At 47.2% G+C, this 59,287-nt stretch overlaps 1 protein-coding gene and 1 long non-coding RNA gene across 5 annotated transcripts; one reads left to right on the forward strand and one right to left on the reverse strand.

The window, feature by feature from the left end:
• Window positions 1-920: 920 nt before the first annotated feature.
• Window positions 921-54,133, forward strand: CACNG2 (calcium voltage-gated channel auxiliary subunit gamma 2). 3 transcript variants are annotated; one of them, XM_064420336.1, is made up of 5 exons: window positions 921-1,644; window positions 2,187-2,332; window positions 48,209-48,292; window positions 51,965-52,105; window positions 52,539-54,133. In XM_064420336.1, the coding sequence occupies exons 2-5, from the start codon at window positions 2,191-2,193 to the stop codon at window positions 53,072-53,074; spliced, it is 903 nt and encodes a 300-aa protein (XP_064276406.1). In that variant the 5' UTR covers window positions 921-1,644; window positions 2,187-2,190; the 3' UTR covers window positions 53,075-54,133. The 3 variants fall into 3 exon arrangements, with proteins under 3 accessions (XP_064276406.1, XP_064276405.1, XP_064276407.1); XM_064420335.1 differs by having other exon boundaries at window positions 922-2,332; XM_064420337.1 differs by lacking the exons at window positions 921-1,644; window positions 2,187-2,332 and adding an exon at window positions 31,515-32,675.
• LOC135300659 (uncharacterized) lies at window positions 17,802-31,496 on the reverse strand. Of its 2 annotated transcripts, none has more exons than XR_010362432.1 (3): window positions 29,551-31,496; window positions 26,789-26,928; window positions 17,802-22,436 (listed from the first exon to the last, which is right to left on the reverse strand). It is a non-coding gene; the product is annotated as an uncharacterized LOC135300659 (long non-coding RNA). The 2 variants fall into 2 exon arrangements; XR_010362433.1 differs by having other exon boundaries at window positions 17,802-24,728.
• Window positions 54,134-59,287: the final 5,154 nt, after the last annotated feature.

The raw sequence follows: 59,287 nt of genomic DNA on the forward strand, positions 1-59,287 counted from the left end.
TTAACCTGGTGTAATGATACTGCTGAGGAAAAGAGAGAGGATTATGACATACTTAGATGTCAGTGTTGCACAATTTTATATGTGTTCCCTGTACTATCGGGTTGTGTCTGACACAGAAAACTTAAGCAGTGATAGATTTCAGTCTGCATCCATTCAGCTCATGCGTCTTTCTGTGTAAAATGAGGATGTGAAAGGTGGATTGCTTTCCCAGGGTTGAGGGGGTGGAGGTATTCAATTTTGGTGGTGTCTTTCCTTAACAAAATGATACTAATTATCATAAATCGTCCTTTCTCATGAAGAATCTTCCCAAAATGTCTGCTTCTTGGCGCAGGCATTGGGATTTCAGTGAAATCCCCGAAGACAAAGTAAGAACACGGGGATCCACACAACACTGGTCAGGGGGAGGCAGAGGGACAGAAAACGAGCAACACCAAGACATATGCAACTTGCAGCAAACCCGAGAAGAGTGAAGAGCAAGCACTTAAAAATCATAACAACAGCAATAAGAGCATAAATACATGCTTATTTTTAAATTACCCTTCCACGTTACATTTCACCCGCCTCCTGGGCAGAGAAACGGCTGACTGAAGTTTTGTGCGGGTCTAACTGCGGTGTGCGGGTCGCACTCGCAGCTCCGGGTACCTACGGCGGGGATGCGAAGGAGGCTGAGCTGGGGGGCGGCGGTGGGGGGGGAAAGCCGGTGAGCGAGGGAGAGACCCAGCGCCGTCTTCCCCTGGGCTCCGCGGCAAGGGCCGCGGGGAAGCGACCCTTGCCGGTGCCGGTGCCGGTGCCGGCAGCGGCGGGCGAGGCGCAGGGCGGGGGCAGGCTGCCCCCCCGCCCCTCGCTGCCTGCCTGCTGCCTGTGCCTGCCCGCGCAGAGCGGAGCGGGGCGGAGGAGGAGGGAGGCTGCCGCCCGCGGATGCTGGGGCGCGGGCGGCGCGGGCAGGGCGGGCGGCGCGGGCAGGGAGCTGTCCTTCAGCACCGCGGGCCGCGGAGCGCTCCGCCCGCACCGCCGCCCGGGGAGCTGTCCTGCAGCACCGGCGGCCCGGGAGCGCTCCGCCCGCCCCGCCGCCCGGGGAGCTGTCCTGCAGCACCGCCGGCCAGCGCCGACACCGACACCAACACCGCCGCCGCCGCCGCCGCCGCTGCTGCCGCGGGGGAGCCGTCCAGCGCCGCGCCGCCAACGCCGCCGCCGCCGCCGGCTTGATGCAGTAGCGGGGCCCGGGAGCCGCCGGGGGCCGCCGCGGGGCAGGGGGTGCCGCAGCCGGGCTCCGCTTCGCGACCCCCGCCCGGGAGGGGCGCCGCGCCTGTCCCCCTCCTCCCCCTCCCCAACCCCCCCTTCCAGGAGCCCCCCTCTCTCCTCGCCCACCTCCGCCGGGAGCGAGCGCCGCGGCTGTGCGGAAAAGCCATGGGAGGCAAGACCTCGGCACCTGTTCAGCTGAAATCAAGGGCTTACAGTATACTGGGCACTCTGGCTTGGTGGTAGGAGCGAGCAAAAGGAAGGAGAAGCAAGCGAGAAAAAGTGAGAGAGGATTGGAGCGATTGCCGCTGCCGGGAAAAAAAAAAATAAAAACCCAAGGAAGATAACTGGGAAGGAAAAGGATTTTCATGGCGCAGGCTGCAGAGCTAAGCAAGAAGACTGAAGGTTGCATCTCTGCTCTTACAGTCTCTAACTGTCTAGGTCCAGATAATGAGAGATTGTGTTGAGGATGCTGCTGCTGCTCCCCTGTTCACTGTGGAAGCCATCTCCAAATTAGCCATTACATATGGAAACTGGAGACCAGAATTTTAGAAAAAGGGATTAAGGCGTCTCATTTTGGGGGGGGTTCTCTCTTTATTTGTTTGGTTTTTCTTGGTTCTTTTCTCTCTTCTTTTTTTCTTTTTCCTTTTTCCTTTTTTTATATTTCAACCAGAACGTTTCCGATTTAAAAGGCAAGCCTCTTCCCGTGTGGTCTTTCTAATTTACACTCTTTTCCGTGGGCTTTCTTACCTCCCTTTTTTGATATCTATCTCTCTCTCTATACCCATTATATTATTAGTCGGAATTATTATTCTTTTATTTTATTAAACACACACACCCCAAGAATCAGAAGGCGGTTGGGTATTTGTATAATGAAGAATTATGGGGCTCTTTGACAGAGGTGTTCAGATGCTTTTAACCACCGTTGGTGCTTTCGCTGCCTTCAGCCTGATGACCATAGCTGTGGGGACCGACTACTGGCTTTACTCCAGAGGGGTTTGCAAGACTAAAACTGTCAGTGAGAACGAAACCAGCAAAAAGAACGAGGAAGTCATGACCCATTCTGGATTATGGAGAACCTGCTGCCTAGAAGGTATTTGATTCTGGACCTCCACACCCCCCCCCCCAACCCCTTCCTCTCCCACCACCCCACGTTTCTCCCTCCTCCCCCCAATAAATCCCTCCACATTCCACCATTTTCTCACTTCATTCCTTTTGCGGTGGATTGAGAGTGGTGGGCTCAGTTACTCAGAGCACAGAGGCAAGAAGACAGGCAAAACATTCACTGTTCTGTTCCCTTTTCCTTCTTTCCCACCCTCCCCGCTCCCACCTTCTCCAAAAATTCACTTCCTCCCTCCAACTAGAATGATGTGTGTGTTACAAAACCACCGAGAGATCCTTTCAAAAAGCAACTGTGCAGTCTGCCTGTCTTCAGCTTGTTTGTATTGCCTGGGTAAGCAATGCCAAAATGCTGTGTTATTGCTGTGCTCCGGCTGCAACCAGAGAGTGAAATAATTGCTCTCTTTGCAAAAGGGTTATTTGCAAAGACAAGACCGTGAGTGAGGGGCAATGTGGGGAGGACGTGATTGCAAAGCACTTTGGATGCAATTTAGTTCACTTTAGGAAGGAAAAAGAGAGAAAGGAAAGCAACCGTGTTCTGTCCAAAATGTCTCATACAGAATGATACCAGTCATCTCAAACAGAGTTCAGAGCATTTTGTAATGTCTGTAGGCAACCACATCTCACTGGGCTGGATGCAGAGGGGTCTAGTTGGCCACTGACTGGTTTGGTTCGGGGCTGGGGTTTTTCCCCGGTTTGTTTGTTTTTGGGAGGTGGGTTTTGTTTGGGGTTTTTTTTAAGGTTTATGGTAAAGGCTTAAAATAAACAAGTCTCTAAATGGAGAAATCAGCTGAAGTCTGATGTGGTGAAACTGAACAGCAACTCAGTGACATGTCTGATGACAGAAGAGACACCACTGCAGCCAACTTCTGGAATCAGACGTTCTAAAGGGAGAGGGAAAGAAAAGAGGGGCCAGTGATTCGCTTTTAAATATGTGTTGCTGAGTACAGCTATTGGCGTACATGTGGGCTGGGGAGGTGGTCTTCAGCCTGTGCTGGAGGGAGAGGGGCAACCGATGTAAATGCACGGTTTATGTTACACACGTAGTGAGGAGAGAGTGAGCGAACAGGAGCGCACATTACAGCCCGTTGTGAGAGCCCTGTTTGTGAATCAGCTCCCAGCTGGACGGTGGGCTGCCGGGGGTTCGTGGACATCCAGGGATAAGATCGGTGTCTGCCAGTGTCCACCGGAGCTGGGTGTGCCTGGAGCTCCCTGTCGGGAGAGAATGGCAAGTGGGTACCGCAGAAATTATTTTCTTAACCCGGCACTGGGAGGTGGAAGGCAGGGGGAAGGGGGATATAAACTATGTATGTTTTGATGTCCCTCACCAAAGAAAGCTAAAGCTGCTGTTTGGAAATGGTTGTGTCCAGGAAGAAGCGTGAATTTCCCCCCCGTTCTTGGTGCAAATGGTTGAGTGATGGCTGGACATGTTTTGAATAGCTAAGTGACTTCATTGAGCGATGGTCTATTTGACGCATACTGCATTTAGTGCCCTTTGTCAACCCAAACTGCTGCCTTTTAACATATCCTGCAGAGGAGCTCTATGCTGAATACTATATGCTGTATCCACGCCAGAAAATCAATAGCAGTAAATTAATGGGGGATGTTTTAAACACACTTGCTCACATACACTCACAGATTTCCTGCAAATAGATAAATACATAGAGTTATATATTAATAAAAAATGAAAAGCCTTTCACACAGATATTCATTACAACCAGGGAAGGAGACATCTCCTTAATTAAAAATTAATGAGAGAGAGAGGGGGGAAAAAAAAGCCCAAATGCAAAGCTATGCAGGGAAGAGAGGCTGCAGGGATGAACTCCCTTCCTGAGCCATGTCCCCAGGCTGGAGGGCGGAGGGAGGCTGGGGCTGAGATAGAAGGTATGAGGACCCCAGCCAGGAGAGGCAGTGAATTCAGATCATGTCTATCTGCCCACAGAGCCGTACCCAGAGGGACGCGGTCTGAGGGGGAGGAGGAAGGGGCGGGTGAGGTTTGTCAGATTGGAGGAGCTCAGGGCTCCTTCTCCTTTACATCTGACAGGACCCCACAGGCACTGTTGAGAAGTGGCTTGCATGGCAAAAGAATGTGCCAGGATGCTTCCAATTAAAAGCTTTGAAGTGCCCCCAGCCCCCACAATGTTGCGCTGCCAGCCCAGGTCCCCTGCCCTCCCTGCTGATGCTCTCCAGTGGGCTAAAACCATAGCCCTGCATGAACAGTATGAAATTCAGCCTGGGCACAACCTGCATGGCCCTGGCAGGGTGCTCTCACTCACCCCACACACATGAGGGTCAGGCTGGCCCAAACCCCCAGCTCCTGAATGCTGGGCAGCAGCAGCAAGTGGGGTAGGAGGGTGCAATGCACCACAGGGGAGCTGAGCCCAGCTCTGAGTGCCTTGCCTGAAGGCACAGGTTGCACTAAAACTTGGATAAAGACTTGGTTTCAAGAGCATCTCAGCAGAAGGCAAAACCATCCCCATGGGCATACGCTGAGCAGGGCCTGAGCATGGATTTGCCTCGTGAGGTGACACGGCATAGGTTTGGCACCGCCACTGCTGGGATGCCTCTGCTTGGCTTCTCACAGCCCCACAGCCTGCTTGGGGTGGTGGCTGTCACTCCCTTGGTCCCAGGACAGCACAGCCAAATATTCCCACCAGCCCTTGAATGGCAGGGCTCTTACTGTCATGTCTGATCAACTTAGTCAGGGGATATCTTCTTTCTTGTCATAAGGAATCAGAACAGTGTCCCTGGTTGCTTCCCTCTCCCTGGTGAAAGATTTCTGCTGGTGAACAGGAAAGGGAAGGATGCAGCAAAGGCTCCTTTCCCCCATGATACATAGAGTGGGTTGATTTATGGAGGGAAGCACTTGGTCTCAGGAGGCTGTAAAAAGGACAAAAACCTTGGGTCTGTGCACAGCCTGCCCACGGTGTGGCAGAGGCACCTGATAAAGGGTGTGGGGCAGACACTCTTCTCCCTGGGGTAGATGTCAGGGCAGGTCTATACAGTGAGGGGAGGCAGTGAAGAGGAGGGCAAGAGGCTTTGTAACAAGAAAAGAATCAAAGGAGGAGTTCAAACTGCCATCTGCTACTGGTAGGAAGCCTCTGATAATGTTGCCTTCATTTCGAGAAACGTGGAGGAATGCTGGCATTAGTCAACACTGTAGGCTGTCAGAGATGGTGGACACCTCATGTTCAAGTTATCATACTAAATTGTCTTTTCTCTTCTTGGCCAAGAGATCCAGTAACAAAAATGGATTTGAGTACTTATCTTGGGCTCTATGCACAAATACATCATCGTCAGAATTGCAAGTTCCTCTTGGAGAATTTGGTTCCCAGGCTTTCAATTTCTGGGTTTCCCCTCTTTTCAGTCATTCTATTCCCTGTAAGAATCTGTGTCTGAATTCCCTACAATGAACTTTCAGTCAACACTTTCAGATCTTTTTATTACTTCAAAGGAATTTGGGTAATTCCTCCTCTATTGGGATTTCTTCCCCCCTTTCTTGTGTCCTACAGTGATCCCCTGCTCCGTGGTGGGAGTCAAGCAGACAGGTGGTGTCAGTTCACATTACCGCAGATCATGCTTCTGATTTTTTCCCTAATCTTCCTCCAGAAGATCCTCTCTTAGACTTTGGGGTTGCCCAAATATGTCTCTGAGCCATTCAAAAGTCTCTGCCCTTCAAGAAAAATGTTTTTTCTCAGCCCTTTAGCTGTATAGGCACAAAACACACATGAACACTGAACAATTGAGATCTGCAAGCTCATGCCCCACATGGAATGCTGCACCTCTTACAACTTCGAAATGGCTGCAGATATTCCAGCCTAATTCCTTCTTGGCACTGAATGTTTTAAAACCACTTTTTATTATGAGCGATGCCTTGTCTAATTCTTTCATTAGCTCCTGTAGATCTCCTAGAGGATCTCAAAAAGTGAGGGACGATGCCTTATCAGGGTCTTATGAAGCAAGCAAATGAAACGTATTTCGTATCTGTAGGTTATTGGTTTTGTCATGTTGTCATTATTATTAAGAAACTGATAGGTCTGGGAGGCTTTTGTACTGAGAAGGCGGGAGAGAGGAGTCCAGGGCAGGCAGGCATGAGTGATGCACATGGGGTTAGACATCCCTGTAGATCTGACTGGTGTGAAGGCAAGTAATTGAATGGATGTTGGTGGAGAAAATAATTCCTGCCTAGAGACCCTTCCCAAGGAGAATTAATGAGCTGATCTGTTCCCTTTCCAGCTTGTTATATCTGAACAGTGCATGAGAGCTAAGTGCAGATTCAGTGTTTGCAAAAATGAAGAGCTGACAGCAAAGCGAGGCAGGGCACAGGAGTGGACAAGCTCCTGCCAGACGATTCTGGCGCTGCGTCGCTTCCTCTCACTGACTTCTCCCACTGCTGTTTGTTCCTGGTGCACCTCTTTCCTTTCACATCCATTTTATGTGTAGGTTTTTTTCCCTGTTTTCCCTCTTACCTTTCATGATTTTATTTCTTTCAGACGTTGTTTCCTGTCAGTGTCCCTAGTTTTGCTCTCAGAATTGCCGGCCGTCCTACTTCCAAGGATCCACAAATCTACAAAGGGTCTTTTCCTTTCATCCTTGCTGACCTAATCCAGGGCCTTATCTGAAAATTCAGTGGGTGTAGCAGTAGATTAAATAAGGGTCTCCATGTCTTCACAGTTCAGGACCAGGAGCATCCTAGCCCAGCTGTGAGATGCAGCAGGAGGAAATGACCAGGCACAGAGCTGATTGTTGCTGGCATTGCATCTGCCGGGGAAAAAAGAGATTCAGAGCTGGGTAAAGGCCTTGGGTAAAGAAGAAGACAAAGGATTTTAAAAAGTGGGGTGGCAGATGGTGAGGAAGAATTACTCAGGATCCCAAACTTGGGTAGGTTTGGTTCTCCTCTCACCTTAAATTCACACCTGACCGAAGTTACAGAGAAGGCAGGGATTTGAGGGGTTGAGACCTGCAAGCTCAGCTCCTTTGTAAGATTTGACAAGGAAATGCTGTTCCTCACTAGTGAGTTGCTAGAACAGACTTCTAAATTGCTTTTAAATTATGAATCTTCCTGCTGAGAGAGAAAGAGGAATGGGTTAATACTGTCCTGAAATGCACCAGAAATTGCCTTGCTGAAAAGAGTGAGAGTGAAATGCAGTGGGAGGGACATGGAGGTTCAGTGTGGCAGCAGTAATGTATAAAGAAATTACACAGAGATAGAACAAATGTCTCTTTGCCAGGGAGACCAGGAGCTATTCCTATCTAATGTTTTCCTTTTAACCCATCCCTTTCCCCATGCAGCCCTCTGAGCCCCCGTCTCACTTGGTTGCGGTTTGGTATGATCTAAGCAAGAGTTTTGGGGGAGGAGAACCACTGAGGTTTGACAGCAGAATCTCCATATTTATTTAATTTAAAAGCAGTAGCGAGGCGGTTGCCGGGGGGAGCAGGGAACATTTCAGGCTCTCAGATGGCTCTGCCCCCTGCCCCTGTTTTAAGAGCAGATTCCCAATCAAGCATACCCGGTTTATCCCAGGGGGAGCCCTCGCTGCTCCATTCTGCGCTGCTTCTCCCTTCCATATCGCACTCGTTGTCAGGGGATGTGCTGCTGCCTTCCTTCCACGGGCACGAAACCTTCCCCCTTGCAGGGGGCTCTCAAAGAGAGCAGGGGGTTGCTGCCGGAGGAATGGGTTACAGCAGGGTTTCTGCTTCCTGCCCTCCCTGCTCAGCCCCCAATCCAAGGCAGCAGCCACCCAGTTAGGCAGCCACTGGTTAGGCATATGCAGAACGTAATGTAAATACAATACACCTAAAAGTTATTTTCCCCTTGCCTATATAACCTCAGCTTTTTCCTCACCCTCCATCTTTGACTCATTCTATCCATCTCCATTTTAATTTGTTCTCGTTTCCCTCCCCTGTTTTTCCTCTTTATTTTTCCCTTTCATCTTTATGTCTCTTCTGTGCTTTCTCTCAAAAGCATCTTCTCCTTCATTATTTCTCCCTGTTTGTCTCCAAGTTCTCTGAGGCCCATCCCCCTTGCTCTGTTATATTATCCTATCTTATACTATCCTATCCTCTGTTATATTATCTTGCCCTTTTCTCCTGCTGTCACATTTCTCTATCCTCTTTCCTCTTCTCCCTGCCATCATTTCCTCCTGTCTTTACCCCATCTTACATATAGTCATTCTCTCCAGCTAAACGACCCCATTCTTTTGGAGCTGTGCTGCTTGTGTGCTCTAAATAAACACTTTTCCAGCCTCTTTCTGGCTGTCCCCCTCCTCCTTTCTCCAGTCAGTGCCCCCTCCTCAAAGCAGCATATGACACCAGTTGCTGTCTCCTCTTAGAAGCAGCCCAGCTACCTCTGAGGGGGGTGAGAGTCGAGCCCTCCCTCTGCTCCCCTCATTGCTCACTGCCTGTGGTCAAGCCAACCTCCCTCCACTTTGCTGCCTCCAACTCCCATGGCCGGAGGGCTCACTGGCAGCTCAGCTGATGAGCTGGCTCATCTGTGTGCAGCCAGCAACTGGGCTGGAAGGAGCTCATGGCAGCCCTAAATGCCCTCCCTGGCAACCCTCAGACACGTATCAGGCCAGGACGCAAATGAAAAATAAGGGTCTCTCAAGCCATAACCCTGGGGCAGTTGTTGTGCACTGCAGTGAAGGATCTCTGGTTGTCAGGGAGAAGTCTCAGTGAGCAGTGGTCCTTTTTGAATGTTTTTTAGGGGAATGGTTTTCTCTGAGATTCTCAGGAATACCTAAGGTGGGGAGGTGAGTGGGGCTGGGAGCTCCAAGCCCCATGGTTGTCTGAATGAATCTCAGTGAGGAGGGGCAGAGGATATCACTGGCTGGTGAGAAAAGAGGGACTGTGTACCATGCAGGGCTCTACACGAACCATGGTGACTCACTGGCTGCCAGAAATGGGGACACTGCTGTTAATGGTCTATTGCAGCACATGGCTGCAGACAGAAAACCCACCACGAGCAAGTCCCCAAGCATAAGGAGTAAAGCAAAGGGGACAGCAGAGAGTGCAGGAGCAAGGCTATCCAAGGGTGGGATGTTGCATAGTCAGAATAGGGTTCATAAAAGGAGGACAGGGACAAGGAAGAGTAGGAAGGTTGTGTATGAAGGATAGGCATGTTTGCCTGGAAAAGGAGGTGAACGAGAGGGAAAGTGACTGGATTGTGTTGAATAATGAATGGACTAGAGAAGGTGGATCAGTAGCTCTTGATTTCCCCATTTTGTAACACACAGACAAGAGGACCTGACATGAGTCACAGGAGACCCAGTTAAAGCTTTCTCATTTGATGCATATCAGGGCTGTGGAGCTCACGGCCACTGGAGCTCTCATGGCCAAGATTTTAACAACATTTAGCAAGCAAGTGGGCATTTACGACAGAGTTCACGAAAATTAAGCATCCTCTTAATGGATGTGAACAGCATTTTGGGTGTTTTGTAATTCAGCAATTAAGCCAGTCGCCATAAAAACGAGGATAACATTTCACAAGGGCAGTCTATCCCCTATCTGACTGCCATGTGGTTCTTGCCTCTTCCCTGAAACATTTGTCAAGGATTAAACAGAGCTCAGATTTACTTAGTCTGGCATTTCTTTTGTTTCTAGACGCTATGCTGTGCAGTTGCAATGTAAGATGCAAACTAGGCCTGCATTTCTGCTGGTGTCAATGACTGCCCTAATTTGACAAATTAACAGTGAGTTTAGGTATTTCTATCATATTTTGCTAGGAAGGATCTAGGATAGAGAGCAATTAAGAGCATATGGAATTAAGTGGAGTCTTTTTTCTTCACACCCCAGGGTATAAAGTAAGTAGCTGGCAATGAAGGTGCTATATATGTGCAAAGAATTATTATTGTTGAAGTCCCTGCTTCCCAGAAAGCAATAGGCTTTGGGTCTCTTTGATGCTATCACAACTAAATTAGAAACAAGGTTGTCTCTTTCCTCTTGTATCTGTGGAAATGATTACTGCACCAGCATCTGATGACGTACAGCACTGGAGTGTTTCTATGCACAAGAGATGGAGCCCAATTCTCCCCTTGTTGCTCTGATGTAACCTCGGTGACTCGGATGGAGGCACGCTGCTTACGCTGCCTGTGTGGGCAAGGGGAGAGCGAGGCTCAGGAAGGGCTGTGCGTGCTTTCAACATCCATGCCCCCAAGGTCACCGCGTGTCCCCGCTCCGCCAGTGACGTACCCAACAAACCAGGGGCTAAATTCACTTCTAGCCTGAGCGGGTGCGACAGCCCCAAAGGTAATGAGATTCTGCATTTATTTATGCCAGCTGTTCACCAAGTCCAGCAGTTCCTTTTTTAACTATTCCCATTTTCATCATCTTTCACCCTTATTAGGAAAATTCAACTTGGCTGCTCTTCCTATGGGGCAAAAATTCTCACACAGATTCCTCACCTTGAATGGGTGAGTGTGTAAAATGGCAGAGGTGACCATGAACTTGCTGGCATTCACATTTCTCTTTCTCTTCTTTCTGCATTTCTATCTTTATCTGAATCTCTCTTCTTTATTGACAGCTTTCTGTCTCCCAGACCCATTTATTCTCCTTGTGCTACAGAAAAGCTCTCCCATAAAATTCCAAACTACTCAATCAGAGTTTTCATACCAAGCCCTGCAGGACAGGTGAAAGCCACTTCTTTTTCTGTGGCACAGGCGACTAAAGTATTTATACTAGCTTCCTACCAAATCTATAACTCCTCAGAGAAGCATAAGGACTTTATCCTGCACTTCCTATTCCCCCAGAGCATATACTCCTATCTTCTAGCTGTGAAAAACAGAAAATGAGGATGGTATACAAAAACTTGAGAATGCAATGTCATCCTATTCATGGGTAGGGATTTTTCTGATGTGTGTTTTTGCTAGAAGCAAACACCTATAAATTTCTGATTTAGCTTGTTGTATAAAGAATACATTCTGTCAAATAAAGAATAACACTATCCACCTCCGTTCCTTGGATTTTCTATCCATTTCTGATTTTTCTCTTCCTATTTCTCAGTTTTCATTCTCCTTCTGAACATGATATTTTTTTTTAGTGCTGGTTTTATTTTTCTCCTCCCACTCCTTCATAACAACATTTCATTCTTAAATTTGCTATCACTCAGGGAACTTCTCTCTTTCTTCAGGTCTTGTTTATATCACCAGTGTAGCTGCAGTGAGATGGATCATGCTTGAACACTGAATATTTCCCAGGTTTATGGTTGTATTCATTCAGTATCACAGATCACTGTGAATCAAATGACTTTTCATCCAACCCTATTTGCTGACTTCTGCAACCTTACTGTGACCTGTCCATTGTAAACAGTAAATTTCTGATAACCCATTCCTGGAGCTTTATCTCCTCCTGAGGATGTTGCATAATATTTTTCTTTCTTCGTTCAATTTTTTTTTCACCCTTGGTTTTCATTTTTCTTTACTCTCTTCATCATTCTTCTTCAGAATTCACTGTTTCTTCATCTCTTCCCTTTTTTCCGCATCATCTCTCATGTCTGCATTTTTCTCCCACAGTCCTAACCCCTGATGATGTTTCCACTTTTCCCTTTACATTTCTAGCCCATAGTCCTCCTGGGTGGGAACTAGTCCCCTTGATGGCATCCCATTCATGACTGGTATGAAAGATTGGTGGTTGAAATGAAGTGGTTTGATTTTGAGTTTTGCCTTTCAGACAGCATGAGGAGCCATTCCCAAATGTAGATGCCCCCCAGAATTGCCTTCAGAGTACAGGGTCTCAAGGGACTGATCATCAAGAATTTCTGCTGCTTTGTTTTAGATTCAAGCGTTGTCCTTTTCCTTAGGCTGAGGGTCATGGATTTTTGAAGGGCAGTGGCAGAACCATGAAAGAAGGCATTTTTCTCTTGCTCATTTTCGAGTGAGGAGTGAATGAACTGTGATAAATATTTTTCTGTATATAACTAGAGCTGTCTCAAAGAAGTGGCAGAGGAAACAGATGGCAGAGGCCCTTTATAGGCAGCTGCTGTTGTCTCTTAAGGTGTCACCATCACAAGAAAAGTGGTTGTAATTGGGGAACTTCAAGATCAGTAGCGCCTGAAAGGACTTGAGCAGAAAAGAATGTCATCCTTCCTGAAGGCAGGGGGAGGGAGACAGAAATCAAATATTCAGAGACAAAAAGTACAGGGAGTAGGTTGGAGCCACTATGAAGTTTTACTGAATTTCATAACCACAGTATGGATGGTTTCCCTGTGTTTGGGAATTCCTAATTGGCCACAGACAGTAGGAACATTTTAAGCAAGATGAAGAGCTGGTTTAGTGTATTTTGGGGACAGCAAGAGGGGCTGGTGTCCAGTGGAAACAACTGAGTGAGAGACTGAGATCCCCAGTGCACTATGGAAATGCAGTTGGGCAGGAGTGAGGAAAGGTCCAGGAATAGCTGTCTCCAGGCTCCTTTCTCCTCCAATTGCTTCCGAGCACTACTGCAATGCATGCTTTTGGTATGGGGGATGCTACAGTTTGGTGTAGAAGCTTCTGTCCCAGATAGTCCTCAAAATGCCTGCCTGGAGCCCTGTGATCTCAGTGTATGCAGCACAGAGAGAAATTGTAAGTTGACCTGTGAAATAGCAGAAGTGGAGACATGTAGCTGCTCCCTAAAGAAATAACCAGGCTTTGGTTCCTTCATGTCTTCCAGGCTTGGGGGGATTGCACAATGGGCTAGACCTTGAAGTCTTTCAGATATGGAGTTGTTTAATCTCTCCTGCTATCCATGTGTCTCCAAAAGTAGGGGCCATGTATTTCTTTCAAGGAAGAGAAAATACACAGAAAAAGTTCAGTAGGAGAATTTGGGAGGAAGCCTGGGAGGATGATAGGGTCTCTCATGAAGTGCAAGGGTTTGGGGCAACAGAGCAGCTGTGAACAGGCTTGCTGCTGGAGATAATTGGAGCTCAACATTGCACGGTGTCCTTTAGCTGAGGATTCCATTGGAACTGTACTCAATAGCCTCAAAGGGAACAACTGCCAAGAGCAGAGCAGAGCAGCACAGCTGCTTTGCTGTTGGGAAAGGGAGCAAAAGAGAAAATAATATGTCTACCCTGCTGAGCGAACTGCAATGCAAACAGCAGCACAGCACAGGAAAATGCTTGGGACTGACAATTTTTCTAAATTTTGGGTGAGCACCTAATCATTGCACAAGTCTTTCTCAATCAGTGTTCTGTTCTTCCCCTCTTCATCCATCAGTTTGTCCATCTGTTCACAGGAAAGCATAACTCAGCAAGGACAAGAATGACTTTCCAGGAATTAATTCCAGGGGCTGTCTAAGATCACAGGAGAAAGGTGTTTTTCTGTGTGCTTCATCATTACAGCTTGGCCCACATTTACAGGAACAGTGAGGGGGAAAGCATTCAGAGCAGAGCAAGATTGTGAGAAAGAGCATTGTGACAATATAAAGGCACCAGGACCAGGGAGAACTTTTATTCTTCTGCAGAAACTGAAGGGATGGGTTGTTTTTGGGAATAAACTGACTCAGATGTGGAGGAAAGCATCTCTGTGTGCTGGAAATGGAGGGACATTTGGGGCTGGAAGGGTCTGTGACAGCTGGAAAGCACAGCTGCCCAGAAGGAAACATTAGGCAAGAGAGGACCCAGGACTTGGCTACAGCATGACAAGGGAAGGTGGTAATAGGAATGCAGTGTGCATGCTGGAAGGAGATAATTGGGATACATGGTCTGAGAGAGGAAGATGAGTCAGAAGAAATCCTGGGACTCAGAGGTAGGAGAGGTTTGAATTTTTGAGAGAAGTAGGAGTATCAGCTGGAGCTGATGGATGGAGAGACAGACCTCCTCATCCATCTTTTCTGAATTGTGGAATGGGATGGATTTTCACCTGCTGATGCCAACATCTACCACCACTAACAGCATTCCCTCTTCACGCCTTCCTGCCCCAGTCCATGGGAGAGAGAAGGTTTTAGACACAGAAAGACTGGGCAGGACCAATCATATAGACCAACCAGTCTTGGACCTCCTGCAATTTGGAAAGTGTGACCAGTGGTTTTGACCCCATACAGTAAAGTTTGAAAAAGGAAAGAAGAAACAAACTAGTTGGAGCATGACATTTTAGACTTGACTTCGTGATGCCAAGAAAGCAGGCATGGCCACCTCACATATTGAGGTTCTGTGCTGGTCTCATACTGGAAGCACATGAATTTTTTCTCCTTCTCGAGTCTTTGGGTACAGTTTTCATGGCAAAGAACCCACATTCTGGCTAGGTTATCTTTGGTAAAGCACAGGAACTAACACTTAAAGCTCTTCTCTGGCTGCTGTTCTTTGGTGAAGATTTTCTGAGAATTTTACCTTTTCTTGCCATTGTGCCATTCAGCTGCAGAGAAAATGCTTCACATAGGGTGGAAACACCTTTATGCTAGACACTGTGCACACAAAAAACTGTTGTCCCTACATCAAAGTGACACTCTAAGATGACAAATGACATATGAAAGGCAGCAAAGCAGAAGACAGCAAAAGTGTACAACTTGTTTCTGTGTTGTTGCTTTTGACATCACTAAGAGGATATTACACCTAGAACTGACTTCATCTCCTTCTCCAGGCAGAGCAGAGTGTGGAACAGGCCCCACTTGCCCAACACCAGGCAGTGCCAGGAGGAGATTCCCAAATAACTCTAAGCAAGCCAGCTTAGGTATTTCAAGTTCTAATGGCTACTCAAGCATGGTGCCCTGCACAGACAAATTAGCTGTGCATCTGAGAGCCGTCAGGATGCAGTGCTTACTCAGGTGTGCAGATTCCAAAACCCATGCAAGGTCACATTCCATTGTGCCATGGGGACTTGTAGTAAGAGCCTCTCTCAGTTCTCAATCCAAATCTAATTCTCATATCCCCAAAGAAGCATACCTAAGTGTCTGGGTGGGGTTTCCCCCATGCTTGGTAACCACAGGTGGTCTGAAATAAATGAATGATCCTATCTCATTCTGTCCCTATGTGTTATTTGGGGTTCTGAAATGGAGCTTGGCCCAGACGTGTGTGCAAATGCTTGAGAAATCGTGAGCCAGAAGATGCCACCACAGCTGGATTTCTCTTTTGCAGTTTTAGGAGGCAGGGCTGAAGGACACAGAGACTAATCTCCATGTGACCTGCAGATCCTGTCCTTTCACATGAGGGCTGAAGCTTGCTGAAGAGGAATGCTGGAATGCTTTTGCCCATGTGGTATCTGCCCTGGGGATACATGGCCACTTCTGTCTCTAGGGTTGTCACTTACCAGAAAAAAATCATTGGATTCATGACAAAACTGCAGGATTTACCAGCAAAGAAATAGTTTGTTCTCAAAATAACTAAAATCTGATCTGGAGGTGGTGATTTACTCAGACACCCAAGAGATCACTTATTTTGAGTATCTTGTTTAATTCTCACTGAGACTGCTAGTTTTGTCAATCTACATCTTAGTTTTCTCGGGGAAAAATAAGTAGAATGTATTACAGGGCTTCTTCCCATAACAAAAATGAAGGAAAAGACTCAAGGAGAGGAAAGCTCCATGCTCATCACTTCACTGAGCTGCACCACAGCAGGGACAGTGGTCAAACCCACACTCAAATAAATTCTTAAGACCTATATGAAACTCTTCTCTTCCTTGCGATCCACATGAAGAATTAGATCTCTGCAACAGATACACAGTCAGTAGCTTTTCCTAAATAATGAACTAATCAGAAAGACTAAAAATAGGCTGCACTGGAACATCAGTTCAGCCATTTGGAATGTAGAGCAAACGGCACTGAATGTGTTTAATGAAGTGAAAGAGCTTTGTTTTTAATCACTGAGCTATTGATAAATTGTTGATAGGTGATCAAATGCAGACTATGCTTTCAAATGTTGTGATTTTTTGAACCTGCCAAGACCCTCTTGAGCCACTCTTGATCTGTTCACTGCTAATATAGTAGGACTTCCTGCCCTTTTCAGGACCTAAAATAACTGTAACGTCATCTTTTTTTTCCGGGTAACAAACATCTAGCCTCTGGGCCAGTGATCAATTTTCAAGACTAAATGTTCATAGTTGTACAAAATCAGGCCCTGGGAACTGGGTCGGGTATGTGAGAGAAGATGACAAGATGGGAGGCAGATCATTTCACATCTCTACATGCTGTTATCAGGATAACAGCAGAGCATTAGATTAGGAGGATGGGGAGAGTGAATGAGGGAGAATCTGGTTTTTAATTGTACAGCAGCAAAACATGAGTGGGGAATCAGCACAGACCCTATGGCAAGGGAAGATTTCATTTTCATGCAGGGAAGGAAGTGAGCTGGATTCTCATGGGTGTTAAACCAAAGGAAGTAAGGGAAACTGAGGCTCTAATGGGAAATTTAGGTCTGTTGTCAGGTTTGAGAGAATACAATTGAACCAGTTTATTTTATGACAGACCCGACTGGCTGTCCTAGATAGACTAAATCTTCCAGCATGTCTGGGTCATACTTGGTCCAGAATGACAGAGGAAGAGAAAAAAGTCTTAAGCAGCGTCCACATGTCCCTTTATTAATGTCATCCAGGATTTCCCCTATATACAGAATATCTTCAGATGGAATGTAAGCAAAATTATTTGTTGTTTTGTGCTATTAAATTGCCTGAATCAACTAGAATGAATTTGAGGACTGACTCCTATGCACCTGCTCTGGCTGATGTATGCTCATACATTAGTGATCTTAGTAGGCAGCTTGCTGTGCACCTTGAAGCCATCTTTACTTTTCCTTCCAGTGGAGAGCTACAGTGTCTTTCTCACGGTCTGCAGGAAATCTCAAACCACATTTGAGATATAGTTTATACACTACAACAATTTTGTAATGCTGGTTTACTTAGAACACACAGTTCTTAGCATTCCTAGATTAATGTTAATGTGTCCCACTCCCAAGGTGGGGGTACCTCATCCAACCCATGCTAAGTCATTATAGTAATTAATTATCTGACTGAATATTTGTATATATCTGACTCTGCTTATAAACTCAGGAATTATTCAATTCCATCCTATTTGGAACCAGGTTTTCCTTTTAACCTCAACTGCAAACCAGCTGTCCATCAGTTGTGATGTGCTTATACCTTAGGGTGATGAGAGCAGCAGAAAAGCCTAAATGGGTTGCTAGAAAGTGCTACCAGTAAAACAGAGATGCATTTCATTAGTGTTGGGAGGATTGGCAGCTCTTTAATTGTATGAATCACCCAATGGGTGTGTTCCCAAAGCCAATTGGAGCGTGCCAGTTCAGTGGAGCCACAGTGAGCAACGCTGTGCTGCGTCATTCAGCGTTCTCCAGTGAGTGATTAAATCCATGTCATTTGCCATAAATCAAATGTTGTCACAGGGTCAGTCTTGTGGGTCATGCTAGGTTATCGTGGGGATTTTGCACTGGTTCTCTCAGGTACTGCTGTGTCACACAGGTTTTTCCGAGGTCATGCTGGGTTCTTCAGATACCATATCTTGAACTCATTGGGAGCCCTGTTTGAGTGCATCAGAGGAATGATGAGAAGGGTTTGCTATGTAGCCTTGTACTGCACCGGGTTAAAGCTACTTCTCATGGCTGAAGTATCTCTTCCCTGGAAAATGTGCATTTTTCTCATTTATTTGTTTAAGCAGACACTGTGACATTTGTGATTTTGCCTTCCAAAACAACACCTGCCCAAGGCCCAAAATGAATAAGATCTAGTCTTGAGGCAGTGGTTTCCTTTTTTCAGACAGAAAGCATCCTGCTATTTCAGTTAATTCTGTTGCTGCCTGACTCCATGGAGTCAGATCCTGCCCTTTGCTAACATTGCTGCACATTGGTGGTTTAAATTCCTGTTTTCAGGAACTCCCACATAGCCAAGAAATGCATAAGCTTTCCCTCAGTGAGAGGATGTGCCCAAAGGATGAACAGTACAAGACATCACATTCCAGGAGTCCCCTGCTACAGTGGTCCCTTGTTTTGAGTTAGGATTTGGTCAGGTATATGTTACAACAGCCTTGAGGTACTCCAGTTTGTATCAGAGACTAAGCCAATCTCTTCTGGTCTGGTGATCAGAAAAACACAAATGCAGCACAAAGCCACCTTTAACTCCCACACAAACCATCCTGCTTCAGACACCACTGAGAAAGCTGGAAATCCACAGCTTCCCTCCAGAAGTCACTTTGAATAGCATGAGTTTAAAATGTTGGCATTTTAATGCATAGAGAGACTATTTTAGCACTTTTAAAAGGACCATTGTGGCCTCCTGTGAGGTGTGTGTGGTTATTTGAGAAGTAATTGATGCTTACTTTTGCAGAAAAGCAATGTAAGAATTGTCTCAATAATTTTTCAACTCCTCAAAATAAATTTATTTTCCATGACACACATGCCCCTCTAGAACAGGGAGTGGCAGATCATGGTATGAAAGTTTTACTGGTGCCAATCAAGATGACATTCCAAACCCACTAGTGCCATCACTGGTCAGGTAAACAAAGGCTAACAGATAAATTACTGACGGCAAGGTCCCAGTTTGCAGCAGCAAAACCAATGCTGCTGGGTGAGGTTTCAACTTGTGCTTTCTATGCGTGCAATTGCTGTCCTCTGCTGAAAGCAGTGGAAGCCATTCTGATAGTGCATGGTTTTTCACCCCTTGATGCTTTCCATCACCCAGTGTCTCTGGAGAACAAGAAAATGCTCCCATGCCTATTCTACTTGTGGAAAATTCCAGACATGGGAAGGTCAAGTGGTTAGCCAAGTATACACAAAGACTGCAGCAGAGCTGAACTCACTTTTCACCAAGCCATAAGTCCCTATTAGATCACTCCGCCTTCCTTCCAAAGTGCTGTTTACCTGGCCCCAATGCCTATCACACCATGGAAGGATATTGACTGTTTTCCAAGTGTGAAGTACACAGATGTTCTCTAAAGCTCCAGGGAAACGTCATGGATAGCAATCAGTAACATATTAGAGCCAATTCAAACTCTGTGGTACTTCTTTCAAGCTCCCAGACACTTTGAACATAGGAGATCTCTGCTGGTCTTCTATTAGAATCAGTGAATGAGCCAGAAATAAGTAATTCCCTCTGAAACTGAAGTCAAGCTCGTATTTTCCTCAGTAGAGATATTTTAAGTCATTCATTATTATATTTTTTTCTCTGCAAAGCAATGCTCGATGGATACTCAGAGGTTGTTAGAACCAAAGGGGAGAGAGAGAGAGAGAGAACATTGGGGTATTGTTCTTGCTGCAGTTGCAAGCTTACTTGGCACCTAAAAAAGGTTTTATTTAAAAAACAAACCAATTCTGCAATGCTTTGAGTGAGAAGAAAACAGTAAGGGAGAAAAAGAAAAATAAAATCGATGTTGTTTAAGTCTTGGGCAGTGTCAGGAAAATGTCATGAAGTTGACACATTGGGTCCAATCCATGGCTACTAAAAGTGAGCATGAACTACTAATTCTTACATTCAGCAATGATGCATGTGAGGCTAAGATGCAGATTATTTCATTTAGCCTTTGTGATGGAAGAAGAATCCAATACTGAACTCCTGCGTAGGTCCGTGACAGATGGTGTTTAATAGCAACAACAGGCACTCTGGGTATGTTTTCCCATGTCTTGCTAGATCCCAGCTTTCTCCTCAGGCTTTCCATGTCAGTTGTAACTCACCTGGAGAAACTTTCAGGTGTGTTTTGCTATTGCAAAAGCAACACATGGAAATGCATCCACATTAAGTTGCCATCACAGCGCAGTCTCATATTTGCCACGTGATGCAGGCAAGGGCATAATTTGGCATCTAAGGCAGCTTGCTTTCTTCCAAACACCAGCCCATGGAATCATCACATGAACCTCCATTCATTTCTTTCTCCATCCACCTGTCTGTTTTATTTCTTTCTCATTCACGTTCAGCAGGTGCCTTCAATTCCCAAACATGTTCCCAGATCTTTCCCAATGTCGGCTGTGAAGCTAAAAAGGGATTTTCTGAATTTGATTGATCAGGTTGTCACAAACCTGGCTAGGAGCCATTTGTTGGACACTAATCAGATTGCTGCTGCAGAATCCAGCTGCTGAGTTTTCAGCATGCTTTTAGCCTCTCGAGCGTAAAGAGAGACAAAAGCACTACACCTGACTGGGCATCTCCAGGGATGGTTGAGGGGCACAGAGCTCTATCGACCATTCCTTCTTGAGAACTTGACCTCCTACTGCAGTTGCCTCTCCCTGCAGGCTCACACAACTTCCCCAGGTAGCTTAAGTACAGCCTTTCACAGAAACCTATCATGAGGCATGAGCTCACCCTTTCACTTATAGTCACTGCTAGATGTAACACATCTGTGATAAAGGTGAAATCTGCATATAATGTCTGAATCCATCGCCTCTCAGGAAAAACAGATCATGAAAAAACAATAAAAACAATGTCCTCCACAACAGCTCTCTCTCCTTTTAACTCAATGGAAGATCTCCTGCCTTCAATGCCAGCTCATAATTTGTCTTTTCTGCTCATGGTTATTCCCCTGAACAAATGAGCCTTTCTCTTTTAAAAAGCATTCACTCCTCTCTCTGCCATCCATTCTCTCTTGTCTCTTGATGAAGTTTCCTGTTTTGTTGCTCAACCAAGTCTTTCTTTATTCCTTTCCATCTTTACCTGGCTTTGTTCAGCTTTTCGCAACATGCACAGGGCTCAGCAATGCCACTGCCCCTGCATGCAGTCTCAGTCATCACCCACCAGGGTTCAAGGACCAACTGCTGTCGATGTATGAAGGACTCTTCTGCCTCACAGTGAGCAGGAAGCCACACTGGAGTTGCTCTCGCAGTGACAGCAATGTAATAACACCGTGACATCAAGGAGAGTGCACAGCTCATGCAGAGGTCTCACATCAACATGAGGCTCAGCACCAGCTGTTCAACAGGCATTTAAACCTAGAGCTATTCTGGCAGTGTTGCAGGCTCACTAAGTAAAATGACTCTGAAAGAGGTACAGATATTTATCTCAACAAGCTCTTGAGGCCTTTAGCTGCTCATCTGGCAAGTGCTCAGAGCTGCTGCTTTTGGAGGACACATGCCCACCCAGATCTCCTCCAGCCATTCAAATTCAGTGTGCAGGAGCTCGGACCAAAATGTCAAGATTAAGACACAGGCTATTTTCTAGCTGTTACATGAGTCAGGGGCCCAGTGCACAGCATAGCCTGCATGCTTTTACAAAGGAAAATGGGTGGAAGCATCACATTATCTGTGGCTGCAGCTCAGCACATGCTCCATTTGCACACTACAATTTATGAGCTGTGCTGTGGAATGATTTAGAGGGTTGAGGACAGAGCGCTTTGCTCTCATCAGGGATATGGAGGTAAAGGAAGATTTGCCATGAGCAGGCTGTGAATACAGCCTAGAGAATAAGACAGAGTTTTCCTGTGTGGGCTGACATGCCCACACATGGACCACTGCACAGATCACCCTTGGAGTAAGGATGATTCAATGGGCTCTTATTATAAATGATCCTTGGCTAACAACATAGAGAAAGTAATTTATACTTCTTCCTGCATTTCTAAATAATCTTTAGTACGTTGAATTGTCCATAAATCTACTGCTGCACTTTGGATACAGGTGTGAATCCAAGGACTCTCTGACTCTTAAAATGATGAAGTTTGGCAAGTAGAAACCACTTTTTAAAGCAAGTATTCACTTCTCTCTCTTTTAAATGCTGCAGGAAGTCGTGACACACTTACAGGAAGTAAGGTCTGATTCTGGTAAAGTGGGCTGAAATAACTTGCCATTTTCAGAGCAGGATGAAACAAATGGCAATTATAATGCAAAAGCTTTATGAGGATGTAACTGTTTAAAAGCTGATTATGAAAAAGAGGGACTTGGCATCCAATCTGGAAGGGTAGTAGAGGGAGGGATGGCTGCATGGCAGGACTCCTGTTGGTGTATGAATGTCTGCACCATGGTGGCATTGTTATCCCCTTCTTGTCCTGACAATACGCAGTCAATGGCACTTCAGGAGGTGGGTGGGAGACATCTGGTTAATGAGGAACAGATGGACCTCATCGGACATGCACTATACCTGCTCTTTTCTTTGCAGCTCCCTCCCTCACTCTCTGATTTCTCTATTCTTCGCTGCAGCTGAGCTCTTCCCTCTCCTTCCTTTCAAACGGGACAGAATGTTTGTGTGCTTCCAATAAAAAAGCAATGAAATGCTCTGGTCAGAGCCAAGTGCAATACCAGCAAATGCAGTTAGGAAATGACTCAACTGTAGCACGCTCCATTCTCTGGGACCCCTTTATGTTGTGCTGGTCCCCACTAACCATGCCCCCTTACCACTCCAGTCCCTAGACCCATCATGACTGTGGAAAACAAAGGCCACTTTCTCATTTGCCATTTCTTTGATAGGACCTGTTTAATAATCTGAGAAGAAATTTCTCAAAGCCCATTCTTTGGGATTTGGCAGTTTACCCCACTATGATAAGGTATTTGTTTATGGGGACAATTTTTAGAAGAGGCACAGCAATTCCAGGCAACCTGAATTCCCCTTCTATCCTTCTAGTTCCTTCATGGCATGTAGGTAGGATTTGGGTCTGGGATTGTGTGCTCTCATTCAGTTAACAGATGCCAGTAATGTGGGATTGTTGGTCTTCCATGAAAATCTGAAAAGCTGCATACAAACTAGATCCTGAGAGAAATACAAATTCCCAAAGGCTTGTACATCTCACAGCTCAGAGGAGACAGCACAATGTTCCTAGATGTGCTTCTACAAAGGAAATCTTCCTAAATCCCTGTGTTCCAACCAACGCTGACAAAATAGCAAAATAATTCCTATCAAGTTCCAATTGGCTTTCATTAATACTGGTGGCTTTCATTGAGATTTTCTTCCCAAGAGATATGACAGAAAAGTCAGTCTCTAAACCCCTTCTCACTCCTTCTTGTAACAATTTTATTTCACTACAGTTATGCTTGCTCAGAGTTACAGAGTTGAACTGATCCTTCAGTTTAATTTACACGATGTGCTTATGTAACATCAGAACAAGGTCTTCTACCTTCCTCCAACTCAACAAGTATTTTAGTCTGGGTTAACAAAGTCCCCTGAATCAGTCCCTTTCAAGGGCAGCAAGCAGAGGCATAGTTAGCAGTCCAGCCATGCTACCTTCTTCTGTCTCTCTAATCTGAGAGCTATTACTGTATCCAAAACCAGGATTAATTTTCAGTGTAGGTTTGTCTTGGATAAAAGGCCTCCACATCCCTTCCGTGGTTTGTACTCCAGCTGCCTTTGAGACACATTGGGATTTTTATATAGGGCACAATTACAACATGAATTAGGAAGGAGAACTTCAAAGGAGGATGATTAGGGTTGGATGAGTTGGAAACCAAGTTAATTCACTTGAGTTGATCATTTCAATGAGGAAAATGGACTGAGTCCCCATGGTATTCTCTTCATGGCATACAAATGCTGAGTTAGCATCCAGATCCACCCTCTGCCAGGATCTTGACTTTATGGGCAACTCGGAAGTATTATTCAATATATGTCCCAGCCAAAGCACCATGACTGTATCTGCTTGTCCTTGGCTTTCCTTCCAAGATCCTCTCTCTCTTTCTGCCTTTCCCCAAATGTGCTCTCACTCCTCTTGTTAACTCCATGGAGAGTTAACAAGCAGATTCTAACACAGTGAGTTAGCAATACCTCAGCAGCCTTAGAGGATAGGACAGCATGATAGGTCAAAAAAAGGAAGAGCCTGTTCATCCTTCTCCTTTTACCATTCATCAGAAGTTCAAATATGGTCATCATAGGACCTTAGCTTTATTCTGTATGTCATACACCCCTATCCCTGGGACTGTGTTCCTGCCTGGGACATTTCCCTCATTGCAGCAGAGGAGTGAAGATCCTGACATGCCCCCACTTCTCAGAGTAACCTCTTAAGTCCAGCGTGGCAAGAACTGTCTTTACACTATTCCTCTCCCACAAGCTACTGAGCATGGCAACACAGTCTGGAACTGGTGTATGCTTCAGTGAGTTCACAGGGAGATAGATCCCAGGCTGAGAATCCCATCCAGAAATCCTCAGGGAGCGAATGTGCTCAGCCATCCCTGGCAGCTCATCTTCAGGCTTCACCATGCACATACAAACAAGTCTGTCAGGTCAGCCAGTGCTACCTCTTTCCAGATGCTTGGATGGCTGTACACTTTCTTGTTTTGACTTAGATTATTTCCTTATACACACCTCGTATCTCTCCTTGGACACATTCCACAGATACAAAAAGTCTTCCCGATGGCCTCTACTCCCATTAGAGGAGCATCTGCTCAAGGTCACTGATTATTCAGTCCTCCTGATGCAATGGAGTTGGGGTGGTCTGGGAGTTTCTTACCAGCACAACCTCTCTCTTTGACAGATCCTTTCCTTTAAGCTCTAGAATGCAACTCTTGGCAAATAATGCCATCTTCAGTGTTCCACCTCTAAATAGCCTTCCATCTGCTGAAGAGTGAAAATCAGTGTCGGTGCACCTGAACCTGTTCCCTTGAAGGGAGATTTTCTGTGCACTGCCCCAGATTTGTCAAGTCCATTATGAAGAATCCTGTTGTGCAGAACTTCAAATGGAGACATGCTGCTTTGTAAGATAAATGCAGGTTGAAAGCGTGCAGCTGCATTCCTAGAGAAAAGGGCTATGATTCCCCAGAGACCCTCGAAGGTCCAAGGTAACTGCAGTCATGACCTCATTGCTTGCACCAGTCTCATCAGTGCAGTAATGGAATGAACTTGTACAAGCCCCACTGGAGAAGGGACAAAACTGATAATCCCAATTCTGTCCTCTACAGCAAGTGCATGCACAGAAATATGCCTCTGAGGGAAGTTTATGCCCCAGGCTGGATAGGTGAAGAACTGGGGCTTACTGGTGGTTTTAGAAGTCGATAGATTTTGGATTCTTGCTGCACGTTCATGTAAAATACAAGCCATTTCTTTTACTTCCCATCAGAACACAGTAACATGCAGTGAAGTGCATTGTTTTTTGGCTGTTGAGATCGCTACACTGGGATTCTGGGATTCCAATTTTCCTGCTCTTCTCAAACGTGGTGAGATCCATGGTCAACCCAAGCTGAATAAAATATCCCTGGCCTGAGTTATAATTCCATTTTGGTTGTTTTTTTCTGATTCAGTTTCCCTGGTAAGTTTGAAATAGTAGCAGTAGTAATAGTAATAATAGTAATAATAGTAATAATAATAATAATAATAATAATAATAATAATAATAATAATAATAATAATAATAGTGCTGCATCATAAATCTTAGGTTAGCCTGTAAACCTGGGCTTCTGTCCCAAAATGTTCTCAGAGACTTCATCAGTTTTGAAGAAATCACAATCAGCCAGTGGGATGGATCTGCTAGGGCACTCACCCCTTTCCTATGTTTAGACTAGCATGGAAACTTCTTTTACTTTAATGTATGTTGCATTGACAGAAATCTGTCAACATGTTGCCAATTTGAGAAAGTCTGGTTTTCCCTATATTTTTTTTCAATCCAATTCCTTTTCTCCTTGTACGTTCTAGTTATAAAACAAATTTCAGCAGCTGGATCCTGTGGTAGAATGAAATTTTAGAGTTGCTCCAGAGGTGTTTGTAGTCTGGTCATTACCATGTTGTGTATGTATTGAATCACTCTATTTACAGGCTTTGCAAAGGCCTTTCACCTCCAGTTGAGCTTGTTTATATACACCCTCTAGACACAGTGCAAGGGATATCGATAAACAAAAGGTTGGTCAGACATCTGTGTGTGGTGTCTGAGTTTGAATCATAGGATAACTGGAGCATTCAGGTGGGAAGGAACCTCACAAATTCTCTAGTCCAAGCTACTGCTCAAAGCCAGGTCAGCTATGAGGCCAGCCCAGTTTGCTCAGGGCTTTACTCAGCTGCAGCCAGGTTTCATGGATATCACATCCCAGCAGAACTCCGAGTGAATGTGATGTATCACTGAAGAACAGCTATGCCCGAAGTTTCAGAGGCATATGGGTTTTAAAAAATTTATACTTCCGTCTTAGTGGTTTGTGCATCACACCTTTGAGACTTAGCCCATCTCCTCACTCTGGCAGTTCTCAGTGGATACAGCTCAAGAACTGAAAATAGCCCATCCTGGATCTCAAATCAATAAAAATTGTAAGCCCCACTTGGGCTTACATCCTTGTAAGAAAGCCAAAGGAAGCACCTTGTATGGCTTTTCCTAGGTTGTGTACACAAGAAAAGAGATAGCAGTGTTTCATCTACCTTGTCACAGCAACAAGAGAGTAGACAGAGAGTAAGAGATGTAGGAAAATGTGCTCTGCAGAATCAAGCTCCTTGGGAGCTCACTGTGTGCCAGCTGAAGGCTCCAAACCCATGGGAACATGTCTGAAGCCTCTCTGCACCAGTTGGTGAAATCCCACGCAGCCTGTTTCTAGTCCCTGAAGTCAAATGCACAGGGGGCTCCCCTCTGTCCTGGGGATGGGTGGACTTGTCTTTGTGAGCTAGCTCTTACAGGCTTCTGAGCATGAAACAGGAACTTACTGCTTACTGTTGGCAGAGGGTTAGGCTGGATAAATCACCATATCATAGCACATCCAGAGTCCTGGAGCAGGGGCAGTGAAGTTGTCTCTGGTCAGCATGGATGCTACCAGATTTGAACTCCTCCACTGAGGTATAATGTCCTGTCAGGAGGAACAAAGAAAAAATATTCCTCTGAAATCACATTTATTTTGCTCCTTACTTGGGAAATTGCATAACAGCTCAAGGATCATACAACTCTCATCATGCAGTGACAAGTAAGCAAAAAGTTTTAAGAGCAACACCAACCCATTCAGCTGTTTTCAGAAAAAACTATCCTTTTTTTTCCCCTTAATGTGACCACAGATCATAGTCTCCATATACTGAGGATCATGTGCTGTAGGTCTCAAAGCTGCAAAAATGTGTCAGCCAGAGCTGCTCAATAGTTCAATGGTCTATTGGATAAATGGGAGGATGAGAAACACAGTAAAAGGCAATCTGGGACCACGTGAACGTCTGTCAGCCAATGCCACTGGTCTGGAAAACCCTGGGCTGCAATTAGAAACTGTATTTCATAAAGCAGTACCTCCTACTGTGATTCATGTTAGACAAACACACAAACAGGCTTTAGGCTGCCCACTGGATCAGCCTGGTCAGGGCAGTCAAACCTGCAGCCAGAGGAGCCATTCCAAACTCCAAGCTCCCGGCAAGGCTACACCTGTGGGTACTGCACAGGGATGCTGCAGACATGAAGCTGCAAACAGCTTTGTACAGACCCCTGATAACAGCTTGAGCCTCTTGTATGATCAGAAGCTTCACCCTTTGACATAGAAGTGGCTGCATTGGTCACAAGCATCTCCTCTTTACTGCCACCTCCCTTAATTTGTTGCACGTGTGTGTATCAGCGTGTCACTAATCCCACTTGCCTGGAGCTGGCTTCTCAGGCCAGCTAGGAAAGGGGGCTATGTTAGAGAGAGATGCTGTATTCCAAACCTGATGCTGTGTGGCAGAGGAACCCATATGACTCTGCAAACAGGCCCAGATTTGTTTGCTCACATTCACCAGTATGCACCATGATGAGCGCTTGGTGGTTTGCTCCTTTTGGAATATGTGTGATTCCCAGGGCTGCTCATCAGTTCATAGCTGGCTTACAATCTATATGTTAGGCATGTAATGGTGTACTACAGTGGCACGATTGATCCAGAGCTAGATGTGACAACACTGTCATCTCTGTTATCTCTCTTCTGAACAGTTCATCAGATATCTGCAACATAAATTTCTAATGCCAACTTTATTTATCCACAGCCACTACTTTGTGCTGCAGCCATTTCACTGCATAAAACATCTGGGGTATAATTCCAGGACTTCCTCACTCAGGAGCAAAGGCTTTTCACCCATCAAGCTACCTTAGCTGTTTCACTAGCTTGGATGGAAAAGATGGAGGTCTATAACTAATAAAAATGCCAGCAAAATGTATATATTTGGTTGCGTTCAGAGCTTGAACTGAGAGAATCCCAAGCAGTGTAAGCTGCTGTAATGTAGCTTTCTCCCTGTCCTGCCAGGATGTAACTCACACAGTTTAAACCACCTTAACTTCTGCTGGACTCCTCCACACCTGCCCCTTGCTGTCCAATAAACAGGACAGAGATGTGGTGCTCCTTAATAGCTCCTGTAAGATTATCCTGTGTTACAACAGCAGCATTCCTGTAGCAGCCAAGGAAAGAAACATAGCTGGACAGACCAATAATTAAGAAAGCTGATATATTTCCACCAAAAGAAGGGAGCTTTTCATACCCTCTACCTGTCATTAACCTTAAAGTATTGATTCTGCAGTCACATCTTCTTCATCAAAAAAGGATTCTGTGGATGCAGTCAAACTTTGGCTGAGTGTATACATGCATTTGGAGTGAAGAGTGTGTGAGACCTGAATTTTAAGACTAACCTCTAAGACTACCCTTTAAACAAAAACTCAGCCGGGTATATCTCCCAGGGTTGGTTAAGTCCTACCATTTGAAGGGACAGGTTAGGCTCTCATATGCCTGTTTTACTTTGCAAAAACTACATAGTTGTCATCTGATGGGCAAGAACATAGGTTTTAGTAAATATCACACAAAATATTTGTGTATGATCATTCAGTTTACTTTAAACAAATTAGCTTCAATTGTGCTACCACTCCATTTGTCTGCCTTCTGTGACTGTTCCAGAAACATATTTACTGGCATGGATTTTCCCTCAAATGGCAACGTTTACACGAACATGTTTGTAAAAAGCAAATGTTGATTCTATAACCAAAAAGTACGCACTCTGATGAGATACTACTACTAAAAAGTTAAAGCAACTACCAAATTGTTACTTGAAATTTTTGTATGTGGGAAAAGCTTCAAAGGCATCTGGGTTTTTGGGCATATTTTTGTTACATTCTTTCTTTTGTGGGGGAACTGGAAACCCAAATATTTTCCATTTTCAGCTGATGGCATAGGATAAAAGTCATTGAGTACAAGTCTCCAGTTAGAAAATAACTAGAATTCACATCTCATATTCTTAAAGCCATGCTGACAAAAACAGATTAGCAAACAAGTCAGAGGTTGAATTGCCCTTGTGCTGTCAAAAAAAAAAGTCAATCAACAAACAAATTAAGGGAAGCTATTATGTTCCTTCAATAATTATTTTAAAACACATGGGAGAGTCTGTTAATGGTTTTGAGGAAGTGGGTATCTCCCAGGCTCTTCAAAAGAAATTCAACTTTCTGTTGATCATGCATGGAATTGCATTTTGACATTACTTACCAATCCTATGTTTTGTAACTTTTGTACTGAGTGCTAGAAAAGTGCAGGCTGGCTTGGGTTCACAGTGGAAAAACCCAGAACTAAAGTTTAAAAAAACAATTGCTAAACAAATCTGTTATCAATTGAAATCAAGACAGGGGGGAGAGAGAGAGAGAGAAAGAAAGAGAGAGAGAGAGAGAGTTTAAAAAGCAGAGAGAGAAATGTTAGTCCAGGCAAAGGAAGCAGTATTGGAAAAAGATATGTCAACAACTGGAGCTGTGGGACACTAAAAAAGCCCCTGCTAGCAGAGAAATTTGAGTAATGGCACAGACTGGAACAAACCAGAATGGAAAATAAAGGAGAGAGGTTTGAAAAAAGGAATGAGGTCTTCACACAAACTTCTCCAGGCTGAACAGCCTCAACTTCCACAGCCTGTCTTTGTAGGAAAAGTGCTCCAGTCCTTTCATCAACTTCATGGCCGCCTTCTGGACTTGCTCCAAAAGTTCCATGTTCTTCCTATGCTGGGGACACCAGAACCTACACAGCACTCCGGGTTGTGGGGTCACAAGTGCAGAGTAGAGGGGGACAATCCCCTCCCTTGCCCTGCTGGCCACATTCCTGTTGATGCAGCCCAGGATTCCTTTGGCTTTCTGTGCTGAGAGCACACACTGTTGGCTCATGTTGAGTTGTTCATCAGCCATCACACAACATATGCAGGATGGGTTTCAAACAGGGACAGAAAAGTTATATTGATTATTTGAAGCATTTTAGATTAAGAGGAAATATTCTACCCAAGAACAAGTTAACCGAGAAAAGATGATACGAATCCAGAAACTTCCTTAGGCAAGAGAGGCTGCAGGTAAGCAGAGACAAGCCAATGCAGTTATAAAACTGTGTGTATTTGAGTACTATTGGCATTAACGTGGCCGATAGAGCTCACAGAAATTTTTTACTGAAACACATTTTTTGTCTGTGAATGGCAGTTTGTTGAAGCTGACACTCTGCAGGAACATACTTTCTAGTCTCAGTGGAAAAGGTTGCTTAGATCTGAAATGGACTCGCTGGCCAGAAGAAGAGAAGAAGCAGTCAGAAGGACCAAATATTTAATGGACTCATCTAGAATATGGAAAGTTCAGGGTGAAGTCTTTGCTAGGTGATAAGAATTTTGAACCAGCTGCCACCATTTCAATATTAAGTCTAGCTACCAGTCCACCAGTTCTTCTAGGACAGGGTTGTTTTCTACCTTCCTTGCAGAAAAAAAAAAAACTCTGGAGGTATGAATATGTCACAGCATGAAGAGTTACTCTGAAACTTCTAAAATACCCTGATGCTTTGCACCATCTCATCTCTCCACCACTTAAGGCAGAAAGAAGACCCTGAAGCAGCAGTAGGCTCATGAATGGAGGTCGCTGGCTCTGATGTCAGAAGTAAGGGAGCTCTTTGTGGTCTTGATCAGATGGTATACAACTACATTTTCATAGGTACTCAGTTCTCTGTGCCTCATCTGAGATATTTTGCACCTACTGTTCTATTCTGTATTTTTCAAAGGTGCTCAAGACCTACTGCTCCCTTTCATGTCCTACAGCAAAGCAATTAGGTTAAGTTATTTCAGACTGGGTTCCCAGAAATGAAGATGCATAAAATGAATGAACACATGAAAATATTGGCCCTAGTGTCTCTGTGACTCAGCTTTTCTGTCTCTACAATGGAGAAAACAATGCTTACTGATTTTGCAAAATACTTTGAGCTCTATGAGTGAAAAGCAGTATGAATGTTAGGTATGATTATAATTTTTATAAGAAAAAGAAATACTAAAAGCATCATTTATCCCTGGGGAAGGGATCCCAGCACGGAAGAGGCATCCCCATCCGAAGAACCACTTGAAAGTTGAGCAGTTGCTAAGAAACGACAGTACCTTCATCACAATGAATGCCTCGAGACGGATGGAGTGGGCAACCATTTCACAAGGCTGCCACAAGGTAAAAAAAGAAATGGGACCAGGCATCATTAGCAAAGAGGAGATCATTAGATTCCTGCACTGCAGTCTGCATGAACCTAGACTGAAAATGGATGAGGACAGTCATGTAGGAGAGATAGCAGGGAGTGACTCTCTTAAGTGCTCTATGAAGAATAAGGAGGCTCTGGGTGCTTGTTAAGTGGAACGGCGGTGTCGATGGAGGAGCCTGAGGACACAGCAGATAATGGCTTCTTTTCAAAGAGCTGAGCAGAGTACCAGAAGCTATGGAATTACTGGAAACACACACTGGAGTAAAGTAAAAAGACAGAGTAAAGAGATAGGCCTAAATGACGAGAGGTACCAGGGTCAAGAGAAGTAGTTGTTTTCTTGAGCGACTGAATTATGTCAGATGCTTCCAGGGCTGCAAAGAGAGTAGGAGGAAAGGCATGAGAAAGGCTAAGGAAAGGGGGCTGTTAAGTCTCAACTATATAAATCAGGGAAATCTGTGATTGAAAGATGAGAAAAGTATATTGTATGGAAAAGAGCTAGGAGGTGAAGACAACATGGGTGTGCTGGGAATAATAGTGGTGTCAGAGGAACAGGGAGGAAGGGCAGAGAAGGAATAGCAAGACTATCCTTGATAAGCTGCCCTAAGCGTCCTGGTAGATATGAAGGACAGATTCATACTGTTGGTCCTGAAAGTATAACCCAAAAAATGGAGAATCAGAGACTTGCTAAAGCATCCTGAAAAAGATCCTGAAGTAATGGATTTTGTTTAGGTTTGGGTTTGGTTTTTAATGCAGATGGTGTTGGAGAGAAATGGAGATTAACTCAGCACTGCAGGTATTGCCATAATGGGCAGAGAGATGAAAGGAGGGAGCCAGTCAAACTGCAGATGAGCACTAATAGGCATATGAGGAAAATACTTGAAGGGAATCAAAGGTTTAGCGTAATTCTGAAATTAAGACAACAGGGATTGGTGCAAATTAAGCAAGGCAGCACTGGGTAGGGTGGGAAAAGTTGATCTTATTAGGACTGAGTCCCAGAGATCAGGAAACTGCAATTGAGAAACTGCATGCCAATAGTTAAGAAGGAAGGAAGGAGAAGAAAGAGGAAGGGACAGCAGGAAAAAAGTCACCAGAGTTGGAACAATAAGCTAAAAACTAAGAAGTCTAAAAGATCATGGAAGGTAAGAAAATAGAAGATATTCACATGTAGAAAATTGTTTCAAAAAGGAATGGAGAGATGAGCTGTTAAAAAAAAAACCACATAGAACCTTCTCAAGGTTTCAGAGGTGGGAGATGAAGCTTGTCCCAGAAGAAGCCACAGGAACAGGAATGTTTCTTGCATATTCTGGCAGTTATGTCCTACAGGAAACACCCTTGACAAGACATGACCTAGGGAGATGCAAAAAAACCAGACTCAGTGGTATTGATCTTTGGAACCCAGTGTGGGAAGAGTGTGGGAAATGTTCTACTGCTGATATTATCCCCTTGATCAACTTTTGAGGAAGTCATAAGATGGAAGGAAATCCCACAACTTTTCTCTCTGTAGAAATGCTCTGCACCCTACAGCGTGTGGGCTGTGATGGGAGATCCTCAGCCCCTCAGTGACACTGTTCTGCTGCTCTGGTGGCACCCACCCCACCACTCAGACACCCCTCTCCCTGCCACTGCCTCCCTTACAAATGAACACTCCTGATGTGCGGATGATTGATTAGGCAAAAGCAATAAGGGGAAAATGTTTTACCCAGCTGTTTAGACCAGATCATGCAAGCACAAACCTGCTCAATTCTCAGAGCCAGAGAGGCCCAGCAGGACTGTTGGGGAGGGTTAATACTCACACTAAAACACCCAGCATGCAGCAGTGACATTATCTTTTCCTTACCTGCTGTTCCACTTGTGTCATTCCCTCTTTTTGAATCTCTGTGCTGACTTCCAGACTCCTTCTACATCAAAGTTCAGTTCTCATTTCATCTTCAAGGCCTCACGTGGCTCTCTTGGAGCTTGCTCCCTGTCTCCTCTCCCATGCTATCGGTGCTCACTCAGCACATCTGCCCCTCCCCAGCCCCCTCCACTGCCCTGCAGCAATGACTCTGCTCCTCCTCCCCTGCTGTCCTCTCCCCTCCTTCCACTGCACAACCTTATTCACCTCCCTCGTGCCTGCCCTCAGGACTCATTTACTGCAGTTAGTCTCCCTGTGTTAATGACTTCCACTTCTCCTATGCCCTTGGCAAGCTTTGCCCCTTCTGACTATTAACTTTGTTTACTATATTACATCTTTGGAATGAGGAATGATTCAGAGACACGCAGCTAAAGCCAGGAGCAAACAAGATATGAACATGCCTGTGACCTTTCTCAGGCACTTCCTTCCCTCATTTCATCCTGCAAGTCTCAGCCCCAGTCTTGTCCCCACTGTTTCCCACTGACCTCATCAGGAGCAGGGTCCAGGCCTTGTAGCTGCTGCCTAATGGCTGCTGAGAGCCTCTTCTGAAGAGCTGGGTATCCTCACTTGCAAGTGCCCCACATGCTGGGGTCTTTGTGTTACAAAATCCTGGGGACAAAATTCTGCCTGTTTAGCTGCCAGTAAAATGCTGTGTACACATGATGGCATGTGGAAATACATAATAATGTTTAAAGCTACAAGCAGACAGCATTATCAGGGAAAGGCTTTCCCCTCCCACTCACCCCTTGTCTATCTGTTTCTTTCCCGTTGTCAAAATTTAGCATCCTCCACTGAGAGACTCAGTTTTGCTCTGATGCTTGGAAGGCATCCAGTCCCAGCTTGCTTGCTTTCCCTGCCAGTCTCCACAGGTATTCTATACACAAGGCTTCCAGCTTGTCAGGATATGCTCTCTGTTCTCTCCACACCCACACCCCTCCCACCCCCTGCAGGGGAATCTCCAGTGCTGGGGTTGTTACAGGATCCCGGGGTTAGGAAAGTTGTTCATCCTCTCTGATGTATCGATGGCCTCTGCTCTGCAGTGCACTGTGAAGTGCACTACAGAAAAAGAGGAGCCCTTCAGGAGGAGTGGAGGGCAGCTCTCAAGAGGCATTTTCACAATCCATTTGTTATGTCAGGTTACACAGGAAACAAGAGGAAAGCCTGCATGGTTTTGGTTCCAGCTTGACCAACGCTCATTTAGACGTTCAATAAAAGGGGCTCCACAAGAGACATTTGGACCAGAGACTAATGCAAGACTGAATTCCATGTTTGAGGTTGACATGACTCTAAGTGTTGCCTCAGCAAAACTGAGGCCAACACCTTCCAAGGCCATGCGATCAAGAGGTCTTGGTGCACAGTGGATTTCAGAGGTCAGTTTTGAAGGAGCAGACTGGTAGACTGAGGTGTGGCAAGTGTAAGTAAAGTGGCCAAGTGGTGCTCAAGGAACAGCTGGCCAGCTGTGTCTTCAGTAGCCACGGCTGTCCCAGCAGGACCCAAAGAGAAGCAGCAAACATATGCTGAGTAAGGTGCATGGGAACTGACAAGAAGTCAAGCAGATGCAGAGACCAGGCTGGAAAAATATGTACAACTACTTTCCCATCCCACAGAGCTCTGGATTTACAAAACTTCCTGTTCTACACTGGGGTGGGAAAAAAATAGTTTTTTATGCCTTTTTTTGTTTAAACCAAAATCATAAGTTAGATGCACTGAAATTGTCAGTAAGCCAATAGTTCAGGTATTCACTTTATTCTCCTGGGATTCAGGTGACCAGGTCAAAGTCCCTGCATCCCTCTGAGAAATTTTCATTGAAAAATGCTGACCAACTTCAAGAAAGAAAGACTTTTAGCAGTGGCTGTGGCACAGACAGAAAAAAGGGATTTACTCGTGGAGAGACAAACACACAGTGAGGCTGAGATGCTGCCATTCTTTGATCTTGGCACTTTTTTTGTCTGGCAATTGAGTTCAAAGGTAAGAGAATGAGGTTAAGATCTAAGATGCAGCACAACTTTTGTTGTTACTTCACAGACTGCTGCAGCTATAGCAGTAAATTAGAAACTGAGAAAGGGGCTGGTACTTCAGACCAGTGATTCCAGTGGAGAACTGATAATATTTTCCAAGGAAAAGTGGGCAGATATGAAAAGGATTTGCGTTTTGGCAGTCTTAGGAGACAAGTTCTCATGTTAAAGACTTTAAAGCAAGGAAGTTTCAGTTCTGAGACCTACGTTATTCCATGTGTGGTGTAGGTGGGGAGTACAGAGGTACAATTTGGTAAAGAAGCTCTGATGGATATGTCTCCAGGTAGTACAATCCAGGACATAGAAGGTGGCTTGGTACCTGCTTGGACATGATTCAAAACCCTGAAACGGCCTTTCAGGTTTCTAACTGAGTGTAACTGGACCAGATCACATTAAAAATAATATTCCCCAGTCTAGTATTGTGAGTAAGTTTTATTCCATTATGAATAGCCTCCTCCCTGGGACTCAAGAGTAATGTTACGTGTAGAGTAGCTGAAAACGCTTCAGAGATTAGCCTTAGCACATAGCTCACACCTACAGACTCTTCTGCAATAAATTAGTGTGTTCAGTGGATGAAAAAATATTGGTGGAGCAGCACGACTTGCAGTCAAGCTTCAAAAGAGTTATTATGACTGAGCAGCAGTACCTGCTCCCCCGTATGCCTTCCCTGGCTGTGCCACAGGTAGATTCACACTCCTCCTTTGCAGCCTTCCCTTCAGCCTCCCCTTTCCAAATCATCCTTCCCTCACTAACTTCTGCTTGTTTTTCTCATGGGCATTATCCTTACCTCTAGCATACCTTTCCCCTCTATGGTTTTCTTTTTAAAACCCAGCATAAACTAACAGGATATACACGTGCACACAATCTTAAATGTCTCATGATCCTGTGCTGCTATAAACCTCTCTTTTCCAAACACCCTGCTGGCACTGTTTGCTTGTTAAATAAGCCTAGTGCTGTGCTTAAGTCTAACTTTTGTTGTAAGAGCTTAAGGAGAGGGCCAAATCACTTTGTTTTCTTGTAAATCACCAGGGTATCCGCAACCCTGAGGAAATAACAATAACAAAATTATTAATGTTCTAATAGCAGCCTCTAAAAGCTAACAACACTTGCAAGGCTTGGCATTTGTTTTTTGCTCAGCTGCATAGAAAGGGACCTAAAATCAAATCTGTGCAATATCTAGTTTAACACCCAGTGTTTGGTGTGGATTATGAGTAAAGCAGCAAGTTAGAACAGCAGTAGCTTGTTTGGAGACATTGGGAGCCTCGGCATAGCTGTGCTAAAGCAATTTGATCAGACTCACAGCTACCCTCCATGGCCCTGTGGGATATAAGCTGTGTTTACCAACATTTTCTGAACTCCAGTGACCCAAGTGAAAAATAAGCATAATGTATGTAACAAAGCAAACTCTGTGTCCTGGCTCTTTCAGCACAGAGAGCAATGCTTTCCTACAACTTTCACAGACCAGTCTGGTTGTTACTGTGGATATTTGCCTTGCCAGCAATTGCACCTAAATAAGCACAGGGAGCCATGAGCCTAAAATGCTTTGGAACCCATATGTGCAAATCCATACAACTCTTCAAATCCCGAATCCTAGCATAGCTGGCAAATGCAAGAAACAATATTAAGCCATGGTTGGATTCAGCATTCACGCTGACTGGGGAGGAACTGCAATGGAGGCTGTCCCCATCTTGAAGACATGACTAACCCTTTCTGCAAGTGGCTAGCTCAGGACCAGTGGCTTCCTCCTCAGCTGTCAGTAGGAAGAAGCTTGCTATACATCAAATCAGTCCTCTGCTCTTCCTGCCCTGTTTTCCCTCATGTTTCTTATTCCTTATTGATTTAGGAACATTTGGGAGGCTTTGGATAATTTTGTGAGTGAGGTCCAGGTCAGGACTGGATTCATCAGGAGTGAACATCCTGAAGACCTTCAGCACACTCACATTCCCTTCATCCCAGCATGCTCCCCAGAGCACAGCAGGGTATCTGTTCTGGGTCAAGCTTCTCCCAAAACACCAGTGCTGGAGGGTGAGATGTAGTGACTGCCAGAGGAAATTGCAAAATTGGAAAGTCCTGACCTCTTCCCCAGGGCTTTCATTTTCTAATTTCTAGGTGGTGCATTCCAGGGCATAAAGGACACAGGGCAGAAAAGCTCCCTGAGTGCACGGCCCTGCACGTTGCAGCTCAACCTGAAGCGCTGCAGTCAGCAGGGCTTTCTGCCAAGGAAATCCTACGCCCAGTTCCCTCCTGGCCATCTCTGGTGGGCTGCCTGAAAGGACAGCAAAAATCCCAGCGCACTTCCTGAACAGACTCAGGGATAACCAATATTCCCTGCCTGGGCAAAGCCGCCTCCGCTCTCCAAGGGCAAGTGTGCGCGCTCAGTGAGCGCGTAATGGCTGCCACACTCATCTGCAGAGCCACCGCGCTGCGGGACCTCTGTCAGTGCTGCATGAAGGGCTTTGGGTTCCCTGGGGTAAAAAACTACTAGAGAAAGTCCAGCCCTTCCCTTGTTCTATTTCCTTACCTGAAATAGGCTTCACAATCATCTCCTGGGCTGGAATGGCTAGAACAGGTTGTGAATTTACGGTGGAGCCACTCGCTCCAACTCGGGCAACAGCAAATGGACCCCCAGTTCTCATCTAGGAGGGTCTCATCTCTCACCTTTAAAGAAAACAAGCAGTGCCTACCTTCTCAGTCGTTTTCCCAGAGGAAGGAATGGCAATGAAATGAAAAGCCCTGAAGACCACTGGGCAGGATTACAATTTTCCATGAGAGGCAAGCTGAGGAACTCCCACACACTGTTATTCCCCAAAATTTCTACTGCTGGGTGTCAATTCTGCTACAGATTTCACAATTCCTACTGCAGGCTGATGATGTTGTGTGGGAGAACACAGGAGACTTGCTGAGACTGCCAAATTGCTAAACATGTGTGATGGTGGGCTCTCCCTTCCTCCATGTGTCTGAGCCTCCGAGGGGAAGGGGGAGGAGAGCTTAAGTGGCACAGAAGAGGGAGGATGGATTAAAAGCTGCCTCTGTCATTGACTTGTTCCATTCTTTGGCTTATTTCCCTGGGGTTCTTGGGTATTTTTGTTATTAATAACTAATAATAATTTCTATATAGTGCTTTGCATTCTGAAGGACCCTAAAGCACACCACATACTTCATAAGCTAATTAACAGCTGCAAGCCTGATTCCTCTCTTGGTTGTGGCCCTAAATGCTGAAGGAACAGCTCAGAGTCACACTAGATTTGCACCAGTTTAACTGAGGACAGTGTCTCCCTATAGATCCAGCTGGATATGTCAGAGACAAATGCAATGTGGAGTTGGAGATTAAAGATTTGAAGTGCCTTTTCTCCTCCTTCATAATTTAAAAATGACTAAGGAAATTGCATTCAAAAAGCCTTGTGAACACAGCATTACAATTGCAAGATTCAAGATTTGGAGTTTGGGAATAGCTAAGCCCTGGTTCCTGCTGAGTTAGGGGCTCAGCTCATAACTGTACCAAGGCATGCACAGCTTGTGGCTCATCCCGGGCTGTGCAGGACACTTTTCACCATGTAAGGAAGGCTGCTTTGTCCTCTTTTCTTGCTGATAAATCCATGTCTGTGCACAGTTACTTCCAGTGACCACTGGAGTTACAGTCTCATCGCTGATCCAAAATGTGACCTACTGTACAAGGTGAGCCTGGCTCTGGCCTCTGATGTACCCAATAGATCAGAAACACAGTTACATCTGAAGAGAAAAATGCAACACGATAGGATGAACTGAATCAGAAATTTTCTAGCCTGTGGTTTTCCTCTGCATACTTCTGGGGAAAGATTAATTCATTTGAGCTCTGGGTCTTTGAGTCCAAATTCGAGATGGTTCAGTCCTTATGTCCTCATCCAGCTAGGATGTTGTTTACATGCTCTGATTTCTGAGAGTTTGATGTTGTAATGCTATATGCAAAAACTGTCCTAGTTACAATATTGTTGCCATGATAGGGAAAAAGAAAAAAAAGAAAACAGAAGAACCAGCTCTTAAATACTTCGTCCATCCCATTCACCCCTCTCCATCCAGGCTTACATTAGTGTTTTCCTTCCTCTCACATCTGGATGTGCAGCCGTGGATTGGGATTGCCTGTGGTAGCTATGGAGCATCTCCTCTCCTCCCACACCTTATGCACATCACTTCTCTCTCACTGCAGATAATTGCATCACCCTTCCTGTCACTCGACTCACAGTTGTAGTGTCACATTTGACTCGTTAAACACACACACACACACACAAACACACACACACACACACACACAAACACACACAAACACACACACACACACACACATATAAATGGTTTTGCTACAAATTGATAGATTTTTTTTTTAAATCATCTGTAATTTCTTGATTTCTCTTACTTGCCTTTCCTGTATGCTTGGACTTTTCTCCATATCCTGATCAACTTCTGCTTTTATTTCTCCATCCTCCACCACAGCAGGTCCAGCACTTAAGTTAGGTTCTTCGAATTTGAAACCCAACATCATGCTACCACATCTGAGCACAACCACTTACAAGCCTTTTCCTCAATTCTATTTCTGGTTCCCAGCTCATCTCAAATCTAGTTCTGTCTCTTCTTGCAAGGCAAAGGAAGTACTTCTACTAACTCAGCTAATATACCTTGAAAAATATACCAAGCCCTTGGTACAGGGCTTGCAAGTGAGAAGGTTCATATATTTTTCCTTCTTAGAGTGACGCTAGTCACTCTAACAGCAGCAGAATTAGTTTCTGATCTCTCTGCTGAGGAACCAGAGATATTGTTCATGCTTTACCCATTCATTGAATCACACAGGCAAATATCATTATAAAAACTAAATTATTTCATTGAAATATAAATGAAATCACACATTTGTTACATATGTATATGTAAAATTATTTTCAATGTCAGTGCCGAAGGCAAATGTGAGAAATAGAACTTTAGGAGTAGCACAGTTTTCCACAGCTTTTAATGATTTAGATGAGCCTAATACATTTTTGTGTTAAGTACTATTTTCAGAACAAATTCAGTCCAGGTTTGATTCTGATGAAGTCTAGGAAACAGAGGCATTTGTTTACCGTGGGAGACATTTGTACTGGGTGTCTGCAAAAAAGGATTTTTTGAATTATTTTTATTATTGCTGTATTGAGATTTTTCCTTTATGATTAGGACAGATTTCTAGCAGACCCTGAAATCCAGCCACCTGCAATGTTTCAGTTTGTAAAGCTCAAACATGCTGGATTTGCATTTGCACCAAAACGCATTCAAGAGCCTTTGCCCAATTTTCCCAGCCAATCTCACTTCTCTGCCTGTGACAAAGCACAGGAAATTTCAAGCCACAGCGAGGATATTTTTGAAAGTTACAACCCTGTAAAAAGAGGGTGTTTATAAATGGAAATCTTCATATAATCTTAATAATAGGTTTTGCTACCACTGCATCTCCACCCACGTCGATGGAATAGCTGTAGCCAGCGCTGAGGCAGAGTCTATGGGCTACTTAGCAGCATGCAGCAGCAGCATTGAGCAGGGTGGGAAGGAGGGGAGGCTGCCACCTCCAAGGAAAAATGCAAAGCGGTTCCAGGCTGACAGCACTGCAGAGTCCAGCCCTAGCACAGCGTGGGCCCCCTTGGCTGCTGCAGCAGAGCTCTGCAAGGCACCATGCGGGCAATGCCAGGGTGGGATGGGCTCTCCTGCACTCCCACACTGCTGGGGCTCTACAGGAGGGACCTGAGTCACCTCCAGCAGCACGTGTGGTCATCACACTGAAAGGGTGGTTAAGTGTTGGAAAGGGCTGCTCAGGGAAGTGATGGAGTCCCCATCCTTGGAAGAGTTCATTAAACAACTGGACATGGCACTTAGTGCTTTGGTTAAGTTGACACGATGGTGATCAGTCAAAGGATGGACTTGATGATCTTGGACATCTTTTCCAACATAAATGATTCTATGATCCTTCTGTCATTAGCCCCCTCTCATTTGCCAGGTGATTGTCAGGGATGGCTGCATAGAGTAAGTGAGGAGAAAAGCTGAAAAAGGTGGAACAGGAGCCTGGTATTGTTTTGGATGGAACTAATCTCCCTGGTGCTCACTGGCAGCTCTCTATACCCCTCTCCTTCCATCTCATCTTCTCCTCAATGCCATCCCATACTAGCTTCTCCCACTTATTTCTGCCATCTACGTCTGCATTTCCTTCCCTAGTTATCAGCCATCTCCTGAATAAATTAGTCTCCTCAGAATCAGTATGTTTTAGGCCGTTCTACTGCTGTGGCTTTGGTCATTGCTAATGTGCTGTGATACACCTCTTCCCCCATGCTCATCAAGGCAGCAGCGGTCTGTAAGACAGTGTTTGTAACATTTTTACTGCAACTCCCTTTATCATCTGATCCTTGGCAACAGCTGTAATAAACATGATTATTAATAATAAGGTGAGGAGAGCTGGTATAATGGTTCTACCTCATAGGCAGGGGCAGATATGCTTTCATAACTATAAGATCAATTTCTATTTTGCACCAGTTCTTTTACAGGCTTCTTCAGCACAATATCTGAATGAATTCCATTGGCACATTAAGTGATGGAGCTTGATATCAGTCACATGTGGTTTGTTCTTTTATCCTCTCCCCAGGGAGAGAATTATGTATGCCACGTACTGGTTATGTTGCTAGGGTTTTGTTTGGGATTTTTAACATATGCATTGCTGCATGTTTGCATTGAAGAAGACCACATCAAAGCAGGTGCATTGCATTTGGACCAAAAGGGTGGCAAGATTTTTGATGGCCTGTAGTTCTCACGGGATCTCTGCTATTGTCCCAGGGTCCACTCCGCAGACCACATTTACTGCCCCACTGACCTTCACCTTGTAGTGGAAAATCCCTTTGTCCCTAATGACAGCTGAACACTCTTCAGTCTTAAAATTACCCAGCTGGGTCAAAAGGTATTACCCTGGCACAGCATCCCCTGTCACTGTGCAGGGTCAGAGCTGCAAGAGCAGCACCTGCTCCAGCCCCAGAATGACCATCCCTTGTGCTCTGTTTGCTGGTTTAGCCCTACACCTGTAACCTGCATATTGAGGCAGGTGAAAAGATGGCCTAATTTTTGTAAGGTGCTATCTATGGAGGGATTCCCAGAGAGGGATAACGAGCCCTTTTAAAAGACCATTTCTTTTCGGAGTGTCAGCACAGGGGGGTAAAAGCAGATGCCACAAGCACTGTCTGTGTTCCCTGCCACCACACTTTTCATCAGCTCCAAATCCCCCAAAATTATGTGTGCTCTCAAGCACTTCATTCTTGGAAGGGAGGAGAGCAATCAAAATGCCTTCAAAAGGCTTTTCCTGTGCTCTTTGTCACTTCATGAAACCTCACTTCTTCCTCTTGCAGTCATGTCAGGTTGGGCATTAATAACTCAGTGTCATTGGTGTCAATTTTTGACAGGGATGGCAGACCTCTTCTCCTGGTTTGGAAGCCTTTTGTGTGTAAGAAAGGCATGCCAGCAGTTTGCCATGTAGCTGTGGAATTTGTCTCTGTAGCCCAGAGGCTGGCTCTGAGCCCCACTTCACCACCTGGTACCAAAGGGACACTGCTCAGAACAGAATCCTGGAGCAGGAACATTTGTGTTTGTGTCTGACTACCTGCCTGTTGTGTGCCATTTCTCATATCTCTTTCGTGGGCAGATAGCAAACAGTTTAATCTGCACCAAAGTTTACTCCTAGGGCAGGCAGCACAAGAACTTCCAAGAACTGTCATGTTTGCACAGCCTTCATGCGCAGAAGGTCACATCAAAAATGAGCATGTTACATTTGAACCAGATGGTGGGAAGAATTACCTGGCCCAAATGATCCAGGGTCTGATCACTTTCATATTTTTAATACAAATATTCTCAGCCTACTCTCCTGAGGCAAGGAAATGCATTATTCCCATTTTGAGTTAAAGAAAAGGGGGGGGGGGGGGGGGTAAGTGGCTTGCCTAAAATGATATGGGGAGCGTGTGACAGAAAGTGATACTGAATCCTTGGCCAACACCAAACCATCTTTCTCAGCTTTTAGAGACAACAGCTATATCCAGCCCCCTTTATTTATTTCTCTAAGCCATCATGCCAAAACCTCTGCTAAATTAGAGAGTGGGACTGAAGGAAAGCTTTCAGTGGATTGCTTTTCTCCATAAATGGAAATATCACAAATCATTCTGGGAAAACAGGTCTTTCTGTTCTCATCCCTCTTTGTCTGCTTCTCTCCTTTTGGATGTCTTTTCCTCTGCCTCTGGCTCTCAGTTTTCAGATGTATGGTCCTGACCATTTAAAAGTGTTCCTACCTCGCAGGAAGGGAGTAGCTTTTCATTCTTTGGAACTTACTATTTTGCAATGGATTGCACTCTGCAGGCAAGCAAGACTTCTGAAAGAGAGAGGGCTGCACAAAGCGGCACAAAAATAAACTGTATCACCAACAATACGGAGCTGGGTTCTCATCAGGGGTAGCTCAGTCTGAGTATTGCTGCAGCAGGGCTGGCGGCTGCCAGCTGTCCTGGATAGACAGCTTATACCCAAACAATGATCCTGCCACACTGGAGGAGGTCTCTCTCAGAGATGAACACACAGTTGACGTTGAATTTCATCTTAGACATTTAGTCCCTCTTGGCAGTATGAGAGATTGCTCTTAATGACCCAACTGGGCAACTTCTGTCCTTGGCCAGGCACTGGAGGGGTGCCTACTGCACCAGTCCTGCCTCTTCTAAACTGCATTTTACACAGCTGGGGCAGGCAACAAGCAAACGGCGGTGATCTTCCCTAACGACTCCCAGTAACACACAAGGGATGTGGAGACTGCTCCGTGCTTTTCCATGGACCTGGGCATCTGCAGCCTTCCTTTCTGAGACAGGCTGATGCTCATCCCTGCCTTGTTGCAGCCTGCACACCCAAAGCAGGCTGTTCAGCAGATGCCCACACTAATACATCAGAGAGAGGGAGGTGGCTGTCATGAGTGAGAGGGACTGAGAAATAGGAGAAAAATCTGATGGGTCAACATGAGCAAGGATGAGAGGAGTGCCCAAACTGCAGTGGAAGAGCTACAGGGAGGAGGTGGAAGCATGTGGCTTAAGTGTCTCAGAGAGGCGTATGGGAGAAGACAGAGATACATGCCCTCTTTCAAGGGTCACAGCATGAAATACCTTGAGTTGGGAAGAATGTGAAGGACAAAGGGACTCAAGCAGAGAGTTGTTCTTACCTCCTTGGGGGTTTGTCAGAGCCCCACATGCCCTCCCACATAATGATTTGATCTTGCTCAGGCATTCAGGAGTATTAACTGTAGGGTGGGACACAGCCCTCACCCTCCCTGGCTCCACAGACCACACGTGCAGCACAAGAAAAGGCTGTTGTGTCAGACCTCAGCAGCACTGCTGAGCTGCTCCATCCCCCCTCTGTGCTTCCACCAGCACAGGTGCCAGGGAAGCTGCTGTACCATCTCAGCAGGCCACAGATGTCAGTCAGAGAATTGCCGAGTGACCTTGGCACAAGAAGTGACATCGAGGCCTTCCCCACACCAAGCGGGTTTCTGAACCGCTGCCATCCTTCACTCACTCACTCACTCTGTGCACTTTGGGAGCCGCTGGCACCAGCACACCCACACCATGCCCTGTTTAACACGTCCCCGTACGGCACCAGGCAGCGGAGCGCTGTCACCCCCATTTTACAGGGTGGGACTCTGAGGCAGAGAGAAGTGGTTTTAACAGCACGCCTGTGGCAGAGCAAAAACTGAATCTTGTTCTCTTATGTTCCCAGTTAGCGCATTAATGACCTAAATTCTGCATCCTTTCCCCATCCATCGCCCAGAGGAGCTAGGAGGCATTGGAGGAGAGGGTGTGGTAGCACAGGCAAACAGTCAGCATCCAAACCCACAGCACTCTGCGCTGAGCACAGACAAAGCAGGGGCTAAAGTGGGACCCACACTACCCTCATCAACCTGGCAGGGTTGATCCAGGGAGGGGAATCAACCTGGCACAGCATATGAGCCTGTGGAGAAGGGCATCTCCACAATGTCACAGCATTTTAAACAAGCCAAGGCTGGACACTCCAATGGCCAAGTACCCTGCGGAGCCAGGTCAGCAAAGCCTTTGGGACACTGAGCACCAGGAGCAGATTTTCAAAGAGCCTCCATATCCCCTCAGCCTGCCTAAGCGGCTGAACCTCTAACCAGCTATCCCACGCAAGTCCATATAAAAGACAGCCTGCACCAGATGCAGCATCTTCCCCAGGCAGCTCAATTCTTTACATAGGAATTAATCAGCCTCAAATTCAGCAAGAAACAGAGCGGGGGAGAGAGAGAAAAAAAGGAAGCAGGGAAAGGATGTCACACGGTGAGGGGGTTTCCAGATGCACTGCGTCTTCCCTCCCTGGCTGATTCCAACTGGGAGGCTCCGGCTGTGTGCCAGGAACATCACCTGGGAGGTGTATGCAGGTTCTGCCTGCTCCCCCAGCATGTACGGGCAGGAGGAACTCAGTGTTCAGGATCTGCTGGGCAAGGAACTGAAATCTGAAGCTGGAGACCTCCCCAGTGCCCCGGAGTGTGCCAGTGTTCACGTGCACTGTACAGCAGCGACAGCAGCCAAAGGACCAGGATGAGGAGCTGCTCATCAGTCACAGGCAGATGGCCCCAGGCAGTGAGGGGCAAGCAAGGGAAAGGACCCCCCTCATGCTGTATCTGCCTGCCTCATAGGGATTTTAGTGGGCAAGTAGCAGGGTGGAAGTGTGCCAGGGCAATTTACTTGGCTATGAAGCTTTCCTTCCAGAAGAGCCATGGCTGAGAAGCAGACACTTTTTGAACAAGGTAACTGGATTGAGGATGGGTGATTAATAACATTTCATAACCCACAGTTTCAGTGTGGGAATAGTGTGGCAGAGCTACACAGAGAGGCTTTGTTCCTACTTTATTATCCTATTACTTACCTCTTAATGTGCACACACTCCTCTCTGCTGTCTCCAGTCTCTTCATGCAAGCTCTTTGAATGAGTAGCTAAATGCAATAAGTACCTTGGAGGCATCAGACACAAGCCAGATGGATGCAGAAGAAGCCAAACTTGGGCATAGACCTAAAGGAACCCACCTACCTGCCTTCCATTTACTCAGATATTTACTCAGGACTGCCTCCCAAAGCATCCCAAATGTTAATCCATCAAGGGTTGGCCTCAAGAAGCAACTCACAGAGAATCCTTTGAGCTTGGGCCCTCTCCATGTGTTCACAAATATCTGAAGGATCATTCAAATTCATCTGGAATAGACCTTCCAAACATGACCTGGGGACCTGACATGGTGACTGCAGGTCTCATCCTGGGTAGGTTTGGTCTGGAAGAGCTCTGTTGCTCTTCCCAGAGGCAACAACCTCAAATGTGGTGGCTTCATTTTCCCCTTGCCCTTCACACCCAGCTGGTCCAGAAGCCGGGTTCAGGGTCGGGGTGGCAGGAGGCTTACCCAGGCTGCCACAGCAACCAGGGCTCCAAATGCTTCTGCTGAGGGACCAGTGAGCCTGAACCATTTTGTTGGTGAGGAGGCCCAGGGGATCACCATGCCTACCCACGCACCTCATGCAGACAATGTATTTCTCCTTTCTGGACAGACTGTGTCCATCAGTTCTGTGCTAATGGCCAATCAGTGCAAGTGTCCAGAGCGAAATGGAATGGAGGGTAGGAGAAAATATTTGTGGGAACCCCAGGAGACATAATGAAATTGTCTTTCATATGGTCAGCCCTGTACAAGAATGGACAACCTGGTAATTTGATACACTAATTAATCAGTGGTCATGGTGATAATTATGATGTTGCTTGAGGAGTACCTCTCTGGAGTGGTATTCCTAATGTCAAGAGGAGATATGAGTGATGAAAATAAGAGCCTGGTAGACATCCCAGATAACAAAAGTCTTGGAAGATGTCACTGGCCCCCTGCTGGGATGGTCTTGGTGGTCATGGAGTGTGTGAAAAAGGGTGCCCCATGACTGAAACTGGCAGAAGGCCCCGTACATACACCAGCCTGATGGAATTGTGTCCAGCCCAGCTTCCCTCACTTATGGCGGAAGATTCTGCTCCCCCAGCACCAGGGTGTTTTGCTGTTGAGCTGCATACACACACTCGCACCGAGCTTCTTGTTGCCTCGTCTGTGAGAGGGCACAAGAGCAGGCCTGACAAAGGCACGAAGAAACAAGCAGTCATACGGAGAAAGTAGATTAAGGGCTTTTGTTCTAACACCAAACCAGAACAAAAGGATGTATCCTGCCCATGGAATTACAGGGCAGCAAATTCACAGCTGAGAGAAACACTTTTGCAACCCACACCTAATTATCCTGCCCTGATCCCCTCACTGCTGGGATCCAGGCAGGCCACGCCAGGGGAAACACTGAGGTGTGACGATGTAACTCACAGCTACGCCTGTCGATGCTGAGGGAGGGGACGCTGACACCTGTGCTTTGCCCGGTACCTGGCTCCTGTTCCCATCCCGCCTCCCTCCGAGGCGGGCAGCTCTCCCCTTGTCTGCGGCAGGAGTCACGGAGCTTCTGGGGCTCTCCTCTGCGGAGGGAGGCGGGCTGGGCTGGCCGGGCGTCAGGCTGGGTCCTGACAGCAAACCCACATTCCTGTGCAAATACATGTGCAAGGAGAGGCCCGGGCATTTCCCGGGCACGCTGCCTGGGAGGAAGGCAGGCGGGCACAAAAGGTGATGCAGAGGGCAGCTGTTCCTGCAAGGCAGGTTTTGGTGTTCTCATTTGTTCTTTTTTTCTCTTGTTCCCTAGGGAATTTTAAAGGTCTGTGTAAGCAAATCGATCACTTCCCTGAGGATGCAGATTATGAAGCCGATACAGCAGAATATTTCCTCCGTAAGTCCGCAGGCTCTTTGTGCAATGGCTCGTAGGTGCTAGCATCGGGCGCCTTTTGTTTTCTGAACACAGGGTGGTGAGACACTGGGACCTGTGAGGCTCAGTGGAAACCCCAGAGCCTCATCACCCCCTAAAAATGACTCCACTCTCACCTCCCAGGGGCTCTGCCCATGAGACAGTGCAAATTTGAGCTCACAGTAACAACTGATGGCATTTTTTTTATTAGCAGTGATTAATTGTGATATAAAATCAGAGTCTTAATTCAAATCCACTGAAAATCTGCTGATTGGGCCTAAGGTCAGACCAGCCTAGCGTGTGTGTGTGAGAGTGCACGTCCTCCTAAAGCAGAGAAAGTTTATATTTCCTTATCTGACACTCCAGTGGCACCAGACTTAAGAAATTAGCTGGATTTTGTCTGAGGAGCCCTTATTGCTGTCTTCACCTTTCCCCAAACACCGCTTCCCTACAGAGGCTGCAGGTCTGATCTTTGCTGGTTTTAGTGATGGGAGCAGGCAGCAGGAATAAGGACAGCCAGAGCCCTTTGAAGGAAAGCCTGGTGCTCACCCAGAGCCCCTAGGAGAGGTGCTGAACCCTAGGCATAAGGCGTGTCTGTAATGAACCCTAGCCTGAGCTCCAAGTCCAGCCTGAGATGTGTGAGTGAAGCTCACACTGCTTTGTGCAGCAGCACCCTGGCCAGCAGGACAGATCCACATCATGCATTACCCTGCCTGGCTGCCCTCTCCAGCCAGCATTTCCACCCCAGAGGCAGGTGCTTACTCTTCATTTAGCACAGCTGAACAGGGAACACTCCTTTTAGGTCTCCACCTTGCTCTCCTGCCCTCCCTCCACAAGCCCGTCTTTTGACATCATGAGATCTTCTCCCAACAGAAATTTGAGATAAGTGCTTTTGACCTTCCAAGGTTAATCATCAGAGGCTTCCAAAGACCGGGAGTCTTTCAGAATAGCTCCTTGTCATCCGGGTGTGCTCCAAGCCAGATGTGGAAACCCAGCCCTGCGGCAGGGATGAGAGAGATAATTTCGGATCTGTGAGGCTCATTTGTATGTGAAAAGAGGCAGATCTTATGCTGCTTCCTCTTGGTTTCTCAAACAGTCCTTCATCCACTGTAAATTGTAAATAACCGAGGGAGATTGCTTCTTTCAGCTGCCTTTCTGCAGCACCGGTCTCTTAATTGCTGCACAGCCCCTGAACAGCAGAGCTGAACACAGAGGTTTGATCCAGTTTGGCACAGGGATGCCAAAGGTTTGCAGGCTGCCTCCGAGGGCAAATCAGCCTTTGCAGAGCTGCTTGGGAGCAAGGAGGCTGCTTGCAGCATCAATTGCACTTCAGAAAAAAGAGTTTGGGGAAGGGGCCAAACATCACAAGAAGGATGGGTTTGTTCCCTCAGAGAGAACAAGATCTGAAGACAAAAATTGGCCCAATGTCAGGACCCGACAGTGTCCCCAGGGTAGAGCCCTTTTTAAGAAAGAACCAGGTTCAAAGAGGGATTTGGCAAGTCAATAAAGGATTATTTGGGTCATTCCTGAGGGAAATGAGATTTCTGCTGGCTTAGACCTGCCTAGAGAAGGACCCCACTGAACAGCTTCTTGCCAGGACTTCAGTCAAACCGGAGTCCCTGGGTGCTCTGCATGGGCAATGCCTGGTGGTGCCATCAGGAACAGCTAGGAAGTTGTTTATCTGTATCAGAGTAGGCAATTCCCTCATGTCCCAGGGGACAAGGACAATCACAGGGCAGTGTACATGGCCTGGCTAGAAGCGTTTAGCCATTATTTCTGCCAGCCATCCACATAAGGTGTCTTAGGATTTTTGAAATCAAATGCCTGTTATCAGAGAGGAAGCAGAAGCATCCCTGTGTTTCCTTGCTAGCAGACACAGGTGAGTTTAAGGAGCATACGCCACCAGCCCTTTTTCTTTAGGCCACAGGCTCTGGAGCCAGGAAGGCTGGATGGTATTTTCCTCCTCTCTTGCTGCCATGGTCCTCCTGAAAGGCTGAGGAAGGCTGCTGTCCTTCTCCATCACATGACAGCTGCAGCTTCCCATGTCAGTCAGCAAATTTGTTCTCCCCACAGATGTGAATTTCAGAATTAAGACACAGATAAAACTGATGTGTTCAGGACCAGGTTGCAGGACTGACCAAGCATCCCCCTGGAAAGCCTCTCAACAGTGGGTGTCTGCTTGACGTTTGCTTCCTGCCATTTAAGCTTCCCATCATCAAATGCCACTTTGTTTTCCAGAAGCTATTAAGATGCTTATTAGTGTTATCCTGTTCCCTGAAACACAGCCAGGCAGAGCTGGAAAGCAAGCAAGAGTGGTTTCTCCCTGCCTTCTGCATTCCCCATGCACAAGCAGTGGGCTAGGCCCCCTTCAATGAGCTCATTGCTTGTGCCTAGCTGGATCCAGAGGCCAACGGTGTCTTTGAAGCGGGGACTCTGCTCACTTCGGAAAAAGTCCTGCATTTGCTTCATTGGGTTCATTCTTGCAGGCAAGGAAGGATTAGCTTTCATCCCCCCCTCCAGATCTTTGCTCCACAAGCAGAATTGCACCAGCCCGTCTGATACCTTTCTTTATCAAGCAAGGCTTCATTTCACACTTTAACAGCTTATTTTCTCTTGTGAAGGGAGGAGAGAGGCCTTCCTAGTTAAAAAAAAATAGGAATATTCGCAAGGCAGACTCAGGCAGAGCTCTGGCTCCCACCGAGCCGCCCACGAGCAGTGTGTGCGTGCGTGCCTGCGTGTGTGGGTGTGCGTACACACAGACTTGGCCTTTCGCTGTGGGAACACGAGTCAGGCCCCCAGAAGCTTTGGGGTATGTTTTGCATGCACACACGAGCATATACGTGCATCTGTGCATCTATGCCATTGCCCTCTGCTGGCTGAGCTCTCCCCATATCGACCGATGGAGAGTGTGCGTGTGTGGGAGCTGGCACATCCAAACCATCACTGCCCTCTGGAAGCAGCCCAGTCATTTAATCACTAGGTTAAGCCCCGCATTTCAGCACACAGGGCTGGGACTGTTTCTTCTCAGTCCTCACTGCAGCTGCAGAGCAGTGCATGGCACCACGAGCTCCTTCTCAGCCCTAAAAAAAAAAAAAATCTCCTTGAGATGCTCATGCCCTTTTGGGAGGATTCAAGATTGAGCAGCTCTGCAGGAAGCATTTGGGTTGCTGTTCTTTGAAGTGCAGGCTTGAGCAGCAGAGCTCTGCAGAAGGAGAAGCTGAGTGGTGCCTGGGCTCCCCCTCCAGCCCACAGTCCCCCCAAAAACAGAGGAAAAAACAGTGTGAGGGGGCACATACAATGCAGGCAGACTCCCAGCCCAGCCACCAGCCCCACAGCCCCCTCTGCCTCCCCGTGCTGAACCACCAGCTTTGTGGCCAGGGCATGGGAGAGTTGCTTCGGACCACCATCTTATTCTGACACGCTTTGTTTCTCTCTCCCTCTCTCCCTCCTTCCTTCCCTCCATCCCCCAATGCCTTTATCTCTCCTTAAATTACTCCCCTACTGCACATTGCCCTCTGTCTCTCCCCTTCACCCGCACCCACTAAACGTGCTCGCGTGTCGCCGTCCCCTCACTCTGGTGCCGTTTCCATGCCCCTTTTTCCTCTCTCTCACACCTGTGTTGTTCTTTCTGTCCCGCCCTCCCTCTCTCCTCTGCAGGGGCTGTTAGAGCCTCTAGTATTTTCCCGATCCTGAGTGTGATTCTGCTTTTCATGGGTGGACTCTGCATTGCAGCCAGCGAGTTCTACAAAACCCGACACAACATCATCCTTAGTGCCGGCATCTTCTTCGTGTCTGCAGGTAAAGGGGTGCACAGGGCCTCATGCCCCAGGGGTGGGCTCCAGGGGTTGGGGGGCTGCCTAGCCAGGACATTGGGGTACGGTTGTCTAGGCAGGAGTGTGTGCATTTCCCAACCCTGATTAAGTCTCATTCGGGCTGAAAGCAGCATCACAAGGATGCCTCTCCATCCTGCCTGCTCGCCCAGCAGAGGCAAGCAGCCAGGGGCTTTCCTCCTGCTTGGGAGCTGACGGAGGGAGAGTTTCCCTGACATCTGACATCTCTCAGGGACCAGGAATGCAGTCCAGGGAAGTGGCAGGCACATGAGGAGGGTTTTGCCTGAGTTTCCCAAGGCAAACTGTCCATTCAGGAGGGGATTCAACCCCACAGCCCCCACCACTGCCATCTGTGACCTTCCTGACATCTCCTTCTCTCTCCCCGGCCGGATGGCTTGCAGGTCTGAGTAATATAATTGGCATCATCGTATACATATCAGCCAACGCTGGAGACCCCTCCAAGAGTGACTCCAAGAAGAACAGCTACTCCTACGGCTGGTCCTTCTATTTCGGGGCCCTGTCCTTCATTATAGCCGAGATGGTGGGAGTGCTGGCTGTCCACATGTTCATAGACCGGCACAAACAGCTGCGTGCCAACGCTCGTGCCACGGACTACCTCCAGTCCTCCGCCATCACCCGCATCCCCAGCTACCGGTACCGCTATCAGAGACGCAGTCGCTCCAGCTCCCGCTCCACCGAGCCTTCACACTCCAGGGATGCCTCTCCCGTCGGGATCAAAGGGTTCAACACCCTGCCATCAACAGAGATCTCGATGTACACCCTGACCAGGGACCCGCTGAAGGCAACCACCACCCCCACCGCCACCTACAACTCCGACAGGGATAACAGTTTCCTCCAGGTTCACAACTGTATCCAGAAAGAGAACAAGGACTCTATCCACACCAACACAGCCAACCGCCGGACCACCCCGGTATGAAGCCGTCGCCAGGAGCTGAAAATGGGGCAGGAACGGGCAGGAGGAGACGGGGGTGGGCTGCAGGGTGGGGAGGGTGGAAGGGGGCAGGGGGCAGCAGGGGGGTGGGGAAGGAGGAGGTGGAAGCGCCCCTTGGTGGAGTGGGGACCTTCTCAATGCAAAAAAAAAAAAAAAATCCACAAAAAAACCAACAAAAGCAAACAAAAAACTGATTAAAAAAAAAAAAAACAACAACGAAGGAACAAGCAGATAAGCAGACAAACAAGCGAGTGAACAAAAAAAACTAACAAACGAAAAGGAAACATGAGGAAAGAGACAACAGTGAAAAAAATTCTTTAAAAAAAAAGCAAAAGAAAAAAGAAAAAAAAAGAAAATCCTTAAAACTGAGAGAAAGAGATTTAAAAAATAGAAATAAATTTAAAAGAAAATGCATGATTTCCCATGTACCATTATTTTAACATTTAATAAAAACAGATTAAAAAAACAAAAGGGAACCAAGAAATAACAAATGACAATAAATCAAATGGGAGGAAGAGGAGGAGGAGGCAGCTTTTTTAATTTTGGGAGGTTTTATTCTTTTATTTTGTGGTTTGTTTCCCACTTACCTTTAATCCAGCACAGGCTTCTTGGGGGACAAGGGCTGGGGGTTTGGCTGCCAGTGACTTCGGTGTCCTTGGGCCAGTTATGGAGGATCCTGGGTGCCGGAGTTAGCCATGACCCACTCTGTTCCCCTGAGACCCACGGGGATCCACTCCATTCCCCTGGGATCCGTGGGGATCCGCTCATCCTCCACAGATCCATAGGGGTTTAAAGTGACCCTAGGGAGTGCAGGAGCTGATGCTGAGTCACCCCTCCACAGTGTCCCCAGGGGGTTCCCCACTTCCCCAGCCCTGGAGACCCTGGGGTTAACGGTGACAGTGCAAAAAACAAACAGACACAGTAAATAAAGACACACACGCAGAGACAAAAAAAAAAAAGGACAAAAGAGGTTTCATAAAAATATAAAGTGGCAATTTTTTAATAAAACAACAGCTATAAATAAATGTAAATATAATAAGTGGATTTACTTGCAAGAAGAACAGATAGTATTTTTTTCTTTTAATTTTTGTTTTCTTCAGCTTTAAACTGTGAAAAAAAAAAAAAAGAAAAGAGGCAGCAGGGAGCTGTGTGGGAGGCACAGGTAGAGGGTGGGGGGGGGCTGGCAGAGGGCAGCTGGGGCTCCCATCCTTTCAGGGTGATGATGCTGTGGGGGGGACACACATGGGATGCTGTGGGGGGGGACAGCACTCACGCACACGTGTGCCCACGCTCACACACCCTTGCCCTGGCGGGCGCATGCTCTCCTGTGAATGCTCCAGAGGCTCCCCAGGGTGGCCACGCACCCCGCAAATCTGCCCAGATCCCCTTTGGGTCACATCAGTAGGGCTGCAGCCATGAGGGGCACGGTGAGGCCGCCCAGCTGCCCCCTGAAATGGCTCCCGCGCTCGCCGGGGCCCAGCGAGCTCACCGTGAGCCCCGGCCGGGCCCGGGCTGCCTGGCCTCCATCCGCGCCGCCCGCCAGGCCCCACGGCAGCGAGCCCCCGAGCTCTGCCCGGGAGGGAGCCAAGCCAGCGGCTGTCCCCGCGCCCAGCGGGTTGTGTCCTCCTCCCCAGCCCTCTCCTGCGGCCCCCGAGTGCCGCGGTGCCCGCCACAGCAGCAAGGCCAGGCCAGCTGGGTCCCCCCAGCCCCCGGGCCCCCTGGCCTGGCTGCCGCCCCCTGCCTCGCTGGCACCGGGGAAGGGGCCCCGGGGTGCCAGCTTTCCCTGCAGCTCCTCCACGGAAGCGGAGGGGAGGTGGCAGCAGGGGTGACGGGGTGCCTCTGTGACACCCGCAGACACCGGCCGGCCCGGGGCGAGGACAGGAGCCCTTCGGGGCTGCCCCCGAAAGCCGGAGCGCCTGGGGGAGGCACAGAGCCGAGAGTTGGCAGGATGGGGCCGCTGAGCCCTTCGGCAGCTCAGACCCACTTTTCGACTTTTTTTCCCGTCCCCATTCCTGCTGCTCCAGTTTTAGGAGCTGCGCAGTCCCCGCTCCAGGTCCCAGCGGGGGTTCTGCTTTAAAGCAGCCAGATCCTCCCCGCTCCCCCCGAGCCGCTGCTGCCTCACCCCCCCTTCCCCACTCTGGGGTAGGGCGGGGGGCAGCAGAGGGACAGGCTCACCCCAAAACGGCACCACGGGGCAAGAGGCGGATGCGAGCGCCCCGGCTGGGTGTTCAGCCCAGACCCCGCTGCTGGCATCCCCTGCCGTGGCCCCCCAGCCCTTTCAGAAGGATTCACAGGGGACATCCACCCCTCTCCAGAGCCCCCCCGAGAAATAAGTTAAAGGCAGTTCCCCAGATTCCAGCGTAGAGGGAAGGTGGCGTTGGGGTTTCCATCCCCACCCAACACTGCTCGGAGCTGGGGAGCATTCACAGGGCCGAGCGCGCCCCGAGGCCTGGAGGGAAGGGGACAGTGCGGGAGGGCGCCGGGAGAGCGTGGGCAGGAGGCAAGGGCTGGAAGGGAAGAATCTTCCCCAGGGTGTTGCTCATGTCCAGCTCAAACCAGTACAAGAAACCAACCTCCATTTTCTTTATTTCGTGGGTTTTTTTCAGACTGTTAAAAAGAAAAAAATTTTAAAAAGAGAAAATGACAAAAAAAAAATCCTGGTACATGAAATAAAGATTTTTTTTTTATAACTTGGTCCTTGTTTATGTGGATTTATTGGGGGGTATTTGTAGGGCCAGAAGAGTACCTCAAAACCCAGGAAGAGAATCTACTGCTGTAGACAATTTCGTCCTCATTGGAAATTCAGAGGATGGTCTTGCTTCAAGATAGTCTTCAAGACACAGGAATGGATGAGGCAAGAGGAGAGTGTTTTGCCACAACTTTTTATTTTAAGTAAGTGTGGGTAAACTTGAGTCATATGTGGGCTTTCTCTGCTGCCCTCCAAAACACCTGCTCCAGCCTCTCTTTATATTCCGCCATCAATCCTCCTGTTCCATTCTTCCTGGGGTGAAGATACCACAAAGGCTGATGCTCCAATTCCTACTGAAAACAGTGGCTTTCACGGCAAACCAAGAATTGCCAGCAAGGTCAGAATTCATACGCACTGGAGGGCTCAAAAAGGAAAAAGAAAGTGACTCCAGCATTGTTTTGGGGTTTTGTTCAGCTACTCATGGCAGTTTCCTCAGTAGCTGGGTTGGCAGTGGGTGCCTGGTAGAAATTCTCAGGTAGGAGGCTGGAGAGGGGGAATAACTCACAGCTGGAGATGCAGACCCAGAAACAAGTAAGGTGGCAGCAGAGCAGGGAGGCGAGATCCCCACAAAGGAGACTAGGCATATCGCCTCACCTCCCACTCACCACTGGCAGCAAGGGTGTCACCAGTGAGCTTCCCTTCACCCTGCACTGGGTTCTCACTTCCCGTGAGACCCTCCATGGCTTTCTGAAGCAGACCAGAATCCCCATCAGACTCCATGACCGCTAGCTCGGAGGGATGACGTGGAAGGACAGCCACCTGAGTGACAAAGCTGCTCTGTGTGTGACCCACAGCAGACAAGTGAGACCTCGAGCTGAATGAGCAGGTCAGAGCAGGGCAGTTCATTTGGCAGCAGCAAGGAGGCACAGCTGGCTGGCTCAAGGAGCCCCAGCAGACACTGCTGGGTCACATTGTGATCACAGCACTGGCAGTTTTCCCTGCTGCCCAATGCACCTCACACGTGCTGATACCTGTGCTCAGCGCCAGTGGCTCCCCACTCTGGCCCTCACTGCACCCCCTCTAGCACAGCCTCCTCCAGCTCATCCCTCTTCTCTGGGCCCCTGGTAGCACCTAACAGCCACCCCAGCATTCCAGCTGGCAGGATGCTTCAGTGCCAAGGTAATTGGGGGCACCTGCTGACCCATTTCTGCTCCTCCTCCAGGGACCCTTCCCAGCAGCATCCTCACCAAGAAGGAGGGCACAGGGAGGGGAGAGGCAGCAAAGCAGGCCAGCAGCCTGTCCGGGGGACACCAGGGAGCTCCTGGCCCTGCCACATGCACATCTAGGAGACACTTGTCTTCCCAGCTGTCTAGTGCACAGACCCCAAAACCTTCTCACCTCCTCCTCATCTCCTTGTCTGGTTCTGAAGCCTCCACCCATGCTGAGTGCTCCTGCTTGGGCATGGGTGGGATAAGCTGAAGGAACCTCCCTGCATATCCTCCATCCACCCTGTGATGTTTCCAATTCTGGCCTGTTTCAGAGCTTGGGGCAAGAGTGTGCTCCCTTATCCTCCTCAGTGCCAGTGAGGCACTGGGGAGATGTGGCTACACTTCCCACGCAATGTCCTGCCTGGAGTGAAGGGGGTGCACAGCTCTCCCCCTCCACACAACTCCATGAGGGGTGCACTTCCTCATAGGGTGCAGGTGCTTCTCCCCTTCTCTGTCTGGCTTTTATGGGATGAGGCAGCGAAGCAGCTCCGGCCTGAAATTAGGTGTGGGAAACGCTCTTCAGACTGCGCCAGCCTCCATGCCATAATAATTAGTACTAATATTCAGCACTTATACAGCACTTTTCATGTTCAAAGCACTTTGCAAACATTAACTAATTAATGTCATATTAAGTGATGTCTTAGAGGGGCAGCATCGAAAGCAAACGACTTGTGCGTGGGCAGAAGCTCTCATTCCCCATCTCTCCCCATGCACGCTAACACTTAGGTAGGTGAGAGACCCTAATATGTTTTCCTGCTCCCCTCCTAGTTCTCAGTGCTCCCCATTCCACGTGCTTGCTTCCTGTTTCCCGCTGCTGACTGTGTGCTCTGGCAGGCCCTGAGTATGCCAGGGGTGAGCAGGGCACCAGGGTCCTCTCCTCCACAGCACTGAGCCACTGAGGCCATAGGGAAGCTGAAGACTCGTGACTGAGAGGACAGTTAAAATATTTGTGTTGGAAAAGTTCCTGCCCCAGTCCCAAGCCCCAGCAGTGGGGAAGGAGAGACAGCAGGCCCCTAGTCAACACAGCCAGAGTGGAGATGGAGCAGACAAAGTCTGGCCCAATGCCTTCAGTCAGGTCCCTGTCATGACCTCTTTGGGGCCAATGGTCATTCCCTGCTTTCGGGTGCCAGAGGAAGGCAGTGTCTGGACTTGCACAGGGCTGATTTTGGACAGTGCCCCTCCAAACCTGAGGACACCCTCTCAACTGCTGGCCAGGAATGGGTAGAAGGCAGGCAGGGCATCTGCCAGAGAGCGTGCTGCCCTACTCAAACAGAGCAATTTGCAAGGATGGCTCTGGCAAAGAATCTCCAGAGGGCCTGCATTGCCCAAGGGACGCTGGCCTACATTGGCAGTGCTACCAAGTCTTCCATCCCATGGAGGCACAGCATGGCTGGAGAGGGGGCTCCCTTTGGGGGATGGTGTGGGGCAAGGGAGCACTTGCTGCTGAGTAACGCCCAGGCCCTCACGTGTGCGGGTCTGCTGTCAACATGTGCTTGCTGCTCCTCTGCTGCCTCTCTCATATGGACCACAGCCAGAGCTGGCTGCGTTTTGCTTCAGTGGGAGACGCTCTGAGAGCTCCTCATGTGGGGAAACCCAGATACTTGGCTATTAAATTAACGTCGGGCATTTAACTGCATCATTCAAATGGTTTAAACACCCAGGAGTGGTAATTAGTAATTATGGTTTGGTGAGGGAGGATATTAAGACCCAGGTATGGAGCCCAGTATTTTTCTCTGCAGATAATTTTTAGTGCCAGATGACTACAGAGAGAGGCCAAGCGTCAGACACGCAAGCCTGCTGTCTTGCTTGTGTGTGAGGACTGCCACGGGGGAAGGAGACAGCCACACAGCTCGCCTTTCAAAAGCCAAGCACCGAGGCCAAGGACACAGAAAGGTTTGGAAAGGAGAACTGATGGAGGAGGAGGGTCTGTGAAGAGGTACAGTCAACATAACTAAAGCTGCCAGGTGAGCAAGGATGACAAAGGACAGGCTGTCTGAATGTACTGGAAGTATCCCCAAAGGTAGAGGTGGGTCCAGACATCTTGGCATCTCCTTCCCAGATGCCTTCCAGGTGCTGGGGCCTTCTCCCCTCATCTCCGCAGCTCTTCTGGAGAGACAGAAAGCAGAGGCAAGAGTTTTAGTACAGAAGAGAGGCAGACAGGGGATAAAATTTGAGTAGGACCTATGCAGATTAAGCAGATGTGAATTAAATGCCACCAGCCTCAGTTTTACCTCCAAGAGT

Source organism: Passer domesticus, chromosome 5 (assembly GCF_036417665.1).
Source record: "Passer domesticus isolate bPasDom1 chromosome 5, bPasDom1.hap1, whole genome shotgun sequence".
Lineage (NCBI taxonomy): Eukaryota > Metazoa > Chordata > Aves > Passeriformes > Passeridae > Passer > Passer domesticus.

What these genes read in the sequence shown, in the direction of transcription:
- CACNG2 (XM_064420335.1), top strand. Translation starts at nt 2,122, where the DNA reads ATGGGGCTCTTTGACAGAGGTGTTCAGATGCTTTTAACCACCGTTGGT. An exon ending in GAGAACCTGCTGCCTAGAAG is followed by an intron (nt 2,333 to 48,208) that starts GTATTTGATTCT and finishes CTTGTTCCCTAG; the next exon opens with GGAATTTTAAAGGTCTGTGT. An exon ending in TACAGCAGAATATTTCCTCC is followed by an intron (nt 48,293 to 51,964) that starts GTAAGTCCGCAG and finishes TCTCCTCTGCAG; the next exon opens with GGGCTGTTAGAGCCTCTAGT.